The following is a 72,089-nucleotide window of genomic DNA, read 5'->3' as shown; positions in this document are numbered from 1 at the left end:
AACCAAAAATGATAAAATGAAATATTTGTGAAAATTAGAGAAATAGAAATTACTTTTAGAAATTTTATTAATTTTTAGTGAGAACAAATCATCTACAATAAAATTTAGAGAATAAATTATATATTATACCAAATCTCAAAATAGTTTTATATTCCCACATATCGTGCGGGTCTACATTTAGTCCATCTTAAAGGTTGAGCATTCTCATTTAGTGATGTAAAACCCATAAAAATGAAAAATAGAAAACACTATGTAGCTAAAAAGAGAGAAAAAGCTAGCTTCATCCAGTTATTTATTTTGTATAAAATTATATACAATGCAATACTTGTTTAACATACACAAGCACTATAGCTTTTATAAAACAGTTTCCCCATTGTTTATGTGGACACCACCAAAAATATTCCCTCTTTGGGTTGGTCGCACATTGGATTCTTGGTGACGTGACTCTTTGTGTGCTTGTCTCTAGAGTGGGGTGTGTGTATGTGAGTTCCTTTTTCTTATTTCTATTTTAGGAGTTGCCACCAATCATTAGTTCTGTATTAGATGTGATTGGTCACCTAAAGGTCTAATTCATTAGGTTACCTAATTAATTAAACCAATTTTTAAGGTTTCATTAATTAAGGCAAACATAAAAGTCCCGAACCAAAGATCATGGACTTGGAAGTCTGGTTACGTGTGGAAAAGGTGTTAGGCACCCCACAATGCCTATCCAAAGATAGTACCTTATTTTAATTAATTTCAAATGTTATCTTTTTGTAAAGAAATAGAATACTTGGCATTTTGATTTTTTTGAAAGGATTTTACAAACAACATACATACGTATATATCTGTGAGTAAATGTTTACCATATAATTAACATGTGAGGTATATACATAGGTAACATATGAGAGGACATTCAAAAACAATTACAAAGACATGTGAGCAAAGTATTTAATATATAGATAGCACGAGAATAAAAGGAGCTGGGAGATTAGCACAATTTTCTCATTTTCATCATGCGAAAAAGTTGACAAATAAAATTCATTAGTGCCAAAGAAAATTATAGGGACAAAGTAAGCTTAATGGGTATTCAGGGACTCAAGGGAATGAGCCATGAACACAAATCTTTAACTACAACTGTGGGAGAATTGGGCCCAAAAAACACATGGCCCATCCTACTAAGGCCCAATGTCAATTTGAGAAGCCAAGTTCGACCCATGTGAAGGAAGTAGACTTTGGGGTTTGTCATAGCAAGCCTAGCCTAGAAGCTTGGGTGATGGGTCAAAGAGACAAATGCTCGAGGAAATCCTCCAGTGGTCAGCTTAACACTGACTGATGATAAGGGAATCTGAGTAAGAAGAGAATACAATCAAGTCACTAGCCAAGGATCGGTAATGCCTTGGGGGAACTTGCTACCGAACAGTGTTTGGCATCTGGAACAAGTTTCAAGAGAATCCTCAAAAGGAATGATGATTCCTTGGGATTCTAATGGAAGTGGGAATACATGAAAAGTGGTGAGACCATAATGATTAGTGCCCCACTTAGGAAATGCTATATGAAGGGGAGAAAGGCATCCAAAATGAGGGTTGAAAAAAAAAACAGAAGGCAAGAACTCTGTGAATAAGGGGAGAGAAGGAATAGAAAGAGAGTGTTAGGGATTAAAGAGCAAGAGGTTAGTATAGCAATAGAGGGAGGAGAAAATTCAAACATAGAAACAGGCTTGGAGGCAAAAGGGTGTACTAAGTAGCTAACTTTGCGTGACTTGGAGATAGCTTGACAAATTGCAGGATTGAAAGAAAGCCCACCTATAAATTAAATGCAGACCTAAATCCTTCAGCTAGTATCATATTCTTGGCAGGATTGGGTACTATAATTGGCGTCGTTTGTGGGAATTCCTATTCAGCTAGAGGTTTTGAGTTAGCTTGATACTATCCAACAATGGAGGGACCACATGCTGAAGGAGGCTCTGTTGAAGGATATCATTCTAGGGCTTTCTCAAAGGGTCGTAGAAGGCTGGAAAGGGAGCACAGAAGGGAACGGTAGCATATGCAAGATGGGGTATGAGACTAGACTAGATTTTGATAAGGGGTCTTCGTAGGGGGAACAAACTATATCTTATATCCCCGAGCAATCTCAACGTAGAGATTGGTTACAAGAGCTGAAGAATTTGTGAAAGCAAGTCAATGACTCGGAGATTGAGTTGAGGTGTAGGTGCTATAAAAGGGATCGGGAGGGGTCCTCCAATGATCTCGATCACCTTTCTCTAAAGAGATTGTGCGTACAGAGATGCCAAGATGATTCACCCGACCACCGTTCACCATTTATAATGGAAAAACCAACTCGGTGGAGCATGTAAGCTCACTATATACAAATGTTGTCACTCTATCCACAAAATGATGATTTGATGTGCAAAGTGTTCCCATTTAATCTCAGACTGATGGCTATAAGGTGGTTTAATGGTTTAAGGAAGGGTTCTATTTGAAACTTTAGGGAGTTGATACAGGCATTCGGAGCAAGATTTATAACATGTAGTAAGGTCCCTCAACCGATTAACGCCTTATTATCCTTGAGGATGAGAAATGGAGAGATCCTCTAATCTTATGTGAACATGTACTAGGAGCTATATAACGAGATAGGAGGGGAAAATGAATGGGTAGCCGCTAGCACTTTTCAACTTGGACTCCCCTAGGAATCGGAGCTTAGAGATTCTCTAACCATGCGGCCTCCTGAGGATATACACCAGCTCATAAGAAGGATTGAGGAGTATAAAAGGTTGGAAGATGATCAGCTACAGCGCAAGGTTAAGGCTTGAGCTTCTTTGCAATATCATAAAGATTATCGTCCCAAGAGGTTTTAGCAAAGAATTTGGAAGGAGCCAAGGGATCTTGGGGTGAATTCAACACAGCGGTCTGAGGGAGTTAATGTGATGTTTAAGGAACCTATCATAAAATTCTCGAGCATATTAAGAATGGTCGGGAAAGATGGGAAGGGACTAGGCAAGAAGGAATTAGAGCTTGTATTGTACTTAGCTTAGAAAGAAAGACCATACCACTAAACAATGCCATGTGTTGAAGGACGACCTAGAAAAGCTCGTGAAAGCGGGACATCTGAAGGAATTTCTGGTCGATCAAGAAGAGGTAAATCTGGGCAAGAGCTTAGGAAGTCAAGCTAACAACATGTTTATCCCGCCCTTAGGAATTATTGAGGTCGTTCATGCGATTTCCAAGGGAGTCAGTATGAGCCATCGGAAGGGTGTGTTAAGTGTCGTGACCTCACCAGAAGTAGACGTTATGGACCGATTAGAGAAAAGGCTCACAAAAACCTTGGTCTCGATCATGTTCAATAAAGAAGACTTAGAGGAAACGTCTTAGCCACATGACGATGCCTTGGTAGTGACCTCAAGGATCAGGGGATTCCTAGTAAAGAGAGTATTAATGGACCAAGGTAGTGGGGCAGAAATCATGTACCTCAACCTATATAAAGGGCTTGGGCTGAAGCCTAAGGATTTGAGTAAATATGATACCCCTCTAGTTGGGTTTGACAAGAAAGTGTTAATACTTGAGGGACAGATAAAACTTCCAGTAGTAACCAAAGGAAAGGAAGTTGAGGTAAATTTCATTGTTGTTAATGCCTTTTCATCGTATACTGTGATCTTGGGGTGGCCTTGGATTCATGTTATAGGGGCTGTGCCTTCTACATTGCACCAAAAGATCAAGTTCCCGGTTAAAGACGGGATGGCAGTGGTATGTGCCGACCAGAAGGCAACAAGACAGTGCTTGGTGGCTACCATAAACCACAAGATCAAGCTAAAAGATCAAGTCGAAACCGAGCAGTTATAGCAATTACAGGGCCCCGAAAGCCTTTAGGGGGTGGACAGTGTAAAGGAGTTAGTTCAGGTACGAATTTTACCCTACACCAATAGGTACTTTTGGATAGGAAAAAAATATGCAATTGGAGGATTGGGTAGAAGTCCTCTTAATGTTGGTGCAAAATTTGGATGTGTTTGCCTAGAATCCATACGAAGTGCCCGAGGTGGAGCCAACTTTTATTATGCATCGGTTGAATAGTAATCCTTCAATCACGCCAAAGAAGCAAAGACCAAGAAGATCATTAAAACCTCATGTTGAGGCAGTAAAGGAGGAAGTAAAGAAATTGAAGCAAGCAGGAGCTATCAAAGAAGTATTCTTTCCTGAGTGGTTGTCTAATACAGTTGTGGTAAAGAAGAAGAATGAGAAGTAGAAGGTTTGCATTGATTTTACTAACCTTAACTGAGCATGCCCAAAGGACTAGCTCCCTATACTAAAAATAGATTAGTTGGAGGATGCTACGGTTGGACACCAAAGAATAAGCTTCTTAGATGCTTTTCAGGGCTACCATCAGATCGCTTTGGCACCCGAGGATCAACAAAAAAAACCTCCTTTATATCTCCCAAGGGTAACTATCATTATACAGTGATGCCTTTCAGATTAAAGAATACAGGGCAATATACTAGCGAATGATGACCACGATTTTTAAAGATCAGATTAGGTGAAACGGTAGAAGTTTATATTGACGACATGGTGGTAAAGAGCAAAAAAGAAGTAGAACATGTTCCTAATTTGGTGGAAGCGTTCAAAATATTGAGACATCATAGGTTACGCCTAATGTAGACAAATGTGCTTTCGGTGTAGGGTTAGGCAAGTTTTTGGGTTATATGATAACTATGCGGGGAATAGAAGTCAACCCCATCAGATTAGGGCCATTCAACAGCTTAAACCCCCCGCTAACCTTAAGGTAATGTAAAAGCTCACGGGGATGATTGCTGCCTTGAACAGATTAATTTCAAGATCTGTGGACAGGTGCAGGCCTTTCTTTTAGTTGTTGAAGAAGTGGAAGGGTTTCATTGGACGGAGGAATGTGATGTGGCATTCAAAGACTTGAAGTCTTATTTAACAAGTCCTCCTATCTTGTCTCGACCAAATCCTAGGGAAGATTTGTATATGTACTTGTCAGTTTCCAATCACGCGGTGAGTTCGGTATTGTTAAGATGTCGGGATAGGGTTCAGAGGCTAGTGTATTACTTTAGCAAAACATTGGTAGACACTGGAATTGGGTATTTGTCGTTAGAAAAAGTGGTGTTAGCTTTTGTGCATGCTACGAGGAAGCTACCACATTATTTCCAGGCTCATACTATGCAGGTACTAATCGAGCACCCCCTCTAGTCTCTTTTAAGGAGGCCGGATTTCACTGGAAGGATAGCTAAGTGGGGAACCAGACTTGGAATGTTTGATATACGATACAAACCTCGGAATGCTATTAAGGACTAGGTGTTGACAAACTTTGTTGCTGAGTTCACCCCCGAGCCAGGAGTCCCTGTGGGGATATGCTGGGTTACAGTTAGAAAATGGCACGTATATGTGGATGGTGCAGCTAATACAAGGGTCTAGGATTGAGATTGTAATGATATCTCGTGAAGGAGTCTGATTGCAAAAGTCACCAAGGCTAGGTTTCCGTGCCTCCAATAATAAGGCCGAGTATGAGGCTATTATTTCTAGTCTCAAGGCAATCCAGCAGTTGGGGGCAGAAGAGGTTGAGGTGTTCTCGGACTCAAATTTAGTGGTGAGTCAAATTGAGGTAAGCTTTGAGGCAAGGGATTCCCGTATGCAGTAGTACTTGAAATTGTTCGGGGTTTTACATGCAACTTTTTAGAAAGTAAGTGTGGTTAGGATACTAAGGAGTCAGAATAGTCATGTCGATTCATTGGTGACTTTGGCCTCGTCATCGGATGAAGGTGTGTACTAAATGATTTCTGTGGAATTACTGGAGCAGCCAAGAATAGAACATCATATAATGGTTGCGTCAACTGCTGTGCCAAGTCCTAGTTGGATGGATCCATATGTGTCATTTTTGTCCAATGGATGCCTACCAAATGATCCAAAAGAGTTAGAAAGTAATGAGAAAACCTTCTTGTTTCTGGCTGTCCGAAGGCAATAAGTTGTATTGGCGTTCGTTCATTCAGACCTTATTTGCTATGTCTCCATTTGGACAAGGTTACCTAACTTTTGGCTAAGTTGCACGATGGGATATATGAAGGACATTCAGGAGGAAGGTCTTTAGCCCACCATGCTATGACACGAGGATTTTGATGGCTGAGCATGCATAGAGACACAGTCGACTATACCAAAAAATGTGACCAGTGTCAGAGACATGGCCCAATCATTCACCAGCCTGGTGGAAATCTAAACCCGGTTACTAGTCCTTGGCCCTTCGCACAGTAGGGCATAGACATAATAGGACCATTCCTTCGAGCTATCGAGAATAGGAGGTTCGTGCTGGTCGCCACGAATTATTTCATGAAATGGGTGGAGGCTGAAGCCTTGGCGAATATCTGAGATGTAGATATGAAGAAGTTTGTCTAGAAGAACATTGTTACAAGATTCGGGGTGCCTTAGGCACTTGTTTCGGATAATGGATTGCAGTTTGATAGTAAAGCCTTTCAGGAGTATTGCAATAATCTGGGAATAATTAATAGGTATTCACCACCGGCTTACCCCCAGAGCAATGGGCAAGCAAAAGCGACGAACAAGTCAATAGTAAATGGTCTAAAAAAGAGGCTAGAATGAGCAAGTAGTCGAAACGTTTGACTTTTTGTTGACTACTCATTATGCCACGAGGCTACATAAATTGCAACCACATTTACATTTTAAAATACAGAATATTTTTGCCTTTTCAATATATCTATTCACAATTACACCTATTCTGAACTGGTGCTAGTGTGCCTATAAATGGGTATCCCTCATTTCATTTTAAAAAGTTATTTTTTTTCATTCATTCATAAGTCTTCATAGAGAGAGAGAGAGAGAGAGAGAGAGAGAGAGAGAGAGAGTTTTATTCATTGTGCATGGAGATTGTTGTGCTTCGTCTACTTGCTGTTCATTATTTTATCTTTGTCAATTTTATATCAACTATTTTGTATTCATTTGGTCCATAAGTTTTACTTTATTTCTCTTATATATTTACACACAGATTTGTACATATATTGTTTATTAATCTTATTCACAAAATCTTAAGATAGATTTTACTCAATTTATTTTTGTGATTTCCGTGGAAAGTTTCTATGTGTGCACTAAATAAGTTTTGAGAAGTTATTTTTTGATTGAATTGGGAAAATTCTATGTGTACATTTAGATAGAGTTTTGCATATCCATCGTCCAGCAGTTTTTGGTGGATCTCGTGCATTGTTCACAGGACCTGCAAGTACTTTTTTTTTTTTTTTTTTTTTCAGTAAAACATCTTCTAAACTGGATCTCACGGTACTATTCACACATGTGCATTGTTCACAGGACCTGCAAGTACTTTTTTTTTTTTTTTTTTTTCAGTAAAACATCTTCTAAACTGGATCTCACGGTACTATTCACACATTTAAAAATTATTTAACTATAGTATTTTCAATTTTCAATTTTCAACAATAAGCGATATCCAAACAGACTCTATAAGTTCTAATATTGGTGATTGCTTTTCACATAAATAAAATCGTGTTTGCATGTAAAGAGATTTTTGTTTTCAACATTAATTTTTGTTAGGTTCTAAGTACTTAGGAACTAATGTATTAGAACTCTAATTTGTATTATTGGCAAACCATGATCAAAACAGGTTGTTAGTCTTGCTTAAACTTACTCAAAGTATATGTATTTTATATAAAGTTGGAATCGAGTTAACTACAGAATTGAGTGTGCAATTCTGACTGACTCAATCGATTGAAAATTAGACTCGATCAATCGAAAGTTGTGCAGATTATTTTTTCTGCAGAATTTTCAACTCAGCCCTAAGCCCATATGACGTGTAGGGTTTTATGTTTTGCCTTAAATATAAAAGGCAAACCCTAGCCACGTTTTAGAGGTGGCTCTATTTGCTCTGTGTGTGAATCTCTTGTGAGATCTAAGAGGTGGTTGTCTTCACACATACTTAGGATTATCAAGAGAGAGATTTCATTGAGAGCTTGATGATCATTTAGTTGCTGCACTAAAGAGCTTAAAGATACGCAAGCGGGAGTACTTGTACTTGCTAGAGAATCCCAGAAAGAATGAGTCTGTGGTCTCAGAGCTTGCACGTGGTCATGTCAGTAAGTTTTCTATTAGTGGGTAGCAATAGAATGTTGGTGGTCCAAGTTCTATTGTAAAACTTCGATTCTTTCATAGTGGATTCAAGTTTACCTTGAGGATAGTTAAGTTAAATTCTCCTCAGGTTTTTACCGGTTTGATTTTCTGGGTCATCATATCTTTATGTTCTTTATATTCTGCACTTTACATTGATATGATTATACGATTGTGTTAACCTAGATCTAGAATTTGGACTAAGTAATAACTTGGCTTGTTAACTAGGTTAATCCAATTGTGTTTTAAGGGGTCTAAAAACAAACAAGTGGTATCAGAACGGGTAGCTCTCTTATTGTACATCTTTTGATCTTTGAGCTAATCTTTGACCCCTGTTGTCATGGAACACGGACACTCTTTAGTTATTCCTCCTCATTTTGATGGGAATAATTATGCTTATTGGAAAGTAAGAATGAAAGTATTCTTAAAATCTATTGATGAGAGAGTCTGAAATTCTGTTGAGTACGGATGGGAGAAGCCAACTACTCTTGTGAGTGAGTGGCAAACTTCTCAAAAAGAAGCAACCACGTTCAATAGCAAAGTTATGAATGCTATTTTTAATGCTATTTCTATGGAAAAATTTAAGAGAATCTCTAATATTGAGGTTACTAACACTACTTGAAATAGCCTCCAAACTGTGCATGAAGGCACAGAGGCTATCAAAATTAATAAGTTTCAATAATTAACTTCTAGATTTTGGAGCATTAGGATGTCTGATGATGAATCCTTTGATGAATTTTATGCTAAACTTAATGATATTGTTAATTCTGCATACAACTTGGGTGAAATCTATGATCAACCTAAAATTGTTAGAAAGATTCTTAGATTTTTAACTGAAGATTTTAGACCCAAAGTGACTCCCATCACTAAGAGCAAGGATATGGACTCCATCCATGTTGATGAACTTGTAGGATTTCTTCAGTCCTGTGAGTTGGACCTACCCAAAACTAGCAAATCCAAATCAATGGCTCTTAATTCAGTTGGTAATGTTGAGATTGGTGGATTTGATGATGAGCTCTCTACTACAGGGATTGCTTACCTTGCCAAGAACTTTAGGAATTTCCTTAGAAACAACAACAGAAGAGCAAGAGGTAAGAACACTGCTGAACCTAGAAATTTTAGGAAGAATGATCCCACTAAGGTTAGCAACACTGAGAAATCCAGAGAAAAAGTAGGTCAATCTTCTAATAATTCTATGGGTCCTCAATGTTTTAGATGTCAAGGGTATGGTCACATGAGATTTGAATGTCCTACATACTTGAGGTCTAAGAGTTAAACTATGGCTGTCACCCTTAGTGATAATAAAGTTTCTGATGATGAGTCTGGTTCAAACGAGGATGGAAATTTTATTACTTTCACTGCTATTGCTATAGTCAATGAAAACGTGTATATTGAAGAGAACCCTTCTGATGGGGAACTCTCTGAGGATGCAGATCTTCAAGAAGCCTATAACAAACTTTGCAAAGTTTTTGCAAATGATGCTATGAATGTTGATCTTGGATTGAAGAAAATTGCATCACTTGAGTTTGATAAGAAAAATTTGCTTGTGAAACTGTTTGATGCTATGAACTTTTGAACAATGTGAAAACTGAAAATGTGGTTTTGCTTGATAAAGTTAAAAATTTGGAACTTGAACTATCTATTACTAGAGAACAATCTATTAAGTCTGCAAGCTCCAAACTTAATCACATGCTAAGTGTTCAAAAGTCTCAATTTGACAAAACTGGCTTAGGTTTTGTAGAAAGTATCTCTGTGTCTACACCCTATTCCTCAAACTTCGCTCCTTATTCTTCCTCTAAACACCCTGTGAGTGAGGTTGTGAGTGAGCCTGTTAAACCTATAGAGGTCACACCTCCTAGAAAGACTTGGGTTGACCTAAAAGAGTCTAAACCTAAGGAGTCTACCCTTTCTAAGGACAAGGTGCATGGTAAGCCTATTTGGGTTTGTCATTTTTGTGGAAAGTCTGGGCACATTCGTCCAAACTATTTCAAGCTGCAAGCTGCTAAGCGAGCAAATAAGCCAAAAGTGTTTGTGCCTTAAGCACAAGATCCTATGGTATTTATTGGTGAATTGGTAAAAGGATCTCAACCTTTATTCCAATCTTGAAGTTGGAAATCACTTTAATGTGAATAACTCCAATGCTCAAGGTGCATCTAAAAAGTTTTGGATGCAAAATGCTCAATCTAATTGAGTTTTCTGACATGGTCCTTGTACTTCATTGCTCTACTCTTTGTGACCATTGTTCTTTGCTTTTTGTTTTCTTTGCTTCTAGGACTTGCATTGCATAACATTCATGCATTTCATTCTAGGTTTGTTTTTGTTTCTTCTTTTCAAAATAAAAAAATAATAAAAATAAAAAAAATAAATAAAAGGAAAAGGGAAGCAATTTGTGTTTTGTATTTATATTCTTGGTTTTGAAAATAAGGGTGATCAATTTATTTTCACATAACATGTCTTTGTACCTTATTTAGCTTAGATGAGCTTATTTATTGTACTTTACTAGTTGAATCTTTGTAGTGCATGTTGTGTGTGAAAGATGTTTATGGTTTTTGATCACTTTATCTTGATCTTGAAGTCACATGTCTTTGACTGTCGGACTTGAATTTTTTGAGAAATGCATAAATAACCATCTCACCACTGTTCACTAGCCAATCATGAACACCTTAGTGCATATTGTAAGATTTTGTACTCGAGAAAGTATAGCACATGCACAAAAACAACATAAGGTGTAGTCTCGATTTAATTGCTTAAAATTGGTGTGTACATTATTGGACCTAAAGTAAAATCAAACAACTAAAATTGGTGTATACATTATCCCGGCTATTTTAATAAGTTTCTGATCAAATAAAATTGATGTGTACAATATGAGACAAATCAAGAAACTTACATGATTGCAAACTTATGATCTAGGAGATGTGGGAGTTATATGATGTAACTTTTTATGTGATAGTCTCTTTCAGATTCTATGTGATAAATTTTGTAGATTTTGTGTTTGATTTCTATCACATATCACCTCACATGTATCTCAAGTTTTTTTAGTTGCACACACTACAAAAGTTACTCTCTGCTAAACTCTGTACATGTTATTGTGTGTGTCTTTGGTTTGACCAACCAAGTTTGAAAATTCCTTGAGTTTTGTGCAAACATATTTGATGCTTGGGAATTTAAGAAAATGGATTGAAAATCTTGATTTTGGGAAAATTGGGTTCAAAACTTGTGTTATTGAAAAACATTTCATTTCATACTCATGCATTTTATTTTTAAAATTTAATGCTTTGAGGAGTTTCTGTACAAAAATATTTTATTTTTCAAAAAATTTGTTTTTTCTAGAATTTCGATCGATTGAATCTGTTCATCGATCAATTGAAATTGCGTTTAAAATATTTGGTCAGCCTCTGTTTGTTTCGATCGATGCTCAATTAATACTGGATCAATTGAAGCATTTTTTATCAATCAAACCTAAATTTCAATCAATCAAAAATTGTATAGAGAGTTTTTTAAAAAAGCTGATTCTCATGTGTTCAACTTACTTTTCAAAAAGATTTCAAACACTTTCTCTCTCTATTCGATCGGTCAAGGCTCCAATCAAGATTTTTGTTGCTTTCCCTCAAATTTCTTCAAGGGTTTTTCTCTCTCAAGGCTGGTAAGACCATATTGCCCCTCCTTTTTCATTTATTTTCATTCTTCATGCATTTTTTCATGCATTTAAGGGATATTTTTGGACCTATGAAAATTTTGGGGGTATTTGGTGTTTTTGATCTTTTCTTTCACAATTGATCACTAGGTTTTTGTTATTGGATGATATAAACATGATCCATGTGGTTTAATTTGATCAAATTGATGTTTTGTGGGAAATTGAAAATTCTAGGGCTTGAATATACCCGAATTGGGATTTTTGTTCAATTTGAGTTTAATTGATGAAATTGGCTTGTTGGATTGATTAATTTGATCATAATAAACTGTTTTCTAGCTTGTGTGATGATCAATTGGTCAATTTGATACAAATTGAACAAGTGGTTTTTTCAAATTTTGGGGTTTTTGTTCTAAACTCTATGCTCAAGCCAATTTTGTACTTCTAAACTTAAATTGAAGTTGTTATCACTGCATTAGAGCATGCATCATGATATTTATCTGTTCATGCATTATATAGATTGTTATTTCTGTATTGTTTTGTACTAACTTGCAGTTTGCCCTTGGTTTTTGTTTTGTTTTGTTCTTTTTGGTTCTGTCCTTGTGTCTTGTCCTTACCCTAGCACCATGTCTAGGAAGACTAGAGCTAATAGGTCTGCCCCCTCACCTTCTCCTCCTTCTTTTGATCGTGAGAAGTTTCCGAGTGAGAAAAACTAAAAGCTCTTTAACACACTGAACCTTAAGAGAAAGATTTGGGCCGAGCGTAAGGTGATGTTAGATAAGCTTGATCCAGCCATTAGGGCTACCTTTAAGTGTAGGGGCTAGTTACCATTGTTGAATATTGGTCCTCCACCACCAGCTAACCTGATTAGAGAGTTCTTCTCGAACCTCTCTATCCACGTCTATGATTCCAACACTTTAGTAGAGAGTTGGATACGTGGTGTAGAGTTCACCATTACTCCTACGGTAGTAGCTGATACTCTTGGAGTACCGTTGGTTCAGTACCCTGTTTATCCTATGATGAGTATCCTCCCTTAGACGACATCATGTCTTACATCACTAGGTCTTCTATCTAGTGGGGTTCTGATCCTCGAATCACCACTGCAGAACTCATCGAGTTACACTATCTTTTCTTTAGGATAGCATGTCATTCTTTGTGGCCTATCACTCATTTGCAAACCATTCCTTTAGAGAGATGTGCATTTTTGTATGCTCTTGTTACGAATGCTCCTATTAGTTTCGCTCGTCTGTTTCTTCATTCTTTGAACGAAGTTTATAGGAGTTCTTCTACCACTCATGCTTTTATTCATCCTGTTTTCATTCATAGGATTTTGTTGTTTTTAGGTTTAGATAACTTCCCCACTTCTGAGCCCAAATACATAGTTGCTCCCATAGGTACCTCCTTTCTTAGGCAGAGGGCTGCTCATATGAGAGAGCGCTATAAATGCCCTCATGTTAAGCCTTATGGTATCGCACCCCTTCCTTCTTCTATAGGTACTACTTCTGGTGAGGCGTTTGCTGATCATGTTGCTAATGCTGCTGCTGCTGTTATTCCTCTGCCATCTACTTCAAATGACTTTGACATTCGTCGTACTTTGGAGACTGTCATGACCGTTCAGGCAGCTCATGGTCAGATTTTGGTGAACATGCTTGATGAGCTCCATGCTTTGCGAGCAGATTTGGCACATCTTCGATGTTTGCCTTCGCCACCTCCTTGTAGTGATGGACTCTGATTGTCCTTTAGCATTCCGTCACAAAAGGGGGAGTACATTTTAGACACTTGTAGAGGTTTTTTGTAGTTAGGGGGAGATTTTTTGTTCATTGGAGCTTGTGGAGCTATTAGATTGTATCTAGGTGCTTCATTGTGTATGTATCATTTTTTGGCTCTTGATGTTTTGATTGGGTTGTTCATGTTAGGGGGAGATACATTGTTATATATGTTTCTTGTTTCACTACTTATTGATTCATATTTATGAGTTTTTCATGATATATGTCTTTGTTTTGTGTTTTGTGAAGTCAAAAATTTATTTTTGTTTTACTTGTATTTTCCACACATGTGTTTATACATTTGTTGAGTATTTCAGGAAATATACATGTTGTTTCAGTCGTGCTGCTATCTACATTTGCAACTGATGGATAGTAATTAGGTTGGATTTTTTTGTAATAGGCATTTTTTTGTAAAGGGCTTTTACTTGTAACTTTGAGCATTGTGATTGTGTTTTGTCATGGATTGCCAAATGAGGAGTTTGTTAGATTCTAAGTAATTAGAACTAATGTATTAAAACTCTAATTTGTATTGTTGGCAAATCATGATCAAAACAAGTTGTTAGTTTTGCGTAGACTTGCTCAAAGTATAGGTCTTTTATGTAAAGTTGGAATCGAGTTAACTGCAGAATTGAGTGTGCAATTTAGACTGACTCAATCGATCAAAAGTCGTGTAGATTGTTTTTTCTACAGAATTTCCAACTCAGCCCTAAACCCATATGACGTGTAGGGTTTTATATTTTGCCCTAGGTATAAAAGGCAAACCCTAGCCACGTTTGAAAGGTGGCTCTATTTGCTGTGTGTGTAAATCTCTTGTGAGATCTAAGAAGTGGTTGCCTTCACACATACTTAGGATTATCAAGAAGAAGATTTCATTGAGAGCTTGATGATCATTCAGTTACTGCACTAAAGAGCTTAAAGGTACGCAAGCGAGAGTGCTTGTACTTGCTGGAGAATCCAAGAAAGAATGAGTCTGTGGTCTCAGAACTTGCACGTGGTCGTCTCAGTAAGTTTTCTACTAGTAGATAGCAATAGAATTTTAGTGATCTAAGTTCTATTGTAAAACTTCGATTCTTTCACAGTGAATTCAGGTTTACCTTGAGGATAGCTAGGTTAAATTTAATCCTCCCAGGTTTTTACCAATTTGGTTTCTTGAGTCATCATATTTTTGTGTTCTTTATATTCCGCACTTTACATTGATATGATTATATGATTGTGTTAACCTAGATCTAGAATTTAGGCTAAGTAATAACTTGACTTGTTAACTAAGTTAATCCAATTGTGTTTTAAGGGGTCTAAAAACAAATAATTTTTCCTTTTTAAAACTAATTGCTTATACCGTTTGGAATATTACACAATATACATTTATATATTATAGCAATTGCACTATTTGATAAACCTTTTGAAAAATTTTGTTAACATTTGACTATTATTAATTTATTATACATTGTAGTTTTTATATAACTGTTGTAATTGTATAATATATATAATCATCATTGTTAAAATATACTAGTCGCTAACCCGTGCGATGTACGGGAAAGTTATTGTGTATGAAAATTTAAACAATTCTTTGTTTCTTCCTCTTTGATTGTACATTGAATTCTAGTCTCAAAAATTCCTACTTTTGATATGAAACATTAATTTACTAAATAAAAAATATCAATGAAACTTAAATTACAATTAACAAAAATATAATCCATAAACTTAAATTAAGTCCAAACACAAACAAACGAACAAAAAATAAATCTCATGTTTACAATGACAATTCAAATATATTATGAATTGAATTTTTATAGAATAACACTAATCTTTTAATTAAGGAATTGAATTTTTTTTATTGAGTATAAAGCTTGATTGGTATTGGTTACTAAACAATTAATATTGAAAAGGGTGTTAGTTCAGCTATCACAAAAATATCCTATTCCTTGATAATGAATATAAGATAACCAAAAAATTAAATAAAAACTTATTCTTCACCATGACACCAAACCCCCTACCCCCAATCATGGTTCTTGCAATATAATTCCCATTGTCCATGACAAAGTAACCCCATTACTCACTCACCTATATTAGTGCATCCATATTCTCTTTTCATTAATAACTTACAACTGCTCCATGTTGCCTTAACAGATGAACTTTAAAGTTTAAAGAAATGATAAGTTCAACATGTGGCATTGTGCTAGGCACACATTTATCAAGCTGCTGTTATTAATCAATACAAAGGTAGGGAAATGAACAATTTTATGATACAAACAGCTTTACAACACAGTTTGAGTCCTCAAAAAAAGCATAAAACATTGATAGACATTATAATGAGTAGAAACTGCACTTGATGTGGCTCACTACATAAGTAACAACATATTAACGCATGTCCAAATCAAGCTTCAATGCTGTTTCTTCTACTTACTTAAATTGAAAATCATATCCACTTGCAATCAGTTAGTCTTAGCGCATAAAAACTTGGTAGAAAGTCAATAAATAAACCAAACAAAATAATAATAAAAAGAATCTTAACTGCTCTGGAGTTTCAATCTTGTCTCTCCCACTGCAGATCATATCAAATCCTCCCTAATAAAAAGATAATGCGAGCAAATTATATATATATATATATATAAACTTGAGATAGATCTTATATTTAAAATGACATATATAAAGAGATAAATTAATGAGCAGAATATTATAAAATACCTAAGGTGGTGTGGCACATAGGAGGTAAAAGCAATGGTATTTTCTTTCAGAATTGGTAATCTAGCAAACAGTCGGACTTTCTAGCAGATTTGTTCTAATTTCTGCCCAACTATATCTACATAATAATGTAATTATGACCTTTTCAAAAAAAAAAAAAATGTCACTATGACATGAAAGAGACATTATAATGAGAAGTTCAAACAGATATACCTAAAACATATGCATAATTAAGCAATATATATGTAGTATGTATAATTGAAATGAAAGAAATAAAAGTGTAAAGATAGTCTTCATTGAAAAGCAAACCATGGAAAACTAATAAAAACCTTGAGTTGTTGTTTCAAATTGTTTTGGCATTGCCAAAGACCTCAAGAACTGGGTTGGACTGTGATATTAAAGGTCAATGTGGACATAAACCTTGATTCTTACTTAATTCTTTTGATAATATGCCAAGCATATACTTATTTAGGAAAATTTGAAATCCAACCGTGCGTCCTTCTACTCCAGATTGCCCGCCTAAGTGTGCAAGATATCTCATGAGTATCTTTGTTGTCTCAATTTTCCCAACACCTCTATCTCCACTAACCAAAATTGAATTGTCTTTTCCTTCACTAATCATTGCCCTATTTTCTTAAACAACACATCAAATAAGAAACTACCACCAGGAAGTGATATGAATTGCATACATTTGAAATGTAATTAACTTGACCTAGATATTTAGGAAAGATGCGGGCCATTAATAGGAGTATGAGGTCTAAGAATGGCTACATATAATTAGATATAATTTTTTGTTTCACTTTACCGCAATTAATTTATAAAACATGCCTATTTAGATTATCTCAATCAAATTTAAAGTTGTAGCTATTTAGTTATATACATATATTAATAAAGCAGGTATAGTCCAGAATTCATTCCTATTTAAGAAGATTATTAAATTTTCTAATGTTGCAACTTGGGTTTTGATGATGGAAAGTTCTTGTGTACATAGTACTAAATTGCCACTTATGTTGATGACAAAGTATGCCTAAATGCACGTTAGAAAAAATGCAATGACCAATGGCAACTAAAACCAACAGGCACAAACCATGAAGTGGATATAAACTAATGCAAGAGTAAGTAAGACATTTTGTCAAACACATGGTGTGCACAAAATTTCAACATTAGAATGTACCATAAAATCGATAATGAACAATTCTAAGTGTGGGATGAGCACATCAAATAGTTCAAACAATCAAAGTGAAGTCAAAAATCCACACCTCACGTATCAATGTCTAAGATATAGGATTTTTTTTTTTTTTTCTTCTAAACAATGTCTAAGATATTAACGATTTTTATTATAAATAAAGAAATTAATAGTTTAAAATAGAAATATACAACTTATTTACACATTGAATAGTTCCTATAACACAACAAACAACAACAATAACATAACAAATAGACAGAACAAACAAATTGAAGACTATCAAATATACGAAACTAAAAAACTAATTAAATTATTCCATGAACAGTATAAAGCCAAAAACCCAACTCTTTCGTGGTTTTTATATCATAAGAAAGCAAATGATATCTATCTTAATTGATGTTAAACCTTCCAATTCGCAAAATAAAATATAGAACCTAGAATTCAAAATAATACTGTTGGTTTTTTGGGACAGTGAGAAACCAACCAGCAAATGGAAAAATAAGATTACTAAGAAAGATGACAGATTTAATATATAGATTCAATATAGCTAGAAAATTAGAATAAACATACCCAAAAGAAGCAGTGCTCTAATGGCAACTAAAACCAACAGGCACAAACCATAAAGTGGATATAAACTAATGCAAGAGTAAGTAAGACATTTTGTCAAACGCATGATGTGCACAAAATTTCAACATTGGAATGTACCAAAAAACCGTTCATTATCGGTTTTATGGGATAGTGAGAAACCAACCAGCAAGTGGAAAAATAAGATTAATAAGAAAGATGACAAATTTAATATATAGATTCAATATAGCTAAAAAATCAGAATGAACATACCCAAAAGAAGTAGTGCTCCAATTAAGTAACCCAGCAGTAACAAATTCAACAACCTAGGTAGAAACATTGTAGAAAGGAAAAAAAAAAAAAAACAACCATCAAACAAAAGAATAGAGCACAGCACGAAATAGTAAAAGGCGACAGATTTAATATATAGATTCAATATAGCTAGAAAATCATAATGAACATACCCAAAAGAAGCAGTGCCCCAATTAAACAACCCAGCAGAGACAAATTCAACACCCTAGGCAGAAACAAACGTCAAAAGGGGGAAAAAAAACCATCAAGCAAAAGAATAGAACACAAAAGAAATTGGAATGTAGGGATACCTCAACTGAACCAAGCCGCTTACGTCAGTATTTATATAGATGTGAAGAGAGGAAGGAAGGAAGGAAGACAGAGAGGCTACCGTTAGAAGCCAAAATAGAAGCTGAAACTGTAGATCAGGAAGATGAAACCGTGAGAATCAAAACGTGGGGAAAGGGAAGGGACTAAACCTGAAACAATGAAACAAAACGTGGGACTAGGAGATAGGAAGTTGTAACCGTGAAAAAAACATAAGGGATTTAGTTGAAAAGGCTTTGGGTGTGGACTTGGTCTTTATAGTAGAATTAAATTATAAGAAGTGAACTTTAAAGTAGAAATAGGGCTAGAAATAATTTTATTTTTATTGGTATTTTAAAATTAAATTAAAAATTGAGAAAAGAGGATGGGAACGACGTGGCTGATGACGTGGCTCAATGTGAGCGTAGCAACATTAAATGCTACGCTTTAACTTTTAATAATATATAAATTATATGAATTTGGTAGTTTCTCTATCAGTTTTCGTGGTATAATATACATTATATAATATATTTAAATACTTCTGGATTGTTTTGATTTGTAGGAAAGAGAATGTGAAATTTGAGAAGAATATGATTCGTAAAGTGTGTAAACTTGGTTGAAGGAAACTGAAACCTCGGAATTAGTAAAACTGTGAAATCTAATTTGTTTTTATTATTCAATTTTATGCTTTGAGTATCAGATGTTTTTCTGTACCTATTTTCATGATTGTCTCGCTTAATTACTAAGAGGCCTATTAGTTTATTATTCATTGCAATCTACTGCTAGGTTAGATATCAAATCCGTAATTGTTTGATCTCTCTAACTTGCGAAGCAACCAAGATTTAATAATTTGCTACGTCAGAAATTATTAGATCCTGGAAAGAACACTCAACTAAATTAAATACAACCACTTGTGCTTGTGTTGTTTAGTTTCACCGATCTCTCTAATTCTTAAGGCTGCTACTAGATTAAATCTTTAGCACTTGTCTTAAGTTATTTAGTAGTTAGGGTTAATTAGATCGCTTGTTTTCTAATTAGATGCGACTAAGGAGAGATAGGAAAATAGTTCCAACGGTGAATATTCAAAGTGTGAATTGATATATACTTGCATCAATGATCAGTTGTAAAATTCCGGTGGTGGATGTTGATTTAGACCAAGGTTTGTTCTCTTGATTGATTTTGACACTTTGATTTGAATTGTTCCTTAATTGTTTTTTTCTTAAAACTATTTTCATTATACTCAAACACCCCCCCCCCTTTTGTTCACATAGCATAAAACTAGGCTAAATACTCTCTGTGGGAACGATCCTTACTCACACTACTACATATATTTTTAGGAGTATAGGTTTTATTTTTGGTTGCCTACGACACCACACCAACACGATAATGGGTTCCTTACAAGTACAATTTCTTTGTTTTTAGTCAACTAATATTTGAATGGCTGAATTTTTTATATTGAAGTAAGAGATTGTAATAAGTTTCTAGGGTTAGTGCATCAAGTTAAATACATACTTTAATTGTTTCAATAAAATAATTCGTAAATGGGTAGGGTAGCAATTTAAAAAGTAAATGTTTGATGTGAGATTCAATTTTGATATATATTTTTGTTGTTAGTTCTGTTATGTGTTTAATTTTTGGTTTTTTGGTTATGTAATGGACTCTGTTTCAAGATTTGCTTTTGTTATTGTCAGCTCTTCTATGGTTTTGTACGGACCTTTAAATTTGTTGTTTTTGGTTCTTTAAATCAGATGAGAAGATTTTGGCTTTGTGCCTCTTGATTTGAATGCATTGTTAGAGTTTTGATCTCATGATGAGTTAAAGTTATATGAAAAACTTAACTAGTGTTCTTAAAAAGTTCTAGGATATGAAAAAAAAAAAAAAAAAAAAAAAAAATTAGTGTTCTTAAAAAGTTCTAGGATAAAAAAAAAAAAAAAAAAAAAAAAAAACTACAACTGAGATAAACAAAGTAAAGCTGCCTATGGGTAGAACCCATGGTTTCCCTTTGGGCACATAATTAAATAAAAATTACAAATATTAAAGTTTTCCCTTTGGAACCCATGTATTGGAAAGGCTTGCAAGTGCATGCTAGGAAAGGTTCTCAAATTGCTAGAGGAACATAATAATATTAAAGTTTCTTGATAGATTCTCGAAAGAACTACGACAAAAAATGAAAAAAAATATGAAAAAAGAAAGACTCATTTCACATGTCTTAATATTTCAATCTTTCTATGGTATATTTGAAAATAAGAATCCAAATGTTTAAACGTCCCTCATTTTTTGTTTAGCTACAACACTTTAATAGTACAAATACATAATATATACAACTTTTAACTACAATACTTGAAAAAACTTAAACTAGAAACCTAATGCATCAAATATACAATTTCATAGACGCAATAAAACAAAAATAATACATATAAATTTTCATAAACTTAGAGTAGGTGTCATCTGTCCCATAAACACAAGTTGCACATTTCTTGTAAAAACACTCTGAGGCATATCTATCATTGTGACAGCCACCCTCAACCATATAAATTTTCATCCATTTGCATAGTCCATTATGTCATTGTTTTGTCATTGTACCAGCCATTATTAACAATTTAACACCTATATATATAGTGAAACTAATAGTAGCCAGTTAATAAAACAGCTATATAAAGATGCTTGAATCCCAAACATACTAAATAAAAACCCACAGTTATTCATAATTTGATTCCTACAATTTCTCAGTAACCAAAAAAAAAAAATTCATTATTATTATATTAAAAAAAAATTAAAAACCAAAGCAATGGCACAAAAAGAGAGAGATGGGATGGAATGTAAATTTAAACTTCTTGTTTGGGCTATATGTTTAATGTTAATTTAAAATTTCCAAGATTCCTTGAATTTCATATGAAAAGTTGCTAGTCTCACATCAAGTAATTTAGGATTTTGAACATAACATTGTAACAATGTACAGAAAAGAGGAATTATGAGAATGAAGATAGCCTCAGCCTGCATAATTAGCTAAAATTATAACCCTATTTAGCTTGGCTGGAATGAAATTGAATTTCCCCTAATGAAATCCGGGCAATAGAGTATAAAATATTAAAATAGCAGCAATTAAAAGTCCATAGCTTTGAAATTTGGAGTTAGAAGATTGCATAGCAAAGATCACTTGCTAAACCTCTGTTTCGAAAATAACATAAAAAATACCAACATTAAGATCAAATCAAGACACAACTAACAGCCCTAATTTTTTTAGAAGGACCTGCAATTATTTGCACAAAGCTACCCTTTATAACAATTCCTAAACCAACAACATCAGTATTTTGCAGAAAATGAATAGCCCAATATACTTTAAATCATATAGCAGGTGGTGGATTCCATCTACTCATACCTAGCACTGGTAATAAATTAGTTTTGCAATCTAATTGTGATAGCCACCACTACAGTAGAATGTTATAAGTTATGGGGAAACAAGGACCTTTTTTTCAAGCAACTAATGATATTGTAACATTAACAATTTCTTTAAATAAACTTTGTGCTTATGTAGCCTCTTAACACAAATAAAGTTTATTCATGGGATTAAAAACAGCCATAACAAATTATAATTTATCATTGAAACTATGCATCTTTTTTTGGAGTATTGAAGGAACTACTTGGTTCTACCTATATGCCATGCCTTGAAATTGACAACATACCTGTAGAGAAAATTACTTGAGTCCCAGCCCTGAGTATATAGCACTTTTTCATGACAAAACTTTTATGGCACGACTACTAATTGACATATAATAATTTATAGGCTAAGGAATCATTTAAATAGCAGCAGGAGAATCTAATTGGTGAAACTCGCTACATTGTTGCCATATGTTACTTTGTACCATAATGCAAATATAACTAAATCTTATCTTTTATAGATCCATGAAAACCAAAGTTATGTCACTTCTAGAATATAAAAAATGTTTTGTATGAACCAGAGGACAAATGATCAGAAACTTCATTACAAATTCGTTCCCAACTGTTATATATGCAAGAAGAGAAAACACACAATAAAGCAATGCAACTCAACCACCAAATACCATGCATGTACACATTAAGTATAGACAACTTATTTCAACCCCATTACACATTTATTCGCCTTGATTAGATTATGTTCCAAATTCTAATGCAGCAATGGAAACATTAACTAATGCAATAATATAGAACAGTACCAAATTCAATTGGTAGTGGAGGATACAGAGAATTTACTGTGTTGCATGAGTAGAGAAGATTAAATTTGAATAACAAAAAATTATTCAGAAAATATATTAAATAAATATGCAAATTTCTAGAATAGGAAAATAAAATATAAAAGTGAAAGGAACAGAAATGTAAACATAAAGAGAAGGAAAGCAAATTGATTGAAATGAAGAAAGGGGCTAAACATGCGGCTTTTCGGCATGGGCTAAGGGAGACCAATAGATAGCAAGGCAAAAACCCATTGCCTATGTTTTCTTCTCTGGTGTTTCAAAGTTCTCCAATGGTGTCCTTCTTTTTCTCATCTTTCTAACTCTCTCAAAGGGGGTTAATCTCATTACCAGAAAAGATTACAATCACAAAAACCATCAATTTTCCCTTATTTCTTTCCCAATGACAATCATTAAGCCTGGGCGTAAATCTGATTAGCTTTGGCCATAACCAAGCAGTACAGACTCGAAAATGCTAATAAGTTCTCAACCAATTTTGTATGATAATGTTTTTACCTTTAAATATCTTGTAAGTAAAACATAATAGTTCAATGTCATATGACCAGTGACTTTTATGAATAAGTAAACTTAGTATATTTTCGCTCATTCTAAATCACAGCAACAACCAATAGCCAAAGGTAAATTGTATATGCCAACTTCTAATTTTTAAATCCAGTATCATAACACATGCAATTACATAAAATATGATTTGACCATGTCTATTCCATTTTTGAGACTTTAGTGCTTTAACTCAATTCCATGAACTTACAGATAAATGTACTAACAAATGTGCAATTAAACAATTAGGAAGAAATACATCAAAACATCAAAACAAAGAACCATAAACTTTGCATATGAAGAAGAATCCAACAAAGTTAGACAATATTTATACATTTTGGTGAAGATAGATTCAGCCCTTACAGAAGATGATCTTAAACAACATTTAACAAACAATTATAATTATGAAAAAAAAAAGTATTTTAACAATAAATAAACAAAAAACAGTTGAACAAACAAAACAAAATTGCATGATGAACCGCTTTAATTAAACAAAGAAAGTATTTACACTAACATAACTGCTTAATTCATTATTCAGTCCACATCATACCACTTCAATGACTCCTCTTACATTGAGTGAACAAAGATAAGATTAACAGATACAGACTAATACAAATCAAGGTCATACCTCATTTTAAATAAAACTTACTGATTTAAATAAATAGGTTCACCCTCTCTCTCAAGCCAATTCTAAATCTAAATCAATCAAACCAAAATAACCACGTCTAAGTCAGTTTCCTCAATAGACTAATAATGCAGTTAAAAAAATTGTCAGCTTTGACTATAATTCAATCATAATTAATGTCAAACTTAAAAGGAGTAAGAATTTTAGAAGTTAGGAGGTTAACTACTATTCAACAACATTGGCACCATATGACCTGGTATTGCCTCTGTTTACCCTTTGAAAAAAATATTCAATGGATATGAAAACCTCTATTTTGGTTCCATATTTATTTCATTATATGGTGTTCTTATTTGTAATGGAACCCAAAAAAAAAAAAAAAAAACCCTAAAAATAGATTGGAAAGAAAAATAAATATAATCAGCACAACGTTTAATTTAGTTTCTTTATAGCGAAGAACAAAAATTGAAATAATTTTATTTGTAATTTCTGAAATCTACAAAAATCTAACAGCATAAAATATATGTAGGTATCTCTCTCGCTCACTGTCCTTGTCTCTACGCCTTTTGCTTTTAGTTAAGAGAAGGAAAGGAAATTGATTGAAATAAAGAAGGGCTAACCAGTGGAGATTTTTAGCATAGGCTGAGGAAGACCAATAGATAGCAAGCAAAAAACCTTTTCCTTCATTTCCTTCCTTGGCGTTTCAGAGTCCTCCAATACCAATGTTGTCCTTATTTTTCTCATCTTTCTAACTCTCTCAAACCAATTCTAAATTTTAAACCTAAATGGGATGCCGCTTGAAGGTGAGTGTTGGCTTGACAACGTTATTGCTTTGGGCTTCGCTTGCATATAGGGAAAAAGTGTATGGAGAAATTGCCTCAAAATTGTTGCAGGAAATAAACTAACAAAGTACAGGGAGTGGGAGAGAGTAGGAGAAGAACTTACGGAGGAGGGGTGAAGAAAGAAGTGGGTTTTTTTTTTTTTTTTTTTTTTTTACTACCCAGGTGAAGAACTTACGGAGGAGGGGTGAAGAAAGAAGTGGGTTTTTTTTTTTTTTTTTTTTTTTACTACCCAGGAGATGGAACGTTGTGTCGGGAGTTTGGTATAGTCAATTATAACCATCCACTGTAACAGTGAAAATGGTGTAAAATTTAGGCTGCATTTGGATCGGGTAAAACGATTTTCGGAAAATACATATCTTCCAAAAATGCTATTTTTCAGAAAAGGAAAATATACTCAGGTTGTTTGGCTGTCTTGAAAATTGTTTTTCGAAAAATCAATTTTGGTGTTTGGTTCGGTCAAACATTTTACGGAAAATGTTTTTTGTTTTACGGAAAATCAATTCTCATGTTTGGTTCGGTCAAACATTTTACGAAAAATGAAAGTTGATTTTTACGGAAAATCAATTCCCATGTTTGGTTTGTGGATCATTTTACGGAAAATATGAAATGCCTTACAAATTTCTACTCCTACATTACCTAGATAAACATGTAATAGTACAAAACTAATCATCCACTTCAACATCAACATTAATCATCCAAATTCAAGCACCTGCATAGCCTAAACATATCTGTAACAGTACAAAAATAATCATCCACTTCAACATCAAAAATAATCATTTAAATATACCCATAATATTAATATAAAAACAGCCACATTAATTGTTCACCATTGTCATTACACCTCCATGGTGTACAAAAATGATACCTACTCATGGTATTTGAACAGTACAAATACATAATTTGGGCAATTGTATTGTCCCAATAATACAAAATACTACATATATAATACAATGGTAGGTCAATACTAGTTCTACAACAAAAGTAAATTCCTAAAGCTACTATCACAATCTACATGAAACAGACAAGTCAAAGTTGTGAGAAAAAAAAACTATCCAACCACATCTTTCGCAGCCTAGCATTCTTGGCTAGAAATCCCCGTGCTACCTTCTCATTTTCACACAGATGGTCAAACGCAGTTGCGAGCATTTCTTTGCTATACCCATCCGCCATCATAGCTATGACCTCATTGTAAAGAGCTGTGTAATCCACCGGGCCCCGGTTGATTTCTTTTAGGGCCACAACTATTTCCTTCAGCTGATCAGACAGATCAGTCAGCACACTATCATCAGCATTAGAAGGTGCACGCCCTCTTTTGTGGGACTTGGAAATTCTCAACCCAGTGGTGGATGACTCGACTGCATTCTTCCCTTTTTCGACCACATCTTCCTCCACATTATCTGTAATAAACTCAGCACTGTCTCCATTTTCTAGCTCATTCTCAATATCCAAATAGGACTTAGAAAAACCACCCATGGCTGTGTCCTTCCCCACAACAATAGCTAACTCATCATACATCTCAATTTTTTTGTTTAGAAACTCCGCATGTTTTCGATGCGCCTGTAAGGGAGAAAGGAACGTATAATAACAATGCAATAATTACTTCACTCATAAATTCAATATTCAATGCAATATACATGCCAGTAAATGTTTTAGGTCAATGATAAACAAAAAAATATTTTATTATATGAAAAATAAAGTGATTGTCCATCTTTGTCAAATTAAACATAAAATCATGGTGTGGAGTAGATGCTGCATTTAAACATCTAGATATGGTAGTGTGACATTACTCTAGGACTAAAACTTAATAAATCATGATAAAGTTTACTTCACACCATTATATAACTTACTAAAACTTCATCTAACCTCTAACATTTATTCCTAGATGCCTTCTTTGAAACTCTGAATATCTTTTCAAATAATTCTTTGCCTTCAATTCCCAAACTAAAATTTCAATTTATGGACAAAAACATATATTATCATATTTATTAAGAAAATATAATTGGAAGCCATATCATGACTTCTTCTTGGTACGTCTTTGCGTCACATGTTATCATTTTGAGATTATCATCCCAACCGAAGCCACTCTTCTTTCGAAATTTCTCAATAGTGGACCACATGGTCCTTAGAGTCCGCATCCGATTGTCTACGTAGGAAGGGTGGCACTCAACCCCAAATTGGGCACTTATCTCCTTTGCTACAAGAGCGAAGGAGCCTGCCTTGAAGGTGCTAGAGGGCTTGTTGTCCTTTGCAGCCTCCTATGCAAGTATCCTCAGCATCATTTTATGCATAGGCGGCAGCCACCTAAATTGCTTACTGCTGCTCATTTTTTCTTTGCCCTTTGACATTACTACATATGAAAATTGTATAGTCAAAGTAGCATTTAGTAATGGAGCTCGGAATATGAACAACAAATCAAACACACATACAACCATGCTTATAAAATGTGCACAATAGAATGAAACATGCTAACACTAGAAATGACAACGTAATACCATCAAATAGCAATGTAATGCTGAAAATACTTTTTCATTACACCACCAGAAGTCTATAGTAAATACATTGTCTTTACCAAAAAAAAAAACACATATTACAATCATAAAAATGTACATAAAGTACTACTCTCCACTCCTCATATAATCAGACTACATAGCTTGGCATATCTCATCTCTCTTAGCATTCCATGATCTACTGCCTTCAATGGACTCCCGACGTGATTGTGTTTCTTGTTGGGGGTCACTAGACTTTACTTCGTTCATTGCATCTTCCATAATATGGTCATTTGGTTCAACCCCCATAATGTGATTATGAATCACACAGCATGCTAACACTACTTTCACTTTGGTTTCAAAAGACCAAAATGGTTCTGCATCCAACACTCGAAAACGTTTCTTCAACACTCCAAACCCTCGCTCAATGGTAGTTCTCAATGAAGAGTGTCGAAGGTTGAACAATTCTTTCTCATTCTCAGGAAGACGATCACTAAACTCTTTCAAGTGATATCGCACACTCCAATAAGGTGACAATATTCCATTTTTATTACCATACCCAGCATCACCAAGATAATATTTACCTACATATATTCAAAAATAAAACCTGATCACTACTATGCTTAGGAAAACGCACAATATTTATTAAACTAATAATCCAAAAAGGTGAAGTAATCGTATAATACCGTCGAGAATTGAAAATCCCCCTGGCCTAGCAAATGCATCAGTTAACACACGTGAATCATGTGCATTGCCTTCCTATCCAGCCAATACATAAGTGAACTTTAAGTCAAAACTAATGGCAGTTAACACATTTTGCGTGGTTCCATCTTTGCAACCACGAAATCTTCCTTGTATTTTCGGTGGCACAGATGCACGAACATGTGTACCATCTATTGCTCCAACACAATCCTAATTTTCGACACACATAATGGTTTAAAATTACACAAATCTACACAATTTACAAAAATACACAAGTCGCAATATTTAACTTAAAATATGGGTAGAACCTTCTACTATTCCTTATCTCTGGAGGTGTATCTTCGCTACGCAGTCTTATTAGAGCTCTATATAATTTCAGGACCCTCCTAAGGACGACCTTGAAATATCTATGAACAGTTTCAGTTGATCTATAGATTCGACTACCTATTACACGGAACCTCACATTATGACCAATAATATGTAAGAAAATGAACACTTGTTCCATAACAAACATGTGAATAGTCGAGCGTACGTGCTCCCCCTCAGTGAGGATGTGACATAAGTGGTGAAAAGCTATACGCTTCATCCTAAGTTGATTCACACAATTTATCTCACTTCCATGCAAAATACTATTTATGTATTCCTCTCTCTCAGTTGCATGATTAACATAAGGCGCCCTAGGCAATCGTCTATGTCTACGTCGCAATTTCCTTAACAATGCAACCCCAACAAGGAGGACAGATGCAACTGAGGCAAGAATTGCGGCTTTAGTTTTTTTCTTCATCTAACAAAATCACAAACACTGTGGTCTAAAAGGTATGTAAATAAAAACAACCACAAACGAAAAACATCCAAACCACATTTATAACGAGTACCAAATCACATTGCATTCTATTTACAATCAATATTTACACCATCACAATACCATCACATTGATAACTACACATTGATATCATCACAATACCATCATGTCTCAATTTAGTCATCACAATACAATTTAAACACACACATATTCTATTGCAAGAAAATAATAACACCAAATGCTAAAAAAAATCATACAATTTATCATGTCTCAAGCTTGAAAGTATACATAACCCAATAGGCAACATAATAACATTTGCTACATCAAAGTATACATATCAAGCTCCAAAACTGTATACACAAAACCCAACTAGCCAAATTTTACACAAACCCAACTAGCCAAATTCTTTAAAAAAAAAAAAAAAAAAAAAATCACAACAACAATTCTGCACATAACCCAACTAGCCAAATTCTGAAAAAACCCACAGCAAAAACCAGAATGAGTCAAGCTCCAAAATTGCATACACAGTTTAAATAAAGCACAGCAAAAACATTGATCACCCTAACTAGCCAAATTCATACACAGTTTAAATAAAGCACAACAAAATTTCATACACAGTTTAAATAAAACACAGCAAAATTTCAAGCTCCAAAATTTCATACACAGTTTCATACCCAACTAGCCAAATTCTCACCAAAAGCACAGCAAAAACATTGATCACCCTAAACCCAATCATCAATAATACACAGTTTAAATAAAAAATGGATAATTAAAAAAATTAAATAAAAACAGTAAATATTTATATAAATAAATAATGCGATCGGATCGGACTCACCGTTGAGTGGTGGAACGGCGTTGAAATCGGCGAGGTGAGCAAATTAAATAAAAACAGTAAATATTTATATAAATAAATAAATATTTATGTAAATAAATATATAAATATTTATGTAAATAAATAAATAAATAAATATATAATGCGATCGGATCGGACTCACCGTTGAGTGGTGGAACAACGTTGAAATCGGCGAGGTGAAGTCTGGGTTTCTCGGTGTGGATGTGGATCGGACTCACCGTTGAGTGGTGGTGGTGGAACGGCGTTGAAATTGGCGAGGTGAGCTCTGGGTTTCTCGATGTGGATGTGGATTGGACTCACCGTTGAGTGCTAGAACAGTGTGGTCTCTTCTCTTGGTGTGGTCTCTTCTCTCTCAGCATGGTCTCGGCGTGGAGCTCTGGTCTCTTCTTTCTCGGATGGTCTCAGCATGGTTGCTTCTTTCTTCAAGTTTCTCTGGCTCTCTCTCTTTTATGCGTGACTCGGAAATGGTTTGAAGTGAAAATGAGAGTGTAAAACCATTTCCAGTTCAAAGGAGTAAATTTTGGTCAACTAAAGCATATTTTTCGAAAATTTTTATTTTCCTTGGCTTCCAAACACTGGGGTCAGGTGGTAAATTATTTCCTGAAATCATTTACCACCAAAACAAACGGAGCCTTAGTATTTGTCTAAAGAAATATAGAGTGAAAATGGTGTAAAATTTATAACTATCCACTGTAAGAGCAACCACATCAGTTAGTGTATTTTACACATTCATTTTTATACTAAAAACTTACTTTTTCTACTTTACACATTCATTTTTACAAAACACACACGTCAGTTTATCTATTCTATCATCTCTTTTATTTAAATAATCAATTTTATCAATTTTTTTTATTATTTCTCTCAACTTACCCCTTTACATACACGTGCTTTCTCTCTCCCTACCCATTTTTTCTGATTTGTTGCTCTCTCTCTATACCCATCTCTCTACCCATCTCTATACCCATTTCTAAACACAGATCAACTTTCCCTATCGATCTAATCCATACCATCTCGGTCACAAGCACCAATCCACAGCTCCGATCAGGCAAGACCCGATCAAGCACCGATCTCCCTAACTCCGATCCACAAGTACCGATCAGATCTGACCAAATCAGATATAACCAAGATCTCCCTAGCTTCGATCCACAAGCATCGACCAGATCTCCCTAGCTCTGATCCACAAGCATCGATCAGATCCAACCAGATCAGATCTGATCGAGATCTCCCTAGCTCCGATCCACAAGCACCGATCATTCCGATCAAGCACTGATCTGTCTCTTTATTGGTTTTTCCGTGTGGGTTTGTTTGTGTGTGGGTGTGTTTGTGTATCTCTATGTTGATTTGTCTGTGTGAATATGTTTGTGTGTGGGTATGTTTGTGAGCAATTGAGGAAAAAAAAGATGAGGAGAGAAGAAGTTACTGAGGTCGTTGTGCACGGATAAGAAAGAGAAAAAAAGGTGCGAACGGGAAATTAATAAAATAATATATGGACGAGCTATAGTAACCATGTAAATATACATAGGTATTGTAGCAAGTGAATAAATATACACATTTTTACACATTTTTAGAAGCACTAATGTGAAACATATTTTAGGCAAAATGTGTAAAAGTGGTACCTTTTTCTATTATACACGATTTTGCATCCACTAATGTGGATGCTCTAACGGTGCAAAAAATAGTACTGAAATAGTTTGTCAAACAAAAAGGCACAGTGTTTCAGCATTTTTAAAGTCAAAGTTGAGAAAAAATTAATTAGATACTAAATTAGTTTTCACTTGTGAGCTAATTTTGTGTCATGTGTCCACTAAATTTTTTTAATCATTGTGTCAAGTGAGTTAATGAGTGCAAAATATATACTAAAAGTCCAATATTAATGAAACATAAAATAAATAAATAAATTAATTAAAAAACTAATCATTTTTTTTTAATAGAAACTAATCATATATCTACTTAACAAAAATCATCACACTTTCTATCTTATTAAAAAGTAGAATAAAAATTATCATAAGTACTATTAAATTTAGGCAAGAATTTTAATATGCATCCGATTACAGTTATTTTTATAATGATTCAATCAATTATGTATATTTTTACGATTGAAAAAATGTTTTTATTTTTAAATGCATCTATAGGGGCTCAAGCCCAAGTGGCCCAGAATGGCCTGTATGTAGGGGTTAACCCTAAGTGACCCAGAACGGCCCAAGTAACCCAGGATGGTTCGAGTAACCGAGGCCCACTGTCGTTGGGCCAAGACCAGTTCACTGGTAGATGTGCTAAGGTCTAATCGCAACGATCAGGAAATGTTCTGCATTCGGGAGCATGTTGGGCCCACTACAAGCTAATGACTAAGGGAATTTAGCAAGAGGACAAGGCTAATTTAGGTTGGTAACAGATCATAGTTAATGCCTTTGGGAAATCCGCTGTCGAACACTATTCAACATCTGGAACAAGTTTCGAGAGAATCTTCAGAGAACATGATTATTCTAGGGATTGGAGGTGAAAGTGGGATTGCATAGAAACCAGCAAAAGGTGATAATTTCAACCCCACTAAGAGAAGGCTATATAAGTGACTGAAGCACACAAAGTTAGGGGTTGGAAAAATTAGGGGAGTGAGAAACTGAAAGAAAAACACAAGGAAACACAGGAGAGCAGAAGGAAACCAGAGGGAGGTTCTAGCATTAAGGTTTGGAGGAGACAAATCAAGCCAAGTTTAGGGCCCGACCTGTAGGATCGTGACATAGCCCACATATAAATAAATTGGGGCCCAAATACTATCACTTGTGTAGCTTTTTGGTGACCATAGCATCAATGCGTATGCATAGGTTACATGCTAGTAGAACATAATAGAAGTGCTCCACTAGGTTTGGTCCGAATACTTAATTCCATTTTGAAAATTTCATATATGGCCATAGGGTTTATAAAGAAAAAATGTTATCTCTTAAAGTGAATTTGGGCTTAACTATTTTGAATGTTACGTTTAGTTGGGGGTGTAAAGGGAGAGAATGAAATATGGGAAAGGGAAAAATGGGAGAGGAAAATATGATTTTTCATTGTGTGGTTTGGGGTCAAAAAAGAGGGGAATCAAAATAGGGTAAATGAATTTTACGTAACCCATCATTTTTTTCCTTCCAATTTGAGAAGAAAATGGAAGGGAAACGGGTTTGAGAAGAAACTTAAAAAATCATTCGTCCACTTTTCCATCGTTTCACATAATAATAAGGATATAATAGTAATTTAATCTTCTTCATTTTTTTTCCCCATCATCTATACTACATATACAAAGGGGACAAATATTTTCTATCATCTCAATATTTTCTATTCTTCCATTTTTTTTCATCTCCACTAGACGGACTAATAAAAAAAATAAAAAATTCAAGCCAAGTGGCTTTTTTTTATTAAAAAAAATAAATTAAATGGCACAAGCCAAGTGTTTATCTTTTTCTTTCTTGAGGTAAAATAAAGGTTATATATAAGCTTATAAAAGCATTGCGATATCATGAAATGAATAAATTTATTTCTCTTCCACTAAATAGGTGGTGAGAGAATAAATGGATAAAGTCATAAATTAGTCATGACACATGAGAGAGAACAAAGACCGTATGTTCCATACAATTATTAATATAGCCTAGCTTTGAGTGTGATGAAATGGTTTTCACATTTGTAGTAATGAAGGCAAAAAATGGATTTTGAGTCTCCTATTTGCAATAATTAGTTTATATCACTTTCAATTTTTTCCTTAATTTTGTTTCTAATCTTCCTTTTGGATGAATTAACCTTTTTTAAATCTACATTTTGGATGTTGCTTCACTCATAATTTACCTTCTTAATAAAATGAGAAATGATATGTCTACAACATTTTTACAACAAATCTTAAGTGGCAGGTTGTTACTGGTTATTATTGTTGGGGCAAAAAAGTAATCTTAGTGTTAGTTTCAAATTTGAACCAATAACAACTAACCACGTGTGATTTGTTGTAAAAATATTGTAAAATTGTTGTAAACGTAGCATCTCTCTAATAAAATATGTTGTAAAAAAAAAAATTGTATCTCTACTCTCTAGTATTACTTGTTTAAAAGCCACATTCCAAAAATGATGATAAAAGCATAAAATTAACCTTTTTTAAATCTACATTTTGGATGTTGCTTCACTCATAATTTACCTTCTTAATAAAATATGTTGTAAAAAAAAACTGTATCTCTACTCTCTAGTATTACTTGTTTAAAAGCCACATTCCAAAAATTATGACAAAAGCATAAAATTAGAAGAAATAAATTTATCAAATTAAAGTGAGAAGCTTGAGACTTGAACAAACACCAAAATATCAAAGAAACAAGGAAAATATAAACCCATGGAACTCAAAAGAAGGGAAGTTTATGTCTTATTCTTCCTATTTCCACCAACAGCTCTCAAAGGCTTAAATGGCATTTGTTGATGATAAGAAAGCTAAGGAGGAGGAATGGCCAGTAATATTGGTCCCCTCAACATCGAGAGAAAACCGTATGGACCTTTATACCTTGCATTATTTCCATTTCCCGGTCTTGAATTGAAATTTGAAAGTGATTTTTACTCAAATTCTTGAATTTCAGTCATCCTTAACTTCAATTTTCATGTGAAGATAAGGCCTTATTAGTCACAAGAAAATAGTGTGGACTTTATTATTTTCCTGCATTATTTTTGTTTCTCCATCTCATATCAAAAACAATCTAAAACATTGACTAATCTCTTTATTTGTGAGTTTGAAGTATTTTAATAAAAAATTTCATTCTTTTCTTTCTTGTGAGTGCTTTGTTGAAATTTAAGTCAAGACTTTGTAAAGCCAACACTTCAATCATTTTTTGTGCAAGACCAAAGAGGATTGCTTCTACCATTTCTTGGTAGTAGCTGAAAGGAACGCTTAAAGAGAGAGATGAATGCTAGCTAGAAGTAATGAAGTGTGTAAGGCTGTCCACAGGTCAGGCCAGGTCAGTTTTCGACCTAGCCTGAACCTGACCCGCCGGCATCGGGTGGAAAGAAGAGGGACCAGAAATTGATTGCCAGCGTCAATCGGTTGAGTTAGTTTTGAATTTGGGTGGAGATCGGGTCTGTTCGGGTGGAGATCAGGTCATCGCCGGAGCTGCAAATGTCACCGAAATCTGCAAAAAAAAAAAAAAAAAAAAAAGCGCCAGAATCTGTAAATCATTGCCGAAAAATGTAAAAATTCACCAAATCTACATCAAAATCGCCAAAATCTGAACCAAAATCGTTGAAATTTGCTGGGATTTGGCAGGATCTGGCTAAATCTCACCAAATATGGTTGAGAACTCGCTGGATCTCCTCAGATAAATAAAACAACCTCATTCAGTAGAGTGTTTGGAGATGCTGGTAGTGAGGTGAGCTGTGATTTTCGTCAAGGAAATTGGGTTGCAACAATCCCATTTTGAAGGTGACTCAGAGGTGGTTATCAAGGGATTGCAAAAGGCTGGTATAGAGCTCTCAACTATTGGGCATTTGGCTAGGGACACGTTATCTCATGTTAGCTCATTGAGGAGTTTTTCTTTCACTCATGTGGCAAGGCAATGTAATGTGGTTGTGCATGCTTTGGCCTAAAGAACAAGGTCATCTTTTCCTTTTTCATCCAAGAGCAAGGTTATCTGTTCCTTTTTCTCCTTGGATAGAGTCTGTTCCACCTGACATTAACGCTTTTGTATGCGTTGATTTTTCAAGTCGTTGAATAATAAACAAGTAGACAATCTTTTCACTCAAAAAAAAATAATAATAATTAGTATTTAGAGTGTTGACTATGAAATGATTTATTTTTATCTTTTTCTTTCTTTCTTTTTGTATGGTACGTGACTTTCAAGAAATAAAGTACTTGGGTTTTTTTTTTTTAATACTTTTTTTCTGTTGTAAATTTTATACTATTAATTAGATTCTAATTATTTAAGATAACAATTATTATTTACAGTGTGGTTGGAATGGTTTGTAAACCGTGACGTTTCAGTGTAGTTCTAAGATTACAAAATATTTCATAACTTTTTTACTACAACTCTGCTATGACAAATTGTGAGTAATTAACCATCAATATGTTTTTCACTAATCCCACCATTTGTTTTTCACTAATCACACTCTGCCTCGTCACAATTGTAATAAAAAGTTGTGAAAAATTACGTAGTCATACACTTTTCTGGACGTTTGTAGCCTGAATGAATCATCAACCAGACCCAACCAAGATGTACGGAAGCTGATGTACTGGTTGGGATGGTCCCAAAGGGTAAACAATTTTCAATCATTTCCTAGGTAGCCTTTCTCGTACGGATCGTTCCAATTCCAAAAATCTCTCTGCATGAAGTCAACATTGGCATCTCCTGACTCCTATATCAATGTCCATGTTGGCTTATGATTATAATACAATTTTTGGTTTTACTTGATCTCCAAGGGACTTTTATTTTTCATGTCAAGGCAAAACTTTAACCTCTCTCCAAGAACTAAGATGTCTTTTGTCTGCATAATAAGAGTCTTCTTTATTTTAAGTTTTGTTCAAATTTTTATAGTTTAAATTGAATATATGTATAATTCCATGTATTGAGTTTCTCTTACACCCCAAAATGATTAGTCAAGTTGTAATTGAAGTTACTCGTAATCATTTATAAATTCAAAATCTGCTTAACAAACATCTAATATGGGGCTTAGCATATGCCTACATAACACATACTCAAACAACCCAATGCAATTCAATTTGCACAAATTTGAGTATCACATTATACTGTATAGCATTTATGTAAAAGAGCAGAAGTTCTAGAAAAAAAATGGAATTCTTTCACTTCTCAGTCCTTCGTAGGGGTAATCACAGGTCGATCGGGCTCAATTTAGTGTTAACTCGTCAACAAACTTGATCACGTTGGGTCTCTATTTCTTCTACCCTTCGCGGAACATGAGCATATGCAGGTTACTGACCAAGCCAATTCTTAGAATCAACCCTTTCAGATTTGGTGGTTCTGGATTTGGCGAATTTATCAGATGCTGAGTGTGAGTTGATAATTCTAGGCTAATGGCTTACATTTTAAATAAATAAAGGTATTATGAGTATTAGTCAAGGGTCAGGTGAGATAAACAAGCTTAAGAGTTGTAGAAAACCAAAGAGCTGTGAAAATCATCGATTTCCTTGTATAAAACAAATGGTGACCCTTGCATCAGGGTAGCATGATGTTATAACTTGGCCATGCCGAAATGAAGTCTTTTTATATTATGCTTCACAAACCTTATGGATATAATAGATTTCCTTGCAATTGTATTAATTTAATATAAGTGGTTTTTTTTTTTTTTTTTTTTTTGAGAAGATATAAGTGGTTATTATTATGAAAAAAAATTAAAGGTATTATAACTTTTATTATAAAATACTTATAAACTGAAGTGATAATCCTTCTAAAAAAAAACTAAAGTGACAATTAATATGAACGATGTCACCTAAATAATATAGTATAAATAGTTATTTAATCAATATATCCTTTCCATTAGTAACATATCAATTTATAAGGTTTACAATGGTAAAATTTGTAAGATTTTTCTCTAACATTATTCTATTATTATATGGCAAAATGTTTCACAACCTTGATGGAGTCGACCGTAGACCATCTTACCAAAATTATTATTGGTCTTTGTACAATACTAAGGATAAAAAAGATTGATTTGTTACTTTTAGAGAATCGAGATTGAGAAAAGTTGGATAGAATGAAGTCTTTGTTCATACTTGCAGGTTAGGCTACGTTTGGTTCAATGTAAATCGAATTCCGAGTGTAAAATGAATGCAAGGGAAAGTGAATTCCCGTAAGGAAAATAAAATTCGGATGTTTGGTTGTGCAATGGAAAATAGTCTGGAAAACGATTTTCGGTGTTTGGTAACATTCTAAAAATGCTATTTTCCTACAAATTTTTCACATTTTCTCAACTATTTTCTTAGCATCCAAACAAATTTTATTACAGAAAATTTCAATATATACACTTCAAGAAACAAAAATCTGCTTAAAACAATTCATTAAACTAAAAAATTTGGTCAAACTAAGAGAGGAAGAGAGAGTGATCGAAAATTGAGGGAAAGAGAGAGATCGATCATGGGTCATGGGCGACGAGATCAAGACAACAAGATCGGTCATGGGCGATGAGATTGAGACGACGAGATTGGCGACGTCGATGAGCTTTAGGTTGAGAACGAGAACAACACCGCCGATGAGCTTTGGGTTGAGAATGAGAACGATGGTGCCGATGAGCTTTAGGTCAAGAACGAGATCAGTCTTGGGTGGTGACGATCTTGATAGCGGTGCCGATGCTGGGGTACGATCTCAGTGGTGATGCGATCTCGGCAGGACAATCTCGGTGGCGCAAACTCAATGGCGCGATCTCGCCGGCGCGTCTGGGTGGGGCGCGATCTAGCTCTCTCTCTCTCTCTCTCTCTCTCTCTCTCTCTCTCTCTCTCTCTCTCTCTCTCTCTCTCTCTCTCTCTCTCTCTCTCTCTCTCTCTCTCCGCATCTGTGAGCCCCAAAATAATTTGAAAGTAAAACAGAAGTTGCATTCATTTTTCGGGTCAAAAGCCTTATTTTACGATCAAAGTAAATAATATATTCCGAAAAACTCTATTTTCCATGCGCAACCAGACACACGAAAAGGTGTAAAATGATTTCCTAAAATCGTTTGAAGCCAAAACAAACGCAGCCTTAGTGTTTTTTTTTTTTTTTTTCTCCAAGGGTTTTTTTCTTTTTCTTTTTTTCTCCAAGGGTTTTTATAAATACCACCTTGATTTCCCATGTAAGTTGTTTTTTTTTTTTTTTTTTTTTAATTTTTTACTTATTTTTTTTTATATTTCACAAATAATTAATATTTTCTAAAAATACTATATATGTGAATCAATTTATTCTCTATATTANCATATATTTTTTGTCAAAGTTTCTTCGGTATTGAATAGAATAACAACTATTAATATAAAAACGTGGAAGCTCAATAGAGAATGTAAATTAGATTCTAATTGCACTCTAATATTATGGCAAGTGCCATTCAATTAGATTTCAAATACTCTCTAGCTTTGTGCTAAGTGTTTTTATAATTTAAAACTAGTTCATTCCTTTTTAAAAGTAATTTATGTCCACTTTCAACCCCAATTAAAAATATTTACAGCCTATAAAAATATAAATAAGTTTTCTTTTTTGGAAACTTAAACACCATCCCTAGTAACCTCTCACCCCATAAGAATTTATACATATGGAGTGACCATTACATCATGAGGTAGTAACATTCAAATACATAAATTAATAATATTAAACTTAGGTATAAATGTTTCTTATGTAATTATAATCGTGAATATTTTTTAATGCATGTGTACATATGCAAGGATTACATGCTAGTAAAATTGATTTATGTCATTTTTAAAAAAATTGTGCAAGTGAGAAAGAAGCTCATTCCTCCACCGAGTTTCATGAGCCTCTTAACTTTCTCTTATCAATCTTTCCTGGCATTCTTGGAGTAGACTTTTGAGGCTCCGGTATCTCTTCACTAAGAAAGCATGGTGCAATCATGCTGGTCGTTATCATGGTAGTAGTTATCTACAGTACTGCATTGTTGGGTATTAAATTAGGACCTCAAAACGCAAACTATCTATCCCAATGTTAAAGATTGTTTATGTCATTTGTGCAATCCATGCATGTGAGCTACTTGCTTCAGGTTGTTCCTGATTAATTTATGCGGAATCCTAGTAGAGGTGTTGTGCCGTTGGTACACACAAATTTATGCCTTCCTCTGTCACCAAACAATTCTAGTACTTAATACATCCTGAAATTTGTTCCAAAATATTTGCAAAGCATTCAGCAATTTTAGTTTAAAGGGCATGACAAAGAATCAAGATCAAGATGATGGTGGCGGTCTACTTGCAAATATCATATAATTGGCCCATATGTGTGGGATTATCAAAGATTGTTTCTACACTTATGAATCATATAGTAAATAATGTCTAATTCACACAAAATTTAAGGTGACTCTTTGATTATGAAAGACTTAAAAAGTTTGTTGAATTCTTTTTTAGTTAGAAGAGAAGCTAATTGCCTTATGCTCGTGGCTTAGCAATCTAGACCTGCTTTGTTTTTACCCATGGGCCCAAACCCATCTCCTTATCCCAATGTGGGTCTTCTTCCCTTCCAAGGAAGATGGGTTGGGCCCTGGTTCTCTTTCAGTCTTTTGTAATATTCTGATGAAATAGTATATTCGAATTTTGAAGACCCAATCCCACTTTTGGGTTTTGTGTACTCAGCTTTTGTAAAAAAATATTGAAGTGTTCACTTTTATATATATATATATATATATATATTTGTAAGGAAACCCAAATTAGAAATAAAAACTCTTTTTATTTATGAATGTCATTTTGCGATAAGAAAAATGGTGTTTGTTTTATTAAAGACAAGTCCAGGGTCTAATTACATCATGAAAAAGTGTGAGGTACCCTTGTGCACCTGTGCGTCCATCATTCTTTACGGAGTAAATAAGGGAAATCAAATGTTTAATTAATTATTTAATGCACACATTATTATTCAAATTACAGTAATAATTTTATTATGGAAAGCATGCAAAGAGTTAATTCTTCTAAGTTATTATTTGCATATGAGAAGTTAAATTATTTGCATATGGTTGGAAAAGTCTTCTAGCGACTCAACCTATTTTAAGGAAGGGCTATTATTGGAGAGTGGGCATTGGATCCTCTATTCGGGTTCTGACAGATAAGTGGATTCCCTGCCATCCAACAAACAAAATTCTAGTCCCACCACATGAAGTTGATGAGGAGTGGCAATTGTCAAATTTGATAGATTGGTCGAACTTTCAATGGGATCATGGTTTGATAGATGCGGTGTTTAATGGAATTGATGCTGAGGCTATTTATAGGATTCCTCTAAGTCGACGTTGTGTGCCTGATGTTTTGGTTTGGCTACATAATAAAAATGGAAGGTATACGGTGAAGTCCGGGTACTATGTTACGAGGAGGTTGCTGCGAGAAGCTAGCCAGGTGGGGGAAGGTTCAGGTCCGATGTCAAGCAGCATGGTTTGGGCGAGGATTTGGAAGCTTCACATTCCAAATAAAATTAAAGCTTTTGGCTGGCATGCTTGTCACAACATCTTACTGACTAATGAGAAGCTGCAGCAACGACGGATTATTAAGGATGATTCATGTCCAATCTGCCAATGTTTTCCAGAAACATCTATACATGCTTTGTGGGAGTGTGGGGCTGCTCAGGATGTGTGGGCTGGATGTCCAATTCGAATTCTGCAGAAGGGTCTGACTAATCAATTTGGTGTGATGCAGCTATTTGAGAACCTGATGCACAAGCTAACCGAGGAGGATTTAGAGTTTTTTCTGGTCCAAGCGTGGCTCATTTGGAACCAACGCAACCTGGTTTTGCATGGAGGAATTTTGTAGGAGCCTAGTAGGCTAAATGCGAGAGCTGGCAATCTTCTAAGGGAGTTTAAAGAGGCACAAATGCAGCTAACGGTACCAGGTTTCAATGGGCGCTCACAGACATGGCAGCCACCCGAAGGACAAGTATACAAGGTCAATTTTCAGCTTTAGGTGTTAGGGTTATAATTTGGTATGATAGCGGTCAGGTTATGGCAGCTTTGTCGTCAAAGGGTGGTGCTGTTCCAGACAGTGAAGAGGCAGAGGTATTGGTGTGTAGGAAAGCTCTAGAATTTGCAGTGGATGCTGGTTTTTCAGACTTGATCATGGTGTTAGAATATATATTAGTCATATTAGCCCAATATAATAGGCCCAAGCCCATTCCTACTTGTTCTAGTAGTCTAGAGTTTAGTCACTTATATATATTCATGTTAGGGTTCATTGTAATACAGATTATTGTACTACACTCTTATACAATAAAGATGTAGCCCTTAAGGGATTCCTCATTGGATTTAGTCTCCATGGCTTCTCACAGCCACCGTGGCTCAAAACCCAGGAACCTGGAATCCAAAGACCGCCGCACACGCCACCATGCGCTGACAAAGCCTTCGGTTGCTCCTCCTACGCACCGCCGAAGTTCTCGGCTTCCATAAAAGATTATGGAACACGCGCCACTCCTTTGATCACGTAACCCTCGTGTTCTTAGTGTTCCTATTCTATGCTTATCCTTCCGCATCCGCTCTAGCATACACAACATAGTATAACACATTGCGTTTGCTAATAATATTGTTTTATTTTAACATGGTATCAGAGCCAAACTCCGTTCTTGGCATCAAATAAAATCTCTAGCAAGCAAAGAAGATTCTTATGTGCACACCACCATTGGAAGTCACATATGCTTCTTTGCTAGATCTAGACTCCATGGCATCTCGCAGCCACTGTGGCTCAGTGCTATGTCCAAGATCCACAAACTCAAGCAAACTCGTGACATCAATATCAGATTTGTGCAAATCAAGCCTTCGCCTGATGAAATCAACCCCACATATGTGCTCCCCGGCCTACCAAGAGTAAAACCCAGAAATCTGGTCATCTGAAACTCAGTCACGCGCCTCCACGCACCGCAGTCGGCTCCAAAAAATACTCACGCGTCGCCACAAATCTCAAATATCGGATAGGATTGTGACCACACGCGTCGCCCTGTCGGACTCGTGGCTTGCCGATCTGCAAACCCGAGAAGTCCGGTCGTCTATCGCGTTCACACGCGCCGCCTGCGTTTCAAGATCTGCCCCACGCGTCGCTTGCGTTTCCTTATGTGTAGCTCATCAATTAGTCACACGTGTCGCACTATAGGCCATGTCGACCACCGTTCTGAACACGAAAGAAATTTGGCTTTCAACCAATGAAGCACGCGCCTCCACGTGCCGCCCAGATTCTGACTCATCTTTCACGCGCTAGTGGAATACTCGCACGCGCCACACGTGCCTGAAGACTGCTGCTGATGTCACCTTGACGTCATCTAATGATGTCATCTTGCCACATCAGCACCACGCAAGTCCTAATCCAGGTCAGCACCACGTCATCAGGACAAGTCAGCAGCTCTGCAACCCGATCCGTGACCCTACCCGGAACCGACCCGGTCCATGCAGCCGTTGACTTTGACCATGATCTGTTGACTTTGACTTTTGCGTTGACTTTTAACCAAGAGTCAAAATTTCCGGAAAGGCCTATCTTGCTCAGTTTTTCTCGTAGATTCCGATTTTGGACTCTGTTTCTTCATTTGAAACTCCAAAATTGGTGAATTGGCACATTCTTCATTGTGGTTTCTTCAAAGGCATTCTTCAAGGCATCTCCAAGTGATCTTCTCATGCTTATCCAACCTCAAGCCTTCATCGAGCTTCCACCTTAAATTTGAGGGAGGGTGTTAGAATATATATTAGTCATATTAGCCCAATGTAATAGGTCCAAGCCCATTCCTACTTGTACTAGTAGTCTAGGGTTTAGTCGCCTATATATATTCATGTCTCGTGTTCTTGATGTTCCTATTCTATGCTTCTCCTTCCGTATTCACTCTGGCATACATAACATGGTATAACACATCGCGTTGTTAATAATAATATTGTCTATTCAACACATGGAAAGGGACAATACACCTGTCATGAACTCTATTACTTTAGCCTGATCAGATTTGTCCCGCTTGGGAAATATCTATGACGACATTCGTTGTTTGGCTGGAGGTTTGCGACATGTAGAATTTAATAGTGTCAGCCGTAGTGCCAATGGAGTAGCTCATTCCTTAGCTCGTTATGCTAAGCATTTAGGTGAGGATATTGATTGGTTGGAAGATTCTCCACCCCGGCCTTAAAGGCCTTGTATTTGGATTCTATTTCTTTTTCTAATTAAATGATATTGGGTTTGCTTTCAAAAAAAAAAAAAAAGAAAAAAAAAGATATTGGTTTGGTCTAAGAGAGAAAAAGTGGGCTTTGTCTTTTTAATAAACGTGGGTTTGAAATTAAATTCTCATGAAAGTGGGCTGGGTTGGCGTTATTTATTATTGAAAGTAGGCCATGTTAATTGAAACGGTGAATTAGATGGAGCTTTTTGTCAGCTTGAAGTTATATTTGTCCCCCCTTAAGACTGGTTTTTTTCTTTCAAAATATTTTTATTAATCTGTCTTGCAAATTCAAAGAAAGGTAAATCAAGAACAAGAAAAACAAATATACTTGGACAAAGTTGAAATTTTTTTTGGAGAGGAAATTAAAGTTCCATGAGATTAAAGAGCCCTCTAAGGCACTTTATCTAATTTTCCTGTTTGATTCTGGTGGTCAATTTTAAGTGCACTGTAATGTCTGCACGCCTAATATTGTTCGTACAACACCTTTAATTAGTTAAGATTATGATTATTATTAATTTTTTGAGTTATGTTTACTAATTATAGTTTGGAATTCGGTCCACGTTGGTCTATTCGGTCCACTTCAGTGCATACGGTCCACTTTGGTCCAATTCCATTCACTTTAGTCTAATTTAGTCCACTTTGGTCCAATTCCGTCCACTTTAGTCCAATTCGGTGTACTTACATATGAATGGGAATAGACAAGTTTAGGTTGGGAGTACTATTAATTATTTAAGTAATATCAATTGTTATTATATGTTAAGTTTTGATTATCATGATAATCTTCTTAATAGAATGAGAATTTGAATAAAAAATTTGAAACTTAAAAATTTTAGTTATACACCTAAAGAAATTAGGAAAATCCAATGCATAATAACAATAGTTAGAAAATATGGACTACTTTAAAAAGGAATAATATCAATTAAACACACCAAAAATTATAAAATTATATATTTGTAAAAATAGCTAGAGAAATAGAAATTACTTTTAGAAATTGTTTAATTTTTAGGGAGAAAAAATTATCTACAATGAAGCTTAGAGAATTACTTATACTATACCATATTTCAAAATAAATTTATGTTCCCACATATTGTGTGGATATGCAACTAGTCCATCTTAAAGGTTGAGCATTCTCATTTAGTCATGTAAAACCCATAAAAATGCAAAATAGAAAACACCATACCTAAAAAGAGAAACAATTCCTAGCTTCATCCAGTTATTTATTTTGTATAAAATTAAATACAATGCATTAAATTAGTACTTTTTTAATATACAAAAGCACCGTAGCTTTTGTAAAACATTTTCCCCATTTTTTATTCACTTTTCTCTTTCCTTAGAACTTTTTTTGAAAATAATAAGATTATTTTAATATGATGTGATGAGTTGAATGGATTTTTTGAAAAAAAAAATTATTTTAATATGATGTAGCTAAAATGAAGAACGAGATGTAGAGTGTTTTATAAAGGTGATTATGTAAAATAAAAGAAAAAACTTATTACTCTCTGTTTACCTTTAGAGCAATAAACTTATTGAAACAAACGGAGAAGACAGAGAAAGATAGATTGAAGTAATTCACCTTAGAGTAATAAAGAAGAAAAATTAAATGCACTGAGTAATTTTAAGAATCCACATTGCCATGCCCTATATTTTCACATTGGCCTTACTCCGACACAATTACTTCTGAAGTAGGCACCTACTTTCTTCAATACACATCTTGTTGCAATGTCATTGAGTACATCAATCACAACACCACTTCAAATACTTAATTAATAAACAATAATTCAGCAAGAAAAAAGCTTTTCAATTGCAATTTACCATTAAAACAATCTGAAACTATAATTCCATTATATTTTCTTCATGCCATTTCAACAATAATTTGAATTCATCAAAATGTTTTCATCAACATTCCTTTACCGTAAGAAGAAGTTTAGTTGTTGAACCCCTATATATATAGTTTAAGTGTGGTTTCTAGAAAATATAAGTATCTAACTATGAGATGCAAGTAAAGCACAAAAAGGGATGAACGTGCACCTATATGGGACTCAAGTGATGACCTAATCTCTAGTCTTTACCCAAATAGCCCCTTTTTTGGCAACTCAAACAATTTTACTTCACTTTACTGACTTAACCCATAGATGCATGCATAAGCACGACCTAATATTAGAATGACTTTATGGGCTTCATATTTTGACTAGTGATTTTCACTTCACACAGTTTTACACACACTATGGGCTCGTTTGGTAGAAGAATTTGAGTAATGTTGTTTATATTTTTTTGAAATACGTGTGTGTAAAAATACGAGTAATATTATTTAAAAATTGAAAATATGTGTTTAAAATATTTTACTAAACGGGGCCTACATATTTGAACTGAAACTGTGACTTCAAGTCATGATATTGGACTTAAAAATATTCATGACTTCAAGTCACAATTTTAGTTAAAAAATATGGTGTGTGCAAAACTGTATAACAATTTATGTGCAACATGTATTACTCAAAACAAATTTCATACTGTCATTGCACCACGCACGTCATACGTGTCATTGCACCGGCCACAACAATTTCTCCATGTAATATTTTTCTTAAAGAAAATTATTTTGTTCAAATTTTTTTTATTATTATTTTTTTTCACTTTTCTAGCAAAGAAAGTAGGACCACATCTAGCTTAATAAAATTACATCCGTCCATACACTTCTAGAACTCCAAGGTGGTCATTCTTCAACCCATATTATAGCACCTTGGCCCTCCTTTATATTTTACATTTGAATACAGATAATTGTTTAAGTTTAAGTTGACTAGGGAGTAGGGAGGGACAACGAAAATGACACATTTGTACCTTAATGTCTCTTTGTTTTCAATGAGGAATTTTTTTTATATTATGCTACAGTCGTTTAGTTGCTTGGTTAGGTAGTTTTAGCGACAGCCACACACACGAACATCAGTGGTTTGCAAAATTTTCTTCCTCTTTTCTGAATTGCACGTGGAGTTAACGAACATGATTAGCTTTTCTAGAAGGCAATTTTAGTAAAATGCTCAATGCAACAAACGAAGAAACACGAATCCAATATAGATACACAAGGCCCACTTCACCATCCAAATATTTGCAAAATTTCAAACAAATTGTTTGTCAGCTTTTACCTGATTATTATCATCATCGAGTAACTCTAGTTATTTATGAGTATTACTAGGAATTTTCCTTACTAAAATTTAGTTGATCATACACATAGATGCTTAAAAGGAATATTTCATACACATGATGGAATAATTACGTGCCAAAAGAGTTCTTTTAGCGAAATATATATATATATATATATAAAATAAATTTTACAATTTTTTTTTCTCAACGTAAGAATTAAAGTATTATTAAATTATTTGCATATGTCATTTACAATGACAATGAAAATAAAAATAATGGTTTGGAGCAATTGTTGTATTTGTGATAATAATAATAATAATAATAATAATCACCTCCTCTTTAATCTATAACGAAACACCCACCTTTTTAAATGTAAACTATTTACATTAAAAATTGATTAAAAAAATTTCAAATTTTTTATTAGAAGAGGTGTGGATGACAGTTTAAGTGGACGGTGAAATAGAGATCAACTAAATGTTGAAGATTTTGATTCAATTTTTTGGAGAGAGGAAAAGTGAACTCTCGTATGTTCAAGATCCAAAAACTAGTTTTTAAGTGCAAGAATTTGGATCTTCAATAGAACCACATTTTCTCTATTATTTTTTTATTTTATTTTTTTGGATGAATAGAATCACACTCAATCTCATGGCCATAGCGGTTTATACGTATCTGTCAATTTCATAAAATGGCTTACTCGGCTACATATTGTCATCCACACATGGGCAATCATCATTGCACCAGCCACTACTAGTCAAGCAAGTGGAATGAAAGGATAAGTATTTAAATTACCTAGGCAGGGAAAAAAAAATCTCATGTTTGCATGTGGTATGAGTGTGAAAACAAGTAAAGCACAAGGATAAAGATGGGTTAGAAAGTTCGTTTACTTTCTACTTTTTCTTATTTAAGAACTGAGAAAAGAAAAAAGAAAAAAAAAGTTTTTTTTTTTTTTTTTCATACGAGTTAAAAATTCTACTATATCTTAATTTAATTGTATATACATGTGAAACTCCCTTCTCATATTGTTGTATTAGAAAAGTTTTGCTGCATACAAGAGTATATGACAGCAAAAAGAAATGAGCGTGTGTTCAAGTGTCCACTTGATCATGTGCATTACACACATATCCCCTTCTTTTTGCTGTCACTTACATATCTCTATACGTAGCAATTACTATGTACAAATATGCAGTAAAACATTTCCCATCTTGTACGGATTCTTTTCTCTAATACCCCTTTTTTTTTGGGTCAACAATGTCTAAAAATGGCCTAAATCTTGCCCACTTAACAGTCCTACCTGAATGAAAATTGAAATACTGACGTGGAATAAACAAATTAATTACCTGCTTCGCTTCTAGAAAGGCCACAAACAAATTAAGTGACTCGAATTCAACTCAGTCAAACTAATTGCATCTAGCTTTGTCTCTTGCTCTCTCCTTTTCTTTTTGGGTGGGATGGGTGAAAAAAAAATATCAAGCAATACAGCAAAAACATTACAGAGAGAGAGAGTGTGTGTACTGAATTATATTATGAGAAAATGATCTCTTATATACAAAAGTCTCACTTAATTAAAGAACTAACTAATCATTTAACCTCTCTAAGAAACTGAAATCAGCTAAAATAATCACAGAAATATGTGACCAATCAGTGTCTTCATATGCTATTGGGTCTCAATTCGGCAACTTCATCCACTTCATAGAACAATCATGTGAAGTTTTGACGGCCCAAAATTTCCTGCCTTTAACTAATAATTAATTGCCTCAAGTAACTGGAATACTGACCAATCTGCTAACTATTTCAACAACACTGTTTTTAAATGATTTTACCGACTATAATATTGACTGAATAGCCTGGCCTCTGTCCTCCACAACTACGTAGATTTCAGCCCCTTTTTTCAACAGCCATGGACATCAAAATGATAACGATGGAATAGGTCTTTTTGACTTTTTGAATCATATAATAATAGTATACCAAATGATTAACATGAGAATAAATAGAGATTGCATGCAGCAATTAGATATTCATTTTCACCAAGCAGCTATGGCGATCATTGAGATAGAGAAGCTGAGGATTCATGAATGTTCGGTTGGGAGACATCGATCAGTCTCACAAGCACTTCCAAGGAGAAAGAAAACAAAGAAATCGAAGCGCCGGTATGTGTTCGTTCTTCATTTTCTTGTGACTCAAAATAGACCCTTATGGGAAAGAACATAACAGTTCAAGAATTTAAAATAAAAATAAAAATTTACTACTCATTCTATTTAGTGGCATTAGCCCATAAATTTCATCTCTTTCTTTACTATAAACTCTGCTACCCTTGTCTTTTCTACCTTATAAAACCACTCCATAATTTTATTTTATTATCTCCCTTTGGAAATAATTTGAATTATAAATGGTGATTAATTATATTATTTAGTTGAGGAGGAAAAGGGTATTATGATTAATAAGGATGATGTGATAAGCGATGAAGGGTGGTTGAGTGCACCTTATAGTGTAGGTCAAAATCACTTGTTATTGGATTTGTAAGCTGGTCTGATCTAATTCTCCCATCTCCATCTTCATGAAATTGTCCTTTCAAAAACTTCATTTAACTGAAAGACTTTAAGAGTAAAAGCTTCTCTCTTTTCAGTGTAAGATTTGAGTTTAGGTCATTCAATTAATTGACAATTTCCTTCCATTCCTTAGAAAACCCATGTGCATGAGCTATTTTGTGAAGGATAGACCACATAGCAATCTGATTCCCCTCTCTTTGAGCTTTCCATAATTACATGTTTTATCTTTTGTTTAAGATCTTTGAAATGGTGGACAAAAATTTGACTCCCAAAGTGATTGGTCATCTTATGGGTGAGTGAGGGATTGACTTTACCATAATTTGGTTATGTTTTGAGTTGTTTACTTCTTTGAAAGTCTATTTGCTTTAATGTTAAATTAATGAGAGGTTGATTTTTTCACTTTACTCATTATTTTAGGATTGTATCAGTTGAATGTTAACATTACAAAATCTTGACTGCCAAGCTAATAACTAATCGATGTATTTAGCGTACATCTTGGTACTTTGGTAATCCATTATTAAAGAGAGAATGAAAGTAACAACACAAATTTAACCAAGGTACATGTTCATAAACATCAAGCTAGACCGATTGGAGGTCGAGGTACATATCCATAAACATCAGGCTAAACAGAGTGGAGGTGAAGGGTTGTTAAGGAGAGTTTCATGAAAATATGTTAAGAGAGTTTTGTGATGGTATAGGGTTTTTGGAATTGAGATTCAAGAAAAGGACGTATGTTTTGTACTTGCATGTTTGTGTTATTCTTCTCTTTTTATATTTAATATTCTAAGGGTTTTTATAAATAGAATCTATGATTTCTCATTAGAACACCTTCGATTTCTCATGTGACTCCTTCTATTTTCTTCTCTCATTTGAGCATTTTTTGTTCTTATAACACTATGAATCAATCTAGTCTCTGTATCTAATTGTAGGTTTGTGAGAATACTTTATTGGACTATTTAGATCTACCTCAAACTAAATAAATTAGTAGGCCAAAATATTGTCTGTTTTTTCACTAACTTGCAATGGATGTGATATGATGTTAGAATTGCCATTTAAGAAATTTCGTTGATGTAAAAAAAAACGCATGTGTACAGAAATCGATTAATTCCATTAAGATTTATTTTTTTATAAAAATATAATGTTCTATTATTGTCACAGATAAATATAAATTTTTTTTTTTTTGAGAAGGGATAAATATAATGTTTAAGAGGTTTTTACTGAAATTGAAAAATAAAGAACTAAGTTAATATTCACATAAAAATTATAAATCCTTTATTTGTTTCTTTGGGTGTAGTTTTGTTATTCATTATTTTTTTCAAAGTGTCTATGTAATCTTAGGTCATCATTGCATACGTATCTTGCTGACAAAGGATGACATGCACGTCATGAAGTGCACGTCATGCCGACATATTTTAGTTGACGTATTGTCAATGAATAGTTTAAAATTTTCAGTGGCACTGAGCCTTAAAATACGACTTTTCTCAAGGATAATTCATCATGGACTTTGTTTTTGTAAATTAATAAATAGGAGTAGCATCAATATTTAGCCTTTGGATATTCTCTTTTTTTGTTTTTATGCTTATTTTGTATCACATGATTCATCACGAAAATGCCTCACTTCAGCTATTTTTTGTTAACCTCGAATATTTACGTTTTATATGTCACTATCTTTGTTAGCCAAAAAAAAAAAAAAAAAAAAAAAAATAAACTCATGATTTATTTTTTATATTTTTTAAAAGTGCAAGCGGGAAAGAAGTTCGCTCCTCCATAGAATTCCATGATCCACTTAACTTTCTCATAACGATCTTGCTTAATGTTCTTGGAGTAACCTTTAAAGGCTCAGGCATCTCTCCACTCAAAGAGCACGATAAAATCATGTTGTTATTTATCATGGTAATAGCTATCTACAGCATCGTATTTTTGGGGATAAAGCTAGGACCTCAAAACGCAACCTACCTCCCAATGTTCAAGTTTATTTGTGTCATTTGTGCAATTCTTTCATGTGAGTTGCTTGCTTCAATCCTCGTCAATCCCTTAAAGCTGCTCATCATTAATATATGTGGATTCTTTGTAGAGCTTATTCGTCGGAGCTGGTACAAACTAATTTATGAGCTTCTCTGCCATGCATCTAATAAACTGGTACATTGGATCCAACATACATCCCAAGCATTCAAAAGTTTTTCTTTGTTTGGCGGCACAAATAGACAAGATCAAGATGATATCGTCTAATTGGCCTATTTATGTGAATTGGCAATAGTTATTTGGTCGTTTGATATTCGTAAAATTAATGTCAAATTATATGTTACTTTCCCATCAAACTAAGAAACAATTTCTTTGCTTATATAATTTGTTCTTATGTACAATTTATTGTTTTTCTTATCTAAATGCTTGATTAGGCTAATCAAGTTTTGGTTACTTATTAAGTTGTCAAGTTCATCCATTTTTCCCTTCCAAATTTAAATCATGAAGAATATAAAGTTTTGGGATAATCGTTAATGAGATTATGCACATTAAATGAGTTCAGAATTTGGAATAAGATCAAACTTCTAGTATTTTGAACTTTTTTAAGTTTGGTATTTTCGACTCATGAGGTCGAATTTTTTTTCTATTAATAGTTTGATACTCCAGAGATTTTTGGAAACTGAAATATTGAGATTAGTTTTGGATTTTACTTGATGTAATTTTCTCCTTTTTGGAATGGATACTATTCTACAAGGAGACTTTACGCACTTGTAAAGTGAAAATTTTATGTCTCGTTGTCACATGTACAATTCATAACCTCAATACACCCAAATAACTTTCCCAAACAAATATTGAGATTAGGTACTCAAGTTATTTATGAATGTTACTAAATATTAGTCACAGGCTTAAGCTTAATTAATCAGGTTATTCTCGATGATGCTTGGCTAAAAGTCAGTTCCTGTTCACCATCAAGGTGCATGAAGAAGCCAGCACATGAGTCATGAGAATTGCATGCAAAAAATCTCGAGGGTGGTTCTGTCTGGTCAGAGGGGAATCCTGGTTGCATTTAGCATCTTTGGGCTCAAGATGTATAAACTACTATATAGTATTTGCATGAATAAAATTTCTATAGTTTCCCTTAAAAAATATATGGGGTTAACAAGAACACCTGTTAAAAAATTGTTTTATATCAAAATTTTTTACTTTATGTCAGATTTTTTTTACTAGCTTCATATGGTATGGAGTCAATGAAGTTAATTTTTTGAATTCCACTTACTACTTTAGTCATATTTTCAATTCCCTCATATTAATTGAACTCCACGATAATTCATTTTTAATTTCCCAAATATATATATATATATATATATAGAAAAGTTCTAGAATGGAAAACCTTCACTCCTAAGGAATCACAGCTCATTAATGATTAATGGCACGTGTCTTACCATTTAAATTCAATGGTGGGACTCAAAGGGGCAATGGCATGCCCAAAAAATAAAGCACTTCGAAGAAATTTTGGAAAAGAAATTGAAAAAAATAGTATTTTATTCCTTCTAGAGCTTGGCTTTGTTTAAGAGGTTACTGCGTGTTCTACAAGCCTAAAAGTTGTAGGCCAGTGTCTAAGTCAACAAAAAAAAAAACTTCTTTTTGAATGACGCCAGTCATTCAACGGGGCAAACTTAAGTGTGCGTACTATGAAATAGGTGAGTTTTGTTCAGCTTTTTGTAAAAGTGTATAATAAAAAGGTAGAATTTTTTAAGAGTGCATAATAAAAAAGTGCATTTTCAAAAAACTGAGTGTTTAGTAAAAACTGTTAAAAAGTGCTTTTTGAAAAAACTGAGTGTTTGGCTAGCACTTATAAAAGTGGCAGTTTAAGGGATAAATTACCAAAAAGGACAATGTATATATAAGGGAGTTTATTTCAGACTTTTTTTTTTAATGTGAGTTTATTTCATACTTAAATCAACTACTTCATATACTTAAATCAATTTTTCTCTTTCTAAAAAAATTAATTTTTTCTCATCAATATTAGCTAATAATAACCTACCACTTAAGATTTATTGTGAAAATATTGTAAAATTATTGTGATAATTGATACTGATTTTAATTTTAACGTACTATTAAAATTGTTTTTTTCTCTTTCTAAAAAAATTATTTTTTTCTCACCAATATTAGCTAATGATAACCTACCATTTAAGATTTATTGTAAAAATATTGTGATAAAAATTAATACAGATTTTAATTTTAACGTACTATTAAAATTATTTTTTTCTCTTTCTAAAAAAATTATTTTTTTCTCACTAATATTAGCTAATAATAACCTACCTTTTAAAATTTATTGTGAAAATATTATACAAATATTGTGACAACATTTCCTCTTTCTTCTTTTTTTTTCCTTTTTTTTTCCCCTCTTTTTTCTCCTCCACCCACGTACCCTTCTCTTTTTTCTTTTTCTTTTTCTTTTTACTTCTTTCCCCTTTTTCCCTACCACTTCCCCTCCAGAACATTCCACTTTTCACTTTTTTCTTCATCCCTTTTTCTTTTCCCCTTTTTCCCTTTCTCTTTTCCTCTAGAACGTTGTTCCACCACTGAGCTCTTTTTTTTTTCTTTTTTTCTTTTTGACAATTCGAAACCTGCTCTTTCACTTCCTCCAGAGAAGATGATGATGATGATGATGATGATGATGATGATGAAGATGATTGAAATATTGGGTTTGTATTTTTATTTGATTTTGATTTTGGGTTTGGGTTATGGGTTTTCAATTAATGGTTTAATTTTGAGTTGATTTTCTGTGGATTTTGGGTTTGATTTTGAGTTGGGTTTGAAATGGGTTTTGTTGATTTTGTTGATTGTGGTGGTCGATCGGGTTCACGGATGACTTACCACAGAGAGGGCAGAGAAGAGATGAGCGTGAGAGTGAGAGAGCTCAGGGCTTGACAGTAGAGCAGAGAAGAGACGAGAGAAATAAAAGGAAAAGCGTGAGAACTGAGGTATATATCTGCAAGGGTAATTTGGTAAACAGCAAGAGCTAACGGATAAAAATGCGCGTTTCCTTTTGTTTATGGACCTCTGCTGCTGCATATTTGTTGCGCGTTTCCGGACCATTTTTTGCCTTGGCCCAAAACGCAACTTTTTTCAAAAAGTTGCATTTTGGGCTGAGCCAAACGCAAATAACTTCTCAGCATTTTGCAAATGCGCATATTTGGTAAAAGTGGGCTCAAAACGCCCAACCAAACGGGCACTTATGAGTTATGAGTATTAAAAACTGACCTACCATTTAAAGGCAGCTATTGGCTGGTAAGCAAGAAAAAATCATCTACAGAAAAAGCCAAAAAAATCAGCTAAAAGTTTTCAAACTTCCATGGATAATGATGGTAACAACGGTTTTGAATTTGCCCGTAAAGTACAAGAATAATACACATAAGAATTAATTAGCATATTGATTAATTTGATTAATGATAATGATTAATTTTCTATTAAAAAAAATTGATTAATTATTAGGGTCAACAAGTAAAATTATTCATTTTCAAAATCCTATTTTATTGGGTTTTTTCTTTATTTAAATTTTAAACAATTAGAAGCCTGAAAAAAAACAACTTCCCAGTCCTCTAATTTTTCTACTATCTTCAAATTTCAATATAATACAAATAAACTTAAAATAATTACCATTAAAATTTTCTTTATCCTCTACCTTTTATTTTTGTCTTCCACCATCACTACGGTTAACAATAAATGTGTATGATGAACATAAGGAGGATGTCATTAGCAATTTAGGTCACAGTCGACATGTTATAGGATTTGGAAAGTTGTTCTGATCTTATCCTCTCATCTCCATGTTCTTGAATTTGTTCTTTCAAAATCCTCATTTAACTAAAAGAGGCTAATAGTAATAACTTCACTCTTATTTTTATATAATTTGAGATTAGGTAATTCAAATTTCAAACTTCATAGGATTGCCTCTTGAAAACCCTACTCTCTTTTTTTTACTTTTTATTTATTTATTATTGTGGGGGGTAAAAACCCAGAGCTACTTAACGGGCCTGGAATACCGGGTTAAGAAGTATTATATTTCCGATGAGCAATAGTTGGGTGGGGACGGCCCATCTGAAGGCAGAAAGCCCAGAAGTAGAGGGGAGTACCGTCCGAAGAGGTCACTACTGGTCCGAAGATGTCTCACTCCTCAGCCACAAATAGCCTTGATCAAATAAACGTGTGGAAGGTCCGTATAATCTTCCTAGCGATCCCAATGATGATGATAAGTTCTGGGTAGGTCTGGAGATGATCAGAACAATGAGATATCTAAAGAAAAAGCTGCCACCACCACATTTAATACACTGCAACAGCTTTTCTGGCCATATTTATGTGGAGAAGACCCCTGAACAATGTAACCTCAGCTACCGCCACTCACAAAGAACTAAAGTAAGCACATGACGTGACATGCATTCAAGTAGATACGCGGATGAAGAACAGGTGGACGATGGAGATGATGGGAAAGGATGCTATATAAAGAAGAAGGGTCCCTAATAAGAGGGAAGGAGAGAAAGAAAAGAGAAGCTTTACTGTACCTCTGAATGTTGTAATCACTGTTCACTTAATAAAACATCTCTTCGGACATTCATTTAGGGAGTTGTTCATGCATTATTTCATGTTATCATCACTGCAAGTAACCTAACCTATCATTGTTTACTTCATAACCAGCCCAGCTCTTTTACCCACTCTCTACAAATTCATTGTCCTGGGTTTATTGGGCCTTCAACCCATATCTTTTAGGCTTGGGCTACAAAAACGAACCCTACAATTGACGCCGTCTGTGGGAAGAGCTTGTGCAGGGATGAAGACAATGGTAGGTGATGGCTGGACACGGTCAACAAGAAGCGGAGTCTAGGGCATCTTAGCACGTGGACCCTTTTCTTAACCTGGAGCGAAGACAAGACCGTGAGGGTAGCGTACACACCGTGCCCCCTGGTCAGAATCAATCACATGGTGGGAGTCGAATGTCCCATGCAGAGAAGAACCGAGATTTGCAGCGGGAGATTGAAAAGCTAAAAAGGGAGTTACACCATGCAAAGAGGAAACGGGCGTCCTCGTATTCTGACGAGGACCCAGATGACGAGCCGGACGTCACTTACCAGCATAAATCCAGGACACCAGCCAGCCATTCCTATACCTATGAAGAGGAATCTCTTCGCAAGGAGCAACGCAGAAGTCCATCACGGGGAGACGTGGGACACGATGCCATGAGCAGGGCTCTAAACCAGATCTCCTGGTCACCCTTCACGTGCAGGATTAAAGAGGCAAGACTTCCTCAGTGCTTTAACCAACCAACGTTCACCATCTACAACGGCAAAACAGACCCCGTGGAACACGTGAGCCACTTTAACCAAAGGATGGCTGTCTACTCCAAGGACGAAGCGCTGATGTGTAAGGTTTTCCCTTCCAGTCTTGGGCCAGTTGCCATGAGGTGGTTCGATGGGCTGAACCCAAATTCCATCAACTCTTTCAAAGAGCTCACCCAAGCCTTTGGTTCACGTTTTGTCACCTGCCGAAGAGTGGCCCGACCCTTGTCTTTTCTGCTATCTTTGAGCATGCAGGAAGGAGAAACACTGAAGGTGTATTCGGACAGATATTGGGAGATGTTCAATGACATGGAGGGCAATTTTGATGCAATGGCCCTAGAAACGTTTAAGCTCGGCCTCCCTACTGACCATGGTTTAAGGACATCTTTGTCTGGTAAACCCGTTACTAGCATGCGTCAGCTAATGGACCGCATTGAGAAGTATAAGAGAGTTGAAGAAGACCAACAACAAGGGAAAGGCAAGGAGAAGGTTATCCCCCAAGAGAGGAGAGATTTCAAGTCGAATCGATACGCCAACAGCAAACCAAGGAGAGATTTTTCGGCGCAGTCAAGGGCAGCCAACCCCCAGACTGTCAACACCGTATTCAAAGATCCAGTCCATCAAGTTTTAGAAAAGGTCAAGAACGAGCCGTTCTTCAAGTGGCCGAACAAGATGGCAGGGAATCCTGATAGACATAATCGCAATCTCTATTGCCAATACCACCAGGATCATGGACACACGACTGAGGACTGCAGAAGTTTGTGGGTTCATTTGGACCAACTGGTCGGCGAAGGGAAACTGTGACATCTCTTACATCACACTAGTGGTCGAGGAGGTCCGGTAAGTGCGGAGTCCCGAAGGGATGATCCTTTAAAACCCCCTCTGGGAACTATCAATGTTATCTTTGCAGCCCTAGGGAGGACAGGGTCCTAGCCGTCCAAGATCATGTCGGTGGGTCGGCTACCTGCAGGAGAATCTGGTTAAGATCCGAAGACGTGTAAACTGGGCGATCAACTAGTTTTAGGTTTCTCGGACGCGGACAAGGTGGGCACTGTCCAACCTCATGATGAAGCGTTGGTCGTCACCCTCAGAATTGGGGAGTATGATGTGAAACGGGTGATGGTTGACCAAGGTAGCGCTGCAGAAATAATGTACCCTGATCTCTACAGGGGGCTGAACCTCAAACTTAGTGACTTAATACCATATAGTTCTCCGCTAATAAGTTTCGAAGGAAGAGTTGTTACCCCGAAGGGCCAAATACGACTACCTGTACAGACTGGCTCAGAGGTGGTGGAGGTAGATTTTATAGTTGTGGACGTTTTTTCACCCTATACGGCGATTGTAGCCAGACCTTGGCTGCATGCGCTAGGGGCGGTTTCTTCCACCTTGCATCAGAAAATCAAATACCCATTCGAAGGCCAGATTTGCGAAATCCGGGGGGATCAATCCGTAGCTAGACAATGCTTGGTAGCTGCCATTCAACATGAGCCAGGAGCCGAGTCATCAACTACGGCTGAAAGGGGCTTATAGCAACCAAAGTATCAGTCATCGCCCACTAAAGATCCGGACAAGGACGCAGGGTACGAAGATTTGACAAAAGTCCTCATTGGAGATAATCCCGAAAAATTCTTTCAAGTTGGATCCTAGTTACCTTTGCAGGAAAAAGAGGAGTTAGTACGATTTCTTAAGGAGAACCTCGACGTATTCGCCTGGGATGCTTATGAAGCCCCAGGGTTGGATTCGGAATTTATATGCCACCATTTGAAAGTAAACCCCATGATCACCCCTAAAAAGCAGCCCCCTCGGCATCCATCGAGGGAACATGCTGAAACAGTCAGAGAAGAAGTAATAAACCTCAAACAAGCTGGAGCTATTAAAGAGGTTTTCTACCCAGAGTGGTTGGCAAATACTGTGGTGGTGAAAAAGAAGAATGGGAAATGGCGAGTATGTGTGGACTTCACTGACTTAAATAAGGCATGCCCTAAAGATCCATTTCCCATGCCAAAAATCGATCGGCTGGTAGACGCCATTGTCGGACACCCCCGAATGAGCTTCTTGGACACATTCCAAGGCTATCATCAGATACCCTTAGCCCTGGAAGACCAGGAGAAGACTGCTTTCGTGACTCCCATGGGTAACTACCACTATAAGGTGATGCCATTCGGTTTGAAAAATGCAGGTTCTACTTACCAAAAGATGATGACGAGGATGTTTGAACCACAGCTGGGAAGAAATATTAAGATTTACATAGATGACATGGTGGTGAAGAGCAAAATGGTGGCCGAGCACGTGAAAGACCTAGAAAGTACCTTTGAAGTTCTCCGGAAATACAAGCTACGCTTGAACGCTTCTAAGTGCTCATTTGGTGTGGGATCAGGCAAGTTTCTAGGGTATATGGTGACTCACAGGGGAATTGAGGTCAACCTTGATCAGATAAAGGCCATCAATGAGTTGCAAGCTCCTCGGAATCCCAAGGAGGTTCAGAAACTGACAGGGATGACGGCAGCCCTAAATCGATTTATCTCTCGATCAGCGGATAGGTGTCGGCCCTTCTTTTCCTTGATTAACAAGTGGAAAGGATTCGAGTGGACGAAGGAGTGCGCTGTGGCCTTCCAACAGTTAAAAGATTATCTAGCTCGACCACCAATTATGTCCAGCCCTAAGCCCGACGAGGTCTTGGTCGCGTATATCGCTGTAGCTACCCATGTTGTAAGCTTGGTACTGATCCGAGCAGATGGCGGTGTGCAGAAACCCGTTTATTGTGTAAGCAAGTCGTTGCATGATGCCGAGATCCGTTATTTACCGTTGGAAAAGGCTATTCTAGCAGTTGTACTCGGTACACGAAAGCTCCCACATTACTCCCAAGCCCATACAGTCGTCGTTCTCACCCAGCTTTCGCTCAGGGCTATACTCCGAAGTGCAGACTACACAGGAAGAATTGCAAAATGGGGGGCGATCTTAGGGGCTTTTGATATCAAATATATGCCACGCACCTCGGTCAAGGGCCAGGTGCTTGCTGATTTGGTAGCCGAGTTCACGGAGCCCCGATTAGAAGAAGTAAAGCTGACATCAGACATGGATGAAAAATCGGTTGGTATGATCTCATACTAAGGCCCTTCCCATTGGGAGGCGTACGTGGATGGTGCTGCAAACTAGAAAGGCTCTGAAGTGGGGCTAGTGCTGATATTCCCCGAGGGAATCGTTATTGAAAAAGCATTAAGGCTGGGTTTCTCGGCAACAAATAATGAGGCGAAATACGAAGCCCTATTGATGGGGATGAGTATGGTCCAAAAGATGGGGGGAAAGGCAGTAAAGTTATTCTCGGATTCAAGGCTGATTGTGGGTTAAGTACAGGGGAAGTTTGAGGCAAAGGACGAAAGAATGCAGGGATACTTGAGCTGAGTCAAACATCTGCAGTCAGGGTTCAGCTTGCTGCATATTCCTAGGAATGGTAACTCACACGCTGACTCCTTGGCCACTCTAACCACCTCTTCGGCACAAGATTTGCCGAGAGTTATCCTCGTTGAGGACTTGTATAAACCCACTGAAGCAGGAAAAGAAGTAACTCAAGTACATCAGGTCAGGGCTGGACCCAGTTGGATGGACCATTTAGTTAAGTTTCTAAAGGAAGATATCTTGCCTGAAGAGAATGGAAAAGCCGATAAAATTCAGAGGATAGCAGCTAGGTTCTGGTTGTCTGAAAATCAGAAACTATACAAACGTTCCTATTCAGGACCGTACTTGTTGTGCATACATCCTGAAAAGGCTGAGCTGTTATTAGAGGAACTGCACGATGGAATCTGTGGAAGCCACACTAGAGGTAGATCTTTGGCTCACCGAGCCATCACTCAAGGTTATTGGTGGCCAAACATGCAAAAAGAAGCCCTAGATTATGTTAAAAAGTGTGATCAGTGTCAGCGATTCGCCCCACACATTCATCAGCCAGAAGGGACTCTCAACCCGCTATCCAGCCCATGGCCTTTCGCCCAATAGGGCTTGGATATCGTGCGACCATTCCCTAAGGCTGCAGAAAACAAGAAATATCTGCTGGTCAGCACTGACTACTTCACCAAGTGGGTCGAAGCAGAACCTCTTGCCAACATCCGAGACGTAGACGTGCAAAGGTTCATGTGGAAGAGTATAGTTACTCGATTTGGAGTCCCATGTATTCTCATCTCGGACAATGGCCTACAGTTTGATAGCAAAGCATTTAGGAGTTATTGTAGCGAACTGGGGATCATGAATAGGTACTCCACCCTAGCTTATCCCCAGGGTAATGGCTAGACCGAAGCTGTCAACAAGGTCATTGTAAATGGCTTGAAAAAGAGATTAGATGACGCGAAGGGTAAATGGGTAAAAGAATTGCCACATGTACTTTGGGTTTACAGAACTACTCCACGCAGGTCTACTGGAGAGACTCCTTTCTCAATGACCTACGGGGCTGAAGCTGTCATACCTTTGGAAACTGGATTTTCGACGCTGAGAACTAGCTCGTTTAGTCCGACAGGTAACAATGAACAGCTAAAGAAGAGTTTGGACCTGATTGATGAAATGAGGAAAAATGCGATGGTCCAATTAGTGCATTACCAACAAAAGCTTAGACAGGGCTACGACGCCAACGTAAGGCTCAGACCTCTGGAACCTGGTGATCTGGTACTAAGAAAGGTGGTTGGCACCGCCAAGAACTCAGCTTGGGGAAAATTAGGGCCTAATTGGAAGGGTCATATCGTATTACTTCAGGAGCTGGCATTGGGGCATATTTCCTTGAAGATCTGGATAGTCATGTGATACCACGCCCATGGAATGTAAATAACCTCAAAAGGTATTATTATTAATCAAACTTTTCTTTTAATCAGCATATTGATCTGCTACTATTCCTTCAAGTGTTTAAACTTAAATCCATTCATGCCTGTAGTCCTCGGACCAGATGATATGGGTTAGTTAGCACTCTGTTACGATTTCTTTAAGTGTTTAAACTTAAATCCATTCATGTCCGTAGTCCTCAGATCAGATGATATGGGTTAGTTAGCACTCTGCTACTATTCCTTTAAGTGTTTAGACTTAAATCCATTCATGCCTGTAGTCCTCAGACCAGATGATATGGGTTAGTTAGTACTCTGCTACTATTCCTTTAAGTGTTTAAACTTAAATCCATTCATGCCTGTAGTCCTCGGACCAGATGATATGGGTTAGTTAGCACTCTGTTACGATTTCTTTAAGTGTTTAAACTTAAATCCATTCATGTCTGTAGTCCTCGGACCAGATGATATGGGTTAGTCAGCACTCTGTTACGATTTCTTTAAGTGTTTAAACTTAAATCCATTCATGCCTGTAGTCCTCGGACCAGATGATATGGGTTAGTTAGCACTCTGTTACAATTTCTTTAAGTGTTTAAACTTAAATCCATTCATGCCTGTAGTCCTCGGACCAGATGATATGGGTTAGTTAGCACTCTGTTACGATTTCTTTAAGTGTTTAAACTTAAATCCATTCATGTCTATAATCCTCGAACCAGATGATATGGGTTAGTTAGCACTCTGCTACTATTCCTTTAAGTGTTTAAACTTAAACCCATTCATGTCTGTAGTCCTCGTACTAGATGATATGGGTTAGTTAGCACTCTGTTACGATTTCTTTAAGTGTTTAAACTTAAATCCATTCATGCTTGTAGTCCTCGAACCAGATGATATGGGTTAGTTAGTACTCTGTTACGATTTCTTTAAGTGTTTAAATTTAAATCCATTCATGTCTGTAGTCCTCGAACCAGATGATATGGGTTAGTTAGCACTCTGCTACTATTCTTTTAAGTGTTTAAACTTAAACCCATTCATGCCTGTAGTCCTCGTACCAGATGATATGGGTTAGTTAGCACTCTGTTACAATTTCTTTAAGTGTTTAAACTTAAACCCATTCATGCTTGTAGTCCTCAGACCAGATGATATGGGTTAGTTAGCACTCTGTTACAATTCCTTTAAGTGTTTAAATTTAAATCTAGCTATACCCGTTGTCCTCGAACCAGACGGCTTGAGTAAGTTAACACTATCACAGCTCTCTGACTGCTTGAATCTAAATCCAACGTAACGGTTTCTATTGAAGTATCACTCTCTGATGAGCCATGATTGAGATTCCTGAATGTGTTTAAATTAACCCTAATCTATATTGCCTCTTATTCTTTTGTGCACATTTGGAAAGGCTTGTGGAGCTTTTTACTATAACCCCTGTAGTTTTCGTTGTTTAGTAATAGTTCTCATACATTCTGCCCCTTTCTAATACCAATCTTAGTCATGCGCGTTGTTAACGTAATATTAGGATCACGATCACCCACATACCCATAAAGTTAAAGTACAGGACTTAATAATAGTAGTAGGTTGTATCACACACAACAAAGGAAATAAATACGAAGGAGAAATTGCTTCATTAGTTAAAAGAGTAGCTTACAATCTCTTACACAAAAAAAAAAAAAAAAAAAAAAAGCCCTATACATCTACTCTTGAGCTGGAGGGACAACAAGATCAGCAGCCTGGCCTACCCGAGCAGCATCTTCTAGGGCTTGGCTCTGGGACTCAGCAAGAGTCTTCTCTTCGTCCGACCCTTGATCTTTGTCTTTGGCTGGTTCAACTGGCTGACCAGCCTCTCTGGGTGCATCAAGGGCGAATGGGGAAGCTTGACTGACTAAGCTTTGCTCCGTAGCCTCAAAAAGCTATGGAGCAGGAGGAGGGTCAGTCTCTGGGAGCTCTTGGATGTCTGGATCATAGTATATGCTCCCAGGTAGCCTCAGGGGAGAGTCTGAAGGGACCCCAGCAACGTCCAATGCCTTCTGTCAGGTTACATCGCAGTACTCACGAGCAATCGAAGCAAATTACTCCGTAAGCTGTTTCCCAGTCTCATCCACTCCCAGCTGATATGCCGCTTTTCTCTCAGCTTCAATTGACTCCTTGGCCAGTTGAACCTCCTGCTCGGCTGCTCAGGCACCCTTCCTAGCTTTTTGGAGTTCAGCCTTGAAACCCTTCACTAGCTCCCTCTCGGTCGCCAAGTTGATCTCTGTCATGCGCAATTGTTTGCGCTGCTCCTCGACCTGGGTCTCGGCGTTTTGGAGGCCGGCCTTGTAGTTGTCCCTCTGCCTGGTCACAGCTTTAAGCTGCTCAGACGTGCGAGCATACTCTTCCTTCAGCTGGCTAAGAGTTTTCTCCGCCTCGGATTGAGACTGGACTGCTACTTGGGCCACGAGGTAGGACTTCTTGTTCCATTCCTTAGCCACGTAGATTTGCTGAGTAATCTGCATGACAACATGTTCGACATGGGATGAAGAAAGGAAGCAGAGCAAATCAAAAATAGAACCTAAATTAAGAGAATGAGTTTATTTACCATGGCTATATCCCTCTTAAGGGATAAGAAGAGCTCCTGCTGGTTGAAGTGCCTGTAAGACTCCATATCATGAGGGAGGAGGAGTGGCTGCTGCAGGGCCTCAGCAACATACCCTGCCCTTCCCCTATCATAATTCCTGAGGGATGTATCCCAAGGAATGGAGGCGCCATCCAGCTCCAGCCTTGGGGACCAGATGCGAGGTCCCCCTCCTCGACGTACCTCAGCCCCGAGGACCTCGTCTCAGCTTTCGGTGGAAGTGGCCCTTTTTCCTCGAGGCTCTCTCACTGTCTTCTGTTACTTATTCGTTTTTGGTGGCATCCCCACCTCCCTCTCTTCAGGCTCGAGGGGCCTCTTTTTCTGTAGGTTCGGCATGGGCTTCAAGCCGAGTTCAGGAGCCTTAGGAGGCGCTGGAGGCAGGATCTCTACTGGTTGAGAGGTCCCAGCGCCTTTTTGCTCGGCCTTTTGGCCCCTATTCTTCATCAGGCGTTTCAAATCCGCCATGTCGTCGTCTGAAGAGTCGTCGGGGAGGGCAGTTATCAAAAATGGGCGGACACTGGACTGCCTGTCACCTTCTTCCTCAGCGTCCGAGACCTCTACCACTTGATTTGCCCCTGAAGCTTCCCCCCCGAAGTGGAACTTGTCTATTTGTTCTTCTAGCGAGGAGGTGGAAGAACCAACCTTTTCACCCTCAACGTTTGGTCCGAGGGGAACTTGCTTGAGTGGCTGGACGAGAGGGGTATACCCTGAGGGTGTGGGTGTGGTACAGGTGGAAGGTCGTGCGGTGCCAAAAAACCCTTAAACTCAACGTCAATACGGTTGAGACGTTTGTCTCCCTGGATTATTGCGTTGCCGACCGGTTGGAAGTCTTTTGGCTTCGCTTTGTACCCTAGGATGAGGGGAGCTGATCGGAGTTGTCCGTCCTTACTTACGAAGATCTCGGACCGTAGCAAAAAGTTGAGCGCGGCGAAGTTGGTGAGGCTGAGCCAAGGAGAGATGTTTCTTTTATCTGTTACAAGTCACAACAGAGTTTTGTTAGAAACTGGAAAGCAGCAACACAAGAAGAATCAAAAAACTGTTAAAAGACGAAGATCCTGAGCCTATGGTTAGTGTGCCTAAGTCTAATGTGTCCCACCTGGCTCTCCTTGTCTGGTCGGACAGTGAGGGCCGTCATGCCACGCGCCCGAGATAATCACATAGTCATATGTTATGGGATATGGAAGCTGGTCTGATCTAATTCTCCCATCTCCATCTTCATGAAATTTTTCTTTCAAAAACTTCATTTAACTGAAAGAGTTCAAGAGTAAAATAAGAGTGAAAACTTCATTCTTTTCTGTGTAAGATTTTTGAGTTTAGTTCATTCAATTAATTGACAATTTCCTTCCAATCCTTAGAAAACCGATGTGCATGACCTACTTTGTGAAGGATAGACCACAGAGCAATCTGATTCCCCTATCTTTGAGCTTTCCATTATTACATGTTTTATCTTTTGTTTAAGATCTTTGAAACGGTGGTCAAAATTTGACTCCCAGAGTGTTTGGTCATCTTTTGGGTGAGTGAGGATTGAATTTACTATAGTGTCATCTTTTGGGTTGTTTGCTTCTTTGAAAGCCTATTTGCTTTAACGTTAAATTAGTGAGTTTGATTTTCTTAACTTTAATCATTATTTTAGGATTGTATTAGTTGAATGTTGACATTACAAAATCTTGACTGCCAAGCTAATAACTAATCAATGTATTTGGGGTACATCTTGGTACTTTGGTAATCCATTATTAAAGAGAGAATTAAAGTAACAAAACAAATTTAATCAAGGTACATATCCATAAACATCAAGCTAGACCGATTGGAGGTAGAGGTGGAGGTCAAGGTACATAACCCTAAACATCAGGCTAAACAGACTGGAGGTGGAGGGTTGTTAAAGAGAGTTTAATGAAAATATGTTAAGAGTGTTTTGTGATGGTATAAGGTTTTTGGAATTGAGATTCAAGAAAAGAATACTTTTGTTTTGTACTTGCATGTTAGTGTTATTCTTCTCTTTTATTTATATTTAATATTCTAAGGGTTTTTAAATATAGAATCTTGGATTTCTCATTAGACAACCTTAGATTTCTCATGTGAATCCTTCTATTTTCTTTTCTCATTTGAGCATTTTTTTTGTTCTTACAACACTATGGATCAATCTAATCTCTGTTATCTCATTATGGGTTTGTGAGAATACTCTATTTGACTTTTTAGATCTACCTAAATAAATTAGTAATCCAAAATATTATCTGTTTTTTCACTAGCTTGCAATGGATGTGATATGACGTTAGAATTGCCATTTAAGAAATTTCGTTGATGTAAAAAAAAACGCATGTGTATAGAAATTGATTAATTCCATTAAGATTTATTTTTTTATAAAAAAATAATGTTCTATTATTGTAACAGTTTATATTCACATAAAAATTATAAATCCTTTATTTGTTTCTTTGGGCTTAGTTTTGTTATTCATTATTTTTTTCAAAATGTCTATGTAATCTTTGGTCATCATTGCATATGTATCTTGCTGACAAAGGGTGACATGCACGTCATGCATGCATGTCATGAAGTGCACGTCATGCCGACAAATTTTAGTTGACGTATTGTCAATGAATGGTTTAAAATTTTTTGTTGACTTGTCCATGCAACCTTACCACTGAGCCTTAAAATACGACTTTTCTCAGGATAATTCATCATGGACTTTGTTTTTGTAAATTAATAAATAGGAGTAGCATCAATATTTAGCCATTGGATATTCTCTTTTTCTGTTTTTTTTTTTTTTTTTTTTTGGCTTATTTCGTATCACATGTTTCATCACGAAAATGCCTCACTTGAGCTCGAATTAAGTTTTACAGGTCACTATATATCTTTGTTAGCCTTTTTTTTCTATAAACTCATGATTTATTTTTTATCTTTTTTAATAGTGCAAGCGAGAAAGAAGTTCGCTCTTCCACAAAATTTCATGATCCACTTAATTTTCTCATAACGATCTTGCTTAATGTTCTTGGAGTAAGCTTTAAAGGCTCAGACATCTCTCCACTCCGAGAGCACGATAAAATCACGTTGTTCTTTATCATGGTAATAGCTATCTACAGCATCGTATTTTTGGGGATAAAGCTAGGACCTCAAAATGCAACCTACCTCCCAATGTTCAAGTTTATTTGTGTCATTTGTGCAATTCTTTCATGTGAGTTGCTTGCTTCAATCCTCATCAATCCCTTAAAGCTGCTCATCATTAATATATGTGGATTCCTTGTAGAGCTTATTCGTCGCAGTTGGTACAAACTAATTTATGAGCTTCTCTGCCATGCAACTAATAATCTGGTACATTTGATCCAACATATACCCCAAGCATTCAAAAGGTTTTCTTTGTTTGGCAGCACAAATAGACGAGATCAAGATGATATCGTCTAATTGGCCTATTTATATGGATTGGCAATAGTTATTTGGTCGTGTGATTATACTTTCATTACATGTAATATCTTTAAGAATAGCTATTTCTTAAATTGAGTTCTAATTATAATTATTCATTTTTAAAATATTTGTATTAGTTATTCCTTAAATTGAAGAATATTTATTTACTTCTAAAAGGGTTGTAACAACAGTTAAAAGCCTTGTAAGTTGTAGTTAAAATGACAGTTCTTAATGTTTTTAATAGAAACATTGGGAATTTAAATATGCATTCTGAATTAAAAATAAAAAGAGAGAGAAGGTTGAGAGAGAGAGAGAGGGAATTGTAATAGCTATATCCAATGTATGTAAAGCATGATTATTGGTTGATTAGAGTTGTGTAAATACACCTCATCAGTCATCAACTTCTACATATGCTATAGTAGCATAAGTCCATCAATTACTTTTCTCTTGGTAGTCTTATGCTTCTATCAATTATTTTGATCCTCTCTTTTGCGTGTGTATATGAGAAATTTTGATTGGAAGACCAATGTGACTTTTTGTTAAGGAATGTACATTACTTTTTTTCAGCTTTTACTAGATTTATGCACATAAACATTCAACAATAGTAATGATGAGGCAATTTTAGATAGGTGAGTGAGGTGTGGTCATCTTGTCTTTCGTAGTATTATGAATGAATCAATGAACCACCACTTGAGAGAGAGAGAGAGAGAGAGAGAGAGAGAGAGAGAGAGAGAGAGAGAGAGAGAGAGAGAGAGAGAGAGCACTTTTACTAGTACGATTATTCCAAAATTACCCATATCGCCAAAGTTTCAACTTTTTTTTTGCAAAAGACACCTCAAAATCTTCTCAGGCCATCCCTATTTAATCAAACTAAACACATATTCACCACAAAACATAACATGCACCCACCAAAAAAAAAAATCATATCAAGGAAAGACTAATTAAAAAAGATTTAACTGAAGTATAGCGACACTAAAGTATGCAAAAATCATACTTTACTATAAATTATCTTTTAAAGAAGAATTAAAGTGTATATATATATATATATATCTGTTTACTATAGCGACACTAAAGTATGCATGCATCACTTGCTATCTGCATAGCATTGAACGATGTTTAAAAAATAAGAAATCTTAAATCCACCTAATTAAGTAGTTGCACACTTTCCTGGCTTCCTATCATGCCCACTATTAGATATCAAGATCATTAGTCACATGGAGGGACCGCCAAATAGTCGTGCTTAAAGGGCTAGATTTTCTCTCATTAAAATACTACACAATAATTTGGTTCAACGGGTTATTTAGATTTTTTTTTTTTTCCAAACTTGGACTAAGATTTGTCAAGTTTGTGAAAGTAACCAAGATTTGAATGCTATATTCATTTGAACTATAAATTTCAAAAATATGATTTTTTATGTGGACTGAAATAAAACTATATAACTTCAAGATATTTTATATGTATAATCTTATTAAACACTGGATCCAGTCAATGAAAGTTATACACAATGACATAGAAATTAGTTTTGGGGACAAATTAATCACTGGTCTATGTACACATGGGTCTGGTAACGAGGATATAGCTTAATCATAATCATAAATATGATTAGATATGTAAATCGGTTAAAATCAATGAAACTTTTTTAATCTTTTTTTGAACTCATTGCAAATTGCAAATTCTAATTTTTTTAGAACTCATAGTAAATTATGATTTTTGATGTTTTGAAACGGCATATTTGTAAAACTAATGTCAAAGTACATGTCACTTTCCCATCAAACTAAGAAACAATTTCTTGCTTATATAATTTGATCTTTTGTACAATTTATTATTTTGCTTATCTAAATGCTTTATAAGGCTAATTAGGTTTTTGGTTATTTATTAAGTTGTCAAGCTCATCCACTTTTCCCCTTCCAAATTTAAATTATGACGAATATAAAGTTTTGGGACATTCGTTGATGAGATTATGCACGTTAAATGAGTTTAGAAATTTGGAATAAGATTGGATGAATTCTAAAACATTAGAATTTACAATTTACAGTGAGTTCAAAAAAAGATATAAAAATTTTCATCAACTTTAAACAATTCACATATATCTAATCACATTTATATTCTTAACAATTTTGTGACTATAGTTGCTCTATATTCCCATGACTAGGCCCATGTGTAGACCCGTCATATGTCCCCACAAAAACTAGTTTTTATGTCAATCTATAACCCCGAATGGCTGGATCCAAAGTATAAATTAGATTATATAAATGAATTTTCTTGAACTTATACAGTTTTATTTTTGTCCACATAAAAAGTCTTGTTTTAAAAATTTATAGTTTAAACAAATATATCAGTCAAATCGTTGTTACTTTCACAAAATTGACACATCCTTAATCCAAGTTTGAAAGAAAATAAAACTTCTAGATAACCCATTGAACCAAATAAATAAATGTGTAGTACTTTAATGAGAAAAAAAATCTAGCTCATTTCTTTAAATCAATATAGCTCAAATAATTAAATAAAATTTGTAAGGAAACACCAAAAAATATTTGATTAATGAAAAAAACATTATATTTTTAGCAAAATATAACTAGTCAAGAAAAGGTTACCTAAGTCAAGGAGACGTTTAAATTTTTTGCACTTCTCTCTTAATCATTCCTTCTAATTAAGATCCACAAGCTCCACTCCCAATTCCATCAATCCAACCACTATGCACTCTTAGCATGATAGTTACTCCACAAGTACGAAGTTCTTGTGAGGTGTGGGGGCAAAAGCCGAGATTCAAGTCTCTAAGAGAGAGTTTTACATACATATACATTTAGATTAGATTAGAGTAAAATTTCTATTTTGTATAAATAAATAAAAAATTCCATCAATCCATATTAGTAATTCTATCTACTTAGCGGTCAAATAATCAACTATAATCTTGCAACAATATTAGTATACTAATATCGTTGGAAGATTTTTTTTAGCTGCTAATATTCTATGTTAAAGGAGTTTTCTATAGACATAAGTTGTAGACATTCTTCTCCAAAAAAAAAAAAAAAAAGAGAAGTTGTAGACATGTTCAATTTCAGGAATGAGAAGAGAAATAGGACCAAGACTTTTTATTGAAGGAGATTTTGTCACATTTGTGTACAAGGCCTTTTGAGAAAATCTGATTCTTTTGACTGGATTACTGCAGATGTGTGGATAACAAAAGACTTTGAATTTTGTTTATTTTCTTGGACCCTCAAATCTTGTAATGGACCCTTGAAAATTCTAGTGTTGACTATATATAGCTTCCTCCTCTATGTCCCTCTCCTTTTTGTGCTGTCGTGACCCGTGAGGGAAGAGGCTTCCTTCTTGGTTTTCTTTCTCCAATGATATATTTCAATTCATCTCGCGCGACCCCACACCCCCCCCCCCCCAAAAACACACACACACACACACACAATAAAAATAAAAATAAAATTAATGCAGAAAATGTGGTTCTATTGAAGATCCAAATTCTTACTTTTTAAAAGTTTTTTTTTTTTTTTTTTGGGTATAAAAGAGAATTTCAAGCTACGTACTTTTCTACCCTCCAAAAAATTAGATCTATTTTACCGTTCACTTAAACTGTCATCCACACATTTTCTAATAGGAAATTCAAAAAAAAAAAATTAAGCTGTTTTCTTTTTTCTTTTTTCTTTTTTTAATAGAATTTTTAAAGCCACTTTTCAGTATTTGAGAAAGGTTGGTGTAAATAATTTGTATTTTAAAAAAAAAAAAGGTGAGTATTTTGTTCTAGTAATTACTTCAAACCATTATTTTTATTTTCGTTGTCATAGTAAATGATACACCCAAATAACTTAATAATATTTTAATTCTTACCGTTGTGAAAAAAATTATAAAATTTTTATATTTGTATTTTTGTTTTCTATTAAAAGAATTCTTCAAGCACGTGATTATTCCATAAGCGTATGAAAATTCCTTAAGTGTTAAGATCAACTAAATTTTATTAATACGTATAAATAACTCAAATTACTCGATTATGATAATCATCAGGTAAAAGCTGACAAACAATTTGTTTGAAAAATATGGTTTTGCAAAGTATTTGGACGGTGAATTTGGCCTTGTGTGTAGCCAAATTGGATTAGAGTTTCTTCGTTTGTGGCATTGAACATTATACTAAAAACCAAACCAAGTCCGCTAACTCCACGTGCAATTCAAAAAAGAGCTAGGAAGAAAATTTTGAAAACCACTTGTTGAATACAGATGTTCGTGTGTGTGGCTGTGGCTAAAACTTCCTAACCAAGCAACTATACGACTGTAGCAAAGGTACAAATGTGTAATTTTCGCTGTCCCTTCCTAGTCAACCTAAACAAGGAATTATCTGAATTCAAATGTAAAAGATAAAGAAGGGACAAGGTGCTATAACGTGGGTTGGAGAATGACCAATTTGGATTTCTAGAAGTGTAGGGAAGGATGTAAATCCCTTTTGATGGGACTGACGAAGTAGATCATGGAAGAGGTAATCTGGACCAACGAGGCAAGCCTTCAATGACAAGCATACACTTCACTGACGACTCTGAACATTTCATTCAATGCCATCAATAAATGTCAAGGACGGTTACAAAACCAATCGAACAGACCATTGGGACAAAATTAAAGCCACATGATGAGGCCAGAAAACGTTACCCAGAAGGATATTAAGAACCACTATAATTACCCAACGGCTAGAGACTACAACAACATATATAAAGCCCTCACACGCCCCAAAGAAAAGGTATGAACATATTGAGATTGATACTATTTGATTGCTTACTCTTGAGTAATTTTTGACACTAACTTTAGCATCGGAGATGTTGTGGCAGGCACCACACCGATGACCGTCCTTGAGAAAAGATCTTTGCAAGAGGCTGAAGATCGTCTCTGTCTACATTCATTGACTGACGAATTCACACTTC

The 72,089-nt window shown here is 35.5% G+C and overlaps 1 protein-coding gene and 1 long non-coding RNA gene across 3 annotated transcripts; one reads left to right on the top strand and one right to left on the bottom strand.

The window, feature by feature from the left end:
* Positions 1 to 15,695: 15,695 nt before the first annotated feature.
* On the bottom strand, positions 15,696 to 24,911 carry LOC112008653 (uncharacterized). Of its 2 annotated transcripts, XR_010625142.1 has the most exons (6): positions 24,546 to 24,911; positions 18,543 to 18,649; positions 18,405 to 18,457; positions 18,214 to 18,266; positions 16,194 to 16,331; positions 15,696 to 16,073 (listed from the first exon to the last, which is right to left on the bottom strand). It is a non-coding gene; the product is annotated as an uncharacterized LOC112008653 (long non-coding RNA). The 2 variants fall into 2 exon arrangements; XR_002882579.2 differs by lacking the exon at positions 16,194 to 16,331.
* Positions 24,912 to 56,037: 31,126 nt separating this feature from the next.
* Positions 56,038 to 57,183, top strand: LOC136069893 (uncharacterized). The gene has a single exon (XM_065779001.1). It carries the CDS (start codon positions 56,038 to 56,040, stop codon positions 57,181 to 57,183), a length of 1,146 nt encoding a protein of 381 aa, XP_065635073.1.
* Positions 57,184 to 72,089: the final 14,906 nt, after the last annotated feature.

This window comes from Quercus suber, unplaced genomic scaffold (genome assembly GCF_002906115.3).
Source record: "Quercus suber isolate HL8 unplaced genomic scaffold, Cork oak 2.0 scaffold_2, whole genome shotgun sequence".
Classification (NCBI taxonomy): Eukaryota; Viridiplantae; Streptophyta; class Magnoliopsida; order Fagales; family Fagaceae; genus Quercus; species Quercus suber.
The sequence above is the reverse complement of the archived record's forward strand: the minus strand, read 5'-3'. Positions and strand labels throughout refer to the sequence as shown.

Bases quoted from the DNA above. Each gene is read 5' to 3' on its own strand.
- LOC136069893 (XM_065779001.1), top strand. From the start codon at position 56,038: ATGTCCCATGCAGAGAAGAACCGAGATTTGCAGCGGGAGATTGAAAAG.